The sequence below is a fragment of the Vombatus ursinus genome, unplaced genomic scaffold (genome assembly GCF_900497805.2).
Source record: "Vombatus ursinus unplaced genomic scaffold, bare-nosed wombat genome assembly UNPS02014832.1, whole genome shotgun sequence".
In the NCBI taxonomy this organism is placed as follows: Eukaryota; Metazoa; Chordata; class Mammalia; order Diprotodontia; family Vombatidae; genus Vombatus; species Vombatus ursinus.
Window position 1 is genome coordinate 20881399 of NW_020954610.1, and position 72089 is coordinate 20953487.

The following is a 72089-nucleotide window of genomic DNA, read 5'->3' on the forward strand; positions in this document are numbered from 1 at the left end:
AGATAAGTCACTGATTTTATGTTATAGGATTTGAAAATAAAATTTTGCTATGGAGCTATATATCTTTCAAGATTTCTCTATCAAGACATTGCTGCTTTAATATAGTAGGAAATTGGTATTAGCTGGATATTAATATGATCTGGGGTGAAGGAAGTTGTTTCCTTACCATATTTTTAACATATCTCTGGAATGGGATGGTCTCCAGAGTATTAGATGTGGAAATGGTTCATTCTTTCTCCCCTCCTTCATAAATGATTAGGAATTGTGGCAATTACATTAGATCAAAGGCCTTCTGGGAGTGTCCATTTTAAAACATAAATGTTGGATCTTGAATATTTATTAATGTTTCATTGAACATCAACATATTTCCCTCAAATGCCTATATATCTATATATGTGTGTATATAGATACACACATACACATACATACATACACATATATACATACATACGCATATACACATATACATATATACATATGTGTATATATATATATATACACACATACATGTGTGTGTGTGTGTGTGTGTGTGTGTGTGTGTATAATCTGAGACTATTATAAAAGGAGATTATATCCAGGCTGGAGGGAAAAGTAATACTTGAGCTGGGCCATATGAGGGGGTGACCAAGGTCTACTATTATGAAGCAGAGAGTACTTTGGTGAATTTGACATGCATTGATCTGTCCACATTATGTGACACTTGAATTTTTTTTTCTTTCAGAAATCATAAAGTAGCTAATTAAAGCACTAGGGCTCTTCTTCTTACTATTTTAATATTGCATGGTTACCTAAGTATTCAGTCAACTAGATTTTACTAAGCATCTACTATGTGCCAAGCACTGGAGATACAAAGTATTGGAGATGCAAAGAAAAGCAAAAAAAATAACCCCTATTCTCAAGGATCTCCTAATCTAATGGTGGAGACAATTACAATTACATACAATTACCTACAAATGTATGTAATTACATGCAATTACATACAAATAAGATATATACAGGATAAATTGAGGGTGATCTCAGAGGAAAGGAACTAAGATTAAAGTTTGGGAAAGCCTTCTTGCAATAGTGGAAGAGAATATATATGTGTGTGTGTGTGTGTGTGTGTGTGTGTGTGTATGTGAGTGTATCAGAAAGGGAAATATAGAGGGAGAGAGACTGAGAATAGAGAATCCAATTGTGTTTATACAGTTCCTGGGTGTGTCTTGGGAGGTAAACTCTCAAGTATTTTATATTGTCTGCAATTATTTTAGAAGGAATTTATCTTTTTTTTCTCTTATTGCTGGATTTTGTTAGTGATATAGAAATGCTGATGATGTGTGTGGGTTTATTTTATATCCTGCAACTTTTCTAAAGTTGTTAATTTTTCCAAATGGTTTTTAGTTGATTCTCTAGGGTTCTCTAAGTACACCATCATATCATACGCAAAAGAGATAGTTTTGTTTCCTCATTGCCTATTATCATTCATTCAATTTCTTGTTCTTATCTTGTTGTTATAGTTAGCATTTCTACTACAGTATTAAATAGTAATGGTGATGATGGATATCCTTACTTTACCCCTGATCTTATTTGGAAGGCGTTTGGTTATTTGCATGTTTCCTTGTTTAGAATTTGAGCTCTTTTACTAATGTACTGTTGGTGAAGTCATGAAGTAGTTTAAGCATTCTGGAAAACAATTTGAAACTAGGTACAAATGGCTATCAAACTCTGGATACCATTTGACCCAGAAATGCCATTTTTAGGTCTATATACCAAAGATATCAAAGAAAAGGGAAAAGTATCTATTTGTACAAAAATACTCATGGCAATTCTTTTTTGTTTTGGCAAAGAATTGGAAATTGAGGGGATGTACATCAATTGGGGAACAATTAGTGGTGGAATAGTGTTGTGCCATAAGAAATGACGAGCAAGATGGTTTCAGAAAAGCCTGGGAAGACTTGTCTGAACTGATGCAAAGTGAAGTGAATAGAACGAGGAGAACATCATACACAAATCATAGCTACCCTAATCAATACAATAATCCATGATAATTTCAAAAGAGTCATGATGAAAACTGCTATTCCTCTCCAGAGAGAAATCTGATGAATTCTGAGAATTCATCTGAAGCATCTATCTCTGTCATTTTATTTTTCTTGCTCTTTTCTGCAACATGGCTAATACAGAAATATGTTTTGTAAGACTTCACATGTATAAAGAGTATCATATTACTTGCCTTCTCAATGACTTGAGGAGGGCCTGGGGGAGGAAGAGATTTTGGAAGTCAAATTTTTATTTTTTTATTTTTAAAAATGAACATAATTTTATGAAAGAAAAACATGTGTTTTTATGTATTTTGGTAATATTTTATATATTCTAAATAATTTGTTATCCTAAAATTGTATACTTTTTAATGTAATAACTTCTCTCTGAATGAGCCCCCTCTTTCCATATCACTCATTGCCTCCATATTTTCAATAGTCATTACTTCCTCAACCCCTGTAATCTGACTATATAACTAAACTTCCTCTTTTTTGCTTATTTAAAAATCCATTTTATTGATAATTTTTATTTTTACATTGCCTACTTTGTTCCCTTCACCTTTCTTTCACCTCATCCCAAGCAGTCATCCCTTATTATTAAAAAGAAGGGAGGGAGGGGAAATTCAGCAAAATTAACGAACATATCAAAAATATCTGATGCTATACATAAAATTTCACATCCACAGTACGCCATTTCTGCAAAGAAGGGTTAAAGTTTCTTACACGATAGTAATATTACATTATATTCATGTGCATTTTTAGCTATTCCTCTATTGACAGGTATCTTTTTTTTTCTTTTTTTTTTAAGTATTAGGCAATTGGGGTTAAGTGACTTGCCCAGGGTCACACAGCTAGTAAGTGTCAAGTTTTTGGTCTGAAGCAGGATTTGAACTCAGGTCCTCCTGACTTGAGGGCTGGTGCTCTATCCACTGTGCCACCTAGCTGCCCCAATAGTTATCTTCTTAATTTCCAGTTCTTTGCTACCATGAAAACTACTGTTTTTGTATAGGGAAACTTTGTTTTTGTCTCTTATCTCCTTTGGATATATGCCTTCCAGTGGAATATCTGGGTCAGAAAGTATGGCTATTTAATTTTCTCTTCATGTGGTTCTAAACTCCCTTCCAGAATGGTTAGAACAATATACATCTCCATCAACCATACATTCGAATGCCTAACTTTTTAAAATTCTTTCAAGAGTGAGTATCCTCTTATTGTTTTACCTATTCCAGTTTACTAGGTATGAGGTTAAACCTCAGGGTTGTTCTGAATTGCAATTCATTAATTATTAGTATTTTGTAGTATTCATATTTTGAGAAAAGATTGTTCTTATTCATTGATTACTTACTGGAAAATGTATTTTGGACATACACATGTATATGAACATATGAGTATATATATGTCAAATATATATTCATATTATATATAAACATTTATTCTTCTGGTCATCTGTACTCTTAGATATAAAAATACCATCAGAGATATTTGGAAATATTTGATACAAAAAATTTTTCCCAACCAAACTTTACCTTTCTTATCATAGTTACATTAAATTTTGTACAAAAACTTTCCAATTTCATGATGTCAAAATTATCAGGTTTTTTTTTGTAACCACATCTATGCCTTGTTTTGTTAAAGACTAAGCATTTTGAAATTGTTTCTATACAGGTATTGACTGTGCTTTGGGAAACTGACACACAAATATTTAAGGCATTTTGTAATGATATTGAATAGAACTTTCTCCATCTAGTATTGTTTCTGAAGATATTGGTACAGAGAAATGCTTTCTGTTTTTCTGATCTTATTATATAGCCTTCAACTTTATGAAACTATTAATTATCTGAATTAACTTCTTTACCATTTCCCTAAAACTTTCCAATTAAACCATCATGGCAGCAACGGAAAGGGATAGTTTTCCCTCATTTTTATCTATCTTTATGCCTTTAATTTCTTTATCTTATCACATTGCTATTACTAGCATTTCTAGAACTGTGTCAAATAACAATGGGGGGAAAGGGCATCCTTATTTTACTACTATCTTTGTGTTCACAAGAGAACTCCCTATGTCCATACCATATTCCTTGTTCATTTCTACCATTTAAAATTATAATTTTACTTTAATCCCTGCCAAGGTAGCTTTCTGTCATCTGCCCAGCTCAAAGTGATTTTTTTTTAACCTCCTTGAGTTTTTTTTAAAGCACATCAAATTGCTCTATACTTTTGTTTCACAGGTAAAAACACAGGTACCACTATTTGTTGGGCAGGAGAACACCGGAGGGTTCCTAACATTAACAGGTGTTCTAGCACAGGTTCACTTTTGATCCAGTCAGACAGGAAGACAGCTTCAGACAGGTTAAATAAGCTTACTTTATTCTTGTCTAGTCTTCTCAAAAGACAGTTGCTGATAATGGGAGCACCAATTCCTACAACACTCCCTAATCACTCTTCTTGCAGGGGTGGGCAAGAATGGAAGTACAACTCCTTCAAGATTCCTTAAGCCTTGATGGGTGGGAGGTGATCAAGGAAGATACATGCATTCCTCTATAGATTACTCAAATCCCCAAAATTAGTTCCTCCAATCACTGACCAATGCCCACTTGCTTTTAGGGCAACAGACAAAGAAGGCATATTGCCAACATTAAGCTCACAGGTTAACTTTAGTAATATTGTCGTAATCTAGTACAGTGTAGTGTACATTATATTATCCTATATCTCTACTGGAACTGCATGGTAGAAGTTGTTTTCAAACATAATTCATGGGAAATATTATCTAGGTTCCTGGAACTATTATCTAAGAAGAATAACAAAATCTTCCTTACACACACTAAAATTCACCTTACTTGCAATTTTGTTCTTATTACATTCTAACTTATGTCACTCTTGTGTTCTTATTACCTCTTCCTTTATTTACCATAGTACTTAGAAGGCAAGGACAATCTAATGTTTTACCTTATTTTGCTAACATTTAACTAGGTACTGTGCACATAGTTTATGCTTAACAAAAGTTTATTGAAATAGATCAACATATGGAATAGCTGTTATGTGCATTATGTGTTTTCGTTGGTGAAGAGAACTCCTAGTGATGAAACTAACAGAGCAGAGTCACAATTCCTTGGTAGCTAAAATGGTGTAGTGGATTGGAGCACTGGGCCTAGAGACGGTAAGAGTCAAGTTCAAATCTGGCCTCAAATACTTACTAACTGTGTGGCCCTGAGCAAGTCCCTTAACTTCTGTTTGCCTCAATTTTCTCAACTGTATGATGGGGACAATAATAGCACCTACCTCTCAGGGTTGTTGAGGTGATCAAATGAAATAATAATTATTTTTAAAAGCCTTTAGCACAGTGACACATATTAAGCACTACATAAATGCTTATTCTCTCCATTTACCCAAGTAACACAGTTTGAGGGAACTGTGTGAGGAACTGAGAGGTTAAATGAATTGACTAGGCTTACATAGCCAGTATGTGTCAGAGGCAGGATTGGAATGCAAGTTTTTCCAGACTCCAAGATCAACTGTCTATATTCCACCTCATGATGTTTCTCTTATTCTATGAATTGCATTAAAAAAAAACAAAAAACTTTAGAAGGGTAAGTACAAAAAGAAAAGAAACCAAGTCATTGACTTCAGTTTGTTTATAGACAAGATCTTTGAGCTGCCATGCTCAACTTCTAATTCTAAACAACTGTGAGTATTTTTTCTTCCTAGTTGATTTTTCTTTGCAGTATGTTCCAATTAATGTTTGAACTTTACACTACTGCCCTTGTTATGTCCTGTGGCTGTCAAGAGAAAGCCAAGATTATATACATGGTGAATGCCACCCAGCTCTGAAAAAGTTTACAGTCTCCACTTTATTATTTACATCTATTTTTTAAAAAATAATTCAATTATCTAATTCACAGGAAGAGATGTTCAAGATGAGTATATCAGGTTTGTCTGTGACATTTCAGAACACAATAAAAACAGCATCTGCACAGAATTATAGGACCTCAGGGCTGGAAGGGACCAGTACAACTTGACATGTTATTTTTGGATGGCTTTGGTTTTCTGTTGTCATTACATTTTGAGTGTTTTCTCACAGTGATGGATGGTTAAAGAATAGTGCCACTATCTCACTGTGTGGATTTGTTTTCACTTTTCTCAGTTTACATTTCCTCAATGGCAAACTAAGGAAGATGGAATAGATGGTCCCTTAGGTTTCTTCTAGCTTCATGAGACAATTCTATGAGTATGGTCATTTTATTCCCAAAACTTCATTAATATCCAAAAGTCAATTGCAAAAAATGAAAGAAAGAATATGTACCCAATTGTAGTACTCAGTTCTAAATTGCATATTTTAGGTAGAATGTTAATAATATGGAGATCACTAAGAGGAGGGCAAACAGGATAGTAAAGAGAATCATTAATGGAATGTGGTTCTGGATGGATGAGTAAAAAGGAGGAGGGGAAGCATAGATAAATATTGTATTTTGAAAAGGTATGCTTAAATAAGAGTATCCAAGACTGGAGAGTAGAAACATGGTGTAAAGTATGTAGTTGGAAATAATTTGAGGTATAAACAGAGGTGATTTTCTCTTTTAAGTGCATGGCAGAGTACTATGGAAAGAAGAAATAGAGGATGACTTTGACAAACATCATCCCTGGTACAGAAGCAGGATTAAATGATAAAAGAGAACTTTAGACACACATTGGAACTCTCTTCACCAAAAGTAGACCATCTAATACCACTTTGACTTGACTTAACGCTAATTTCATCTTTTCAAAAGGGAAAATATGGAGCAACTAATAGGGGGAAAATTCTATTCCAGATCTTATTTTTCACTATGGAGGAATTGGATGTTGGGTAAAAATTATAGGGATAGTGGGGGTGACCACTCCCTCTCATTGTTTGTGAAAGAGAAGGAAAGGAAATTGCACATGAATCTTAGATTGTAGGTAAGATTTCAAAAGTTTCAAAGAAAGGATAGGTAAGATCCCATGGACTAAAATTCCATGGAATCAGAAGTCAATGCATGAGGGATGTGAGATGCCCAAGAATGAAATTCTGAATACACAAAGGGAAATAATTTCAATGTGTAGGAAAAATGAGATTTATTTGAGGAGACCAATGTGGTTGGATATCTAGAGAATTTATTGACCAAGTTAGATGTTTTCAATTCAATTCAATTCAATAAACATTTATTAAATACTTACCAGGTGCTGTGCTAAGCACTAAGAATAAAAATAAGAAAAAAGACAGTCTCTGATCCCAAAGAGCTTACAGTTTAATGGTGAAGACAAGACACAAAAGGAAGTTGGAAAAATGCTCAAAGTGGGATGGAGGAACAGGGCATTTGGTATTCTGTGTAATCCAAACCAAGTGGACCAGCTACTAGAAATTTGCAAGTTAGCACCAAATTATTTTTGAATAAAGAAATGTACAAAAGATGGAAGTTAGACCAGGTAATAGAGGGTTTAAAAAGTGTGGCACAGGGGCAGCTAGGTGGTGCAGTGGATAGAGCATTGGCCCTGAAGCCAGGAAGACCTGAGTTCAAATCTGGCTTCAGACCAAACACTTGACACTTATTACCTGTGTGACCCTGGGCAAGTCACTTAATCCCAATTGCCTAAAAAAAAAAAAACACAAAAAAAGTGTGGCATACATAGGAGTAATAAAGCTCAGAAAGAACTGAAGCTGATGACAAAAGGAATTTTAGCTATATTACTAGAGAAAGGAAGATCAGAGAAGAGATCTGACTTGGGGGTAGATGAGATGATGATAATAACTAGCAACAAAAGGAAGACAGAATTGTTCAAACATTAATTTGTTTCTTTTTTTTTCTCTCTCTCTTAAATAAAATTACATCTGAACTGGAAATAACAGAATAAAAAAGGCCAAAAGGGAATTGATACTCAAGATAAGCAAAGAGATAATAAGGGAGAACTTAGTTGTCACTGGTGACTTCAAGTCTCCTGGCCTAGGTAAACTATAACTTCGAGCACTGAAAGAATCAACAGATATGACTACTGAGTCACAACTATTAATATTTGAAAACTGGAAAGCAAGAGAGTACCACAAGACTGGAGAAGAAAAAACTCCATTATTTCCAAGGAAGGTATAGATACTGAACTTGCAAATTGTAGGACAGTGAGCTTGACTACAATATCCTTAGAGTGGAAGAAATTAGTAGTTGGAATGTTTGGGAAAGGTAGTCTGCAGAAGGTGACATTTGAACTGAGTTTTATAGGAAGCCAGGAAATCTCAGGTAGATACCAGTGAGCAGAACATTCCAGTGAAGACAAAGGTATGAAGACAGAAAATGAAATGTCATGTGTGAGTAACAAGTGGTTCATGATACCTGAACCGTGGAGGGAGTAAAATGTTGGGGTTTTTTAAGACTTGGAGGATGGGAAAGGGTCAAGTTTCAAAGGCATTTAAATGCCAAACAGAAGATTATATTTGGTCCTAGAGGTAATAGGTAGACATTGGAAGTTAATTAAGATTTCCAAAGGAAAGACTATAGAGAAAGAAGGGAAGAGGGATAATGGAACATCTCCATAGATGGGTCAAAGATAGGAAGAAAAGCAAGCAAGAGAGAAGAGGAATTATAGAAGAAGGAATATACACATCATATCACATATCTCTGAAGCCACAGAAAGTGAGTATCTAGAAAGTGAGTATCTAAACAATATCAAAAGCCACAGAAAGGTCAATGAGGATGACTGAATAAAAGACAAATGAACTCTGCAATTAAGAGACCATTGATAATTCATGAAAGAGTGTTGTTAGTTTTTTGGTTTTTTTTTTTTTTTTAGTGAAATTGGGTGGCTAAAAAAAGATAGGAATTGAATAGATTGATGTATGCTGTGATCACTTTATTAAGAAGTCAGCAATGGGACAGCTAAGTGGTGCAGTAGATAGAACACTGGCCCTGGAGTCAGGAGGACTTGAGTTCAAATCCGGCCTCAGACACATAACACTTAACTAGCTGTGTGACTCTAGGCAAGTCACTTAACCTCAATTGCCTTAAAAAAAAAGTCATCAACATGAATTTTAAAGTCCCTGAAGATGGTGGGAGGGGTTAAAGTGGGGAGAAAGTTCATAAGGAAGGAACTAAAAATATGGGGAAAAGTCAGAACGACTTGGAAGTCAAAAGCAACAAAGTTGAGGAGAGGGAGGTATAAATTGACTAAGTGGACCTGAAAAGCAAAACCAAAATGATATAATGTAGGGGGAGTGAAGGAACACCAGATTTAGGATTTGAAGACTTAAATTGTCTTTTATCATAAATATATTTTAGTTATGTCTCCCCAAACTTTATTCTTCTCCTCAGATAACAGACACAGTATGTCTCTGGGTGTATACTTATAGTGGGACAGGCTAGTATGTCCTTCCAGAGCTCTTCTACTTCTTTCTACTCTTTTACTTACAACCTTTGTGATATTGGGAAAGTTATATCACTATACTTGACCTTTCTTTCATCTTCTATAAAACAAGGTAGCTGAACTAGGTAATCTCTAAGCCTTATGATCCTATGATCCAATAATCATTGAATTGGTCTATATAAGTAGCAGAGCAGAGGCAGAGCAAAGATTATGCTTAACTTTCCTGCTGTCACTGTTATTCATGGGGAATGGGAGGAATGTACTCCAGTAAAGAGGGTTATAACACTGAAGGGATATTCAGTGTTCTACATAAAGCCAGGTTTGGGTAAAAGGGAAGAGTTGGAAACAATGTCAAATGAGACAATTAACAATGTAGAAGATCTTGTTAGAATAGAGCAGATATTCCAAAGAGCACAGAAAAAAATGAGTTAGGAACTAAACAAATCAGGAAAGCAAAAGGGAAAGAGAAAAGGAAAGATATAGCCAACTGAATGAAGAATTTCAGATAACAACAAGGAGAGATAAGAATGTTTTCTTAGATGAGTAATGCAAAAGAATAGAAAAAAACAATAGAATGGGAAAGACAAGATGTCTTCAAGAAAATTAGATGTATTAAGAAAATGATTCATGCAAAAAAAGGTAAGACAAAAATGAGATTTAACAGAAGTAAAAGAGATTAAGAAGTGGCAAAGATATACAGAAAAACCATAAAATAAAGATGTTAACATCATCAATAACCACAATACTGTGGCTACTGATCTAGAACCATACATTTTGGAGAATGAAGTCAAGTAAGCCTTACGAAGCATTGATAACAAAAAGGATAGCGGAAGTGATGGATTTCCAGCTGAGCTATTTAAAGTCCTAAAAGATAAAACTGTTAAAGTGTCATATTCAACATGTCAGAAAATTTGCAAAACTTAACAGTGGCCACTGGAGTGGAAAAGATCAGTTTACATCCCAATCCTAAAAAAAAGGGCAATGCCAAAGAATATTCAAATTATCAAACAATTGCATTCATTTCACATGCCAGCAAAGTTATGTTTGAGGTACTGCAAGCTAGGTGTCAGCAATATGTGAACAGAGAATTACCAAAAGCACAAACTGGCCTTCAAAGAGGCAGAGGAAGTAGAGACCAAATTGCCAACATTCCATGGATTATAAAGAAAGCAAGAGAGTTCCAGAAAAAAAAATCTACTTCTGCTTCACTGACCATATTAAAGCCTTTGACCATGTGGATCACAACAAAATGTGGCAAGTCCCCAAAAAGATGGGAGTAGAAGATCTTCTTACTTGTCTACTGAGGAACCTGTATGTGGGCCAAGAAGCAACAGTTAGACCTGAACATGGAATAATGGATTGGTGTAAGATTGGGAAAGGAGTACAACAGGACTTACACTGTCATTTTATTTGTTTAACTTATATGCATGCAAAATGCCAGGCTGGGTAAGTCAAAAGTCAGAATTAAAGTTGCCAGGAAAAATATCAACAATCTCAGATACACAGATGATACCACTCTGCTGAAAGAAAGTGAAGGAGAATTAAGAAGCCTCTTAATGAAGGTGAAAGATGAGAGTATAAAAGCTGGCTTAGAGCTTAACATAAAAAACAAACAAACTAAGATCTTGGCAAGTGATCCCATCACTTCTTGGCAAATAGAGGTTAGAAGAACTGGAAGCAGTATCAGCTATTCTTGGGCTCAAAGATCACTGCAGGTGGCATCTGTAGACAAGAAATTAAAAGATGCTTATTTGTTGGAAGGGAAGTTATGGCAAATCTGGACTGAATACTAAATACTAAAACGATACTAAATACTAAAAAGACATCACTTTGCTGACAAAGGTCTGTATAGTCAAAGTTATGGTTTTTCCAGTAGTAATGTATGGCTGTGAGAGTTGGACTATAAGGAAAGTTGAGCAAAACAGAATCAACATTTTTGAATTGTGGTGCTAGAGAAGACTTTCTAGAATCCCTTAGACAGCAAGAAGACCAAATTGGTCAATCCTTACAGAAATTAAATCAGGCTATTTATTGAAAGGATAAATACTGAAGCCGAAACTTCAATACTTTGACCACATAATGAGAAGATAGGACTCACTGGAAAAGACACTGATGTTAGGAAAGACTAAAGGCAAAAGGAGAAGGTAACAGCAGAGGATGAGATGGAAAGTGTCATGGAAGCAATAAACACGAGCTTGGATAGACTTTCGAAGACAGTGGAGGATAGACATTGGTATGGCCCATGGGGTCACAAAGAATTAGATATGACTGAACACATGAATAAATCTGAGCCTGGAAAAAGGAAAGGTTGAGGATTCAGGAAGAATAACTATGAGTGTCACTTATATCTAAGGTAGTGGGACTGGTTGTCCAGGATTAGAGAGTAGATTCAAGGGGAGGTAAATTGTTGTGATATCAAAACTTGACTGATACTAACAAAGTTAATCAGAAAATCAAGGAATTTTTTTTCTCCCTAGGGCTTCTTATAGTTGAAAGCCATTCAGATAAATACTAAAGATACTAGATTTATCAAATTGCCCAGAAATCTTCCATTGTCTGAGGCAAACTCTTGAGGTCCTTCAACTTCTCCTCACATCAATCACATCAGTTCAATTCTCCTTACCATCTGGTCACCTCTCTCTAGATTTGGGAGGTTCCTTCCCATATGTGGCCTCCAAGAACTGGAGAACTCAAGATGCATTCTCCACCCTTTATAGACACTCTGCCTATCTTAATGCAGTCAACAATAGCATTCACTTTGGGAGTTTCCATTTAATACTGATAACTCATACTGAATACTCCAGAGAAGCATGTCAAACATAAATAGAAATAGGGCCATAAATCCCTGAAGGTCATATATTATCTTAGTTTTAAGATGAAATATATGATTTGTTATATTTAAAATATTTTTTCAATTACACTTTGATCTGGTTTGGATCATACTCAGGAGTATTGTGGGCTCTGTGTTTAAAAACTCTCCTCTGGACTTGCTAAAGATTTTTCCCATGAATTTCCATCTAGTCATGCCTTCCCCATCTGGTGCTTTGGAAATTAATTCTATGTACATGTTATTAAATTTCATCTTATTAGATCAAAAGTCAATAAAGTATAATTCCAGGTCAGACACATCGTGGTTTTAGGACCCTGGACATTTCACTCAATCTCTCAGTGTTGTAATATCAAAAGTTGACTCCTGTGACATCAAAACTTGATTAAAATCAGATACCTATAAGAGAGACCTAATTCTTTTTCTTTAGTTTTTTCTTTTTTTTGTGGGGAGGGGTATGGAGAATCTGTTCATCCTTTACAATTATTGGAACATGTATAATCAGTGATCTAGTCTCGGCAGTTCTCTAAGGTTGTCAGTTTCAGAGGAGCTGTTGACCTGCTCTGACAGATGAAGTTTCCTCACCTAGGAGTTCCCTGTGCCAGTGAAATTGCAGGCCTAGTCTCTCTGTCCCTATACCTCATATATACACATCATGAAACATTACAGTTTCTGAAGAATTGAAATTAAGGCTCACCCAAAGGTCAATGGAGAGACAAATAGGGAAATGTGAAATACCCATGATAAATTTTAAGCAAGAAAGAGGAAGGCTTAACTAAATAGCTGACATGCTCCATTGATACCTTGGCAATAACAGGAGAACAAGAGGACAGCTTCAAACATTTTTAGGAATCCATATACACATGGCAAACTTGTGGGAAGACATGTATAAGAGTCACCCTATAATAATACCTAGCATCACTTTAATTCTTTCAAAGAGCCTTACTAAAGTTATCTCATTTTATCCTCCTATCAATCCTGGGAGGTAGGTACTATTATTTTCTCCTTTTTTATAGATGAGGAAATTGAGATAGGCAGAGGTTAAGTGATTGATAAAGGACATACAGCTATTAAGTGTCTCAGAAAGATTTGAAGTTAGTTCTTCCTGACTCCTGATCCAGAGCTTTCTCCACTGTACCACCTAGCTGCCTCTAGCTACCACAAAGGGAGTCAGCATGTATAGGCTTCAGTACATATTACTGAAGGTAATTTGTAGATCAGTGAATTCATAGACACATTTAAAGTATTTGAGTACTTTGGCATGTGATCAAGTTGGTTTTCCCCAAGGTGTTTTCTCATTGACTGAAGAAATAGCTTTTACCTGCTACAAGGAGGAAATTAGCCAGAAGCTGCAAATGTGATAGTAGGACTGAGGTTTCTTCCTTTACATAACATTTTTGATTAAAATAGGAGATCTGAGCGATCCTGATTTCTTTCTTCAAATGCCTTTTTTCGGAGGAGAGGAGAGAATCAGGCAGGTATATAATTATCAGGAGTTAAAAATATGCCTCCAAAATACATAATTGTCTAGTAACGACTCAAATAAAACTGTTTTTTCAACACCCCTTTAAATATTTAAACATTTCTTAATGATTATCATAGTTAAACAGGTCAATGAAAATTCTTTTTTTATCACTTTACTGCTTCAGTAGGAAGAAGCAAATGTGAGACACTAGAAAGGAAAAATAATAATAAATGACATTTTATTAACCTTGAGGGCAAAACAAAAATCATGTTGCTTTAGCTTGGCCTTGTCCTGCTTTTGAACAAGAAACTTAATTGGAAAGGACAGGGTTCTACATTTTGATATGTAATACTTGCCCTATAACTGTTGCCATGGGGATAGCTTAGCAATACCAATAAATAATTATTCCCCCCTGTTTTTTTCACCAAAATGTTTATAAGTCAAATTCATGATGCAACTTGCCAGGTTTAAAGTTATCATTGTAACTACAGGGGCATGATCGCTTTTTCAACAGATCATGCAGTATAACTTACAACATATTGTAACAAAGACTGAGACCTTTGGAGGAAATTGATGTGAATTCGAAGCATGTGAGGAGAAAGAAAAATTATACTCTCGCCTAGTGCAATGAACTTGACATATGTCTCATGAATCAGAGCTATGGCACATTTTTCTTTACTAGCTTTAAACCAAGTGAGTTTAATGTTCCTGTTGATATAAATTTCTCTGCTGTGCTGTGTTATAGGTTGTCCTCTGTATGATGAGTCAGTCATTAAGTGTAATCATTTTTAATCTAAACTGAGAAATGGTTAGGCAATGAGGACTGGGCCCAAATCCCCCAATTCTTTTGTTACTTACCTCCAAATAAGTAATTTATAGCTCCTCAAAAAGAAAAATTAAAATCGTAAATTTAGAGTTGGAAAGCCTTAAAGGCTATCTTGTCCAACATCTCATTTTACTCATGAGAAACTGAGACAAAGAGAAATTAAACTTTTTAATATCATGGCTTCATATTTTACCTGGAAAATTAATTATTCTATTCCAGATGTTCATGTATCTCTTTTCCCTTATATAGTTTTTTTTTTCCTGTAAAGATTAGATAATTTGCATGAGCTGTTAACTAACCATGAGTGGTCAGACACAGCCTAAGCTGATGTATTTAATAACAATAAATTAAAATAAATATTGCATTAGTAAATCAATTATAAATTCCATTGCTTATAAAAAGGGTATAGATGACCTTAGTGACTAAGCTAGTATAGAACTTTCTACAGTAACTTAGAACAAATAAGTGATGGAAAGATTGTTAAAGTCTGATCAAATAAAATTGAAACAAGTAGAAATATAAGGGGTGGTGTTCCAGTGAAGGTTTTGTGTGTTTGTTTATTTGTTTTTTGTTTTTTGTTGTTTTTCATAATCTGCAGAAGCAGTGACTGGTGTAGTGCTTGGAGTACTGGACACAAAGTCCAGAAGTTTTGTTTTTGCTGTTGTTCAGGCATTTCAGTCATGTCCTACTCTTCAAGACCCCATTTGGGGTTTTCTTGGAAAGAATTCTGGAGTGGTTTGCCACCTAGCTACCCCCAAGTCAAGAAGACCTGAGTTTAAATCCAGTCTCAGACATTTACTACCTATGTAACCCTAAGAAAGTCACTTGATTTTGTCTGCTTCAGTTTCCTCCTCTGTAAACTAAGGATGTTAATAGCATCTAACTCACAATGTTGTTGTCAGGATGAGATAATATTTGTAAAGTGCTTTGTAAATGTCAAAAGTGTTATATAGATGATAGCTATATTTAGATAGAAAAATCTTCAAATCAATAAGTTGCCAGAATACAGTTAAAGGGCTAAAGACTACATCTAGAAATAGATGAATATCTGAGATGATAAAGAAAAGAATATCCACAGAATGAAGCAGAGGAAACTTAGGGAAAAAAGGGTTGGATTGTTTCAGTCTTAGGAAAAGGCATGACACAAATGAACAAACATCCAAAGGGACACAAGAGAGGTACATGAGAAAAACCAGGTAGCTTGAGGGATTAACGGGAAAGGCCCCTGTTGCCCTAGGGGAAGGGGATCAGTCTGGAACGGGAGGCGTCCCATCCAGCTAGCAGAAAGCCCCACTTTAGCACACCAGGAGGAGATCCTGGCGCCTCCGCATTCTACAACAAAATGGTCATTCAGTGCCTCAGCAAAAATAAGGGAGACAGTACTACAAAGGGCCCCAGGCAGATTAGCACCCGGCAGCATTCGTCTGAAAGGACCTGAAAAAAGCAACCTAGAGGTGGTGAAAAGTTCCAGCCTTGCTGATTCCAACCCAATACCAGGCAAGCTGTCAGAACCCTACAGACTCCAACTGCCAACCTGAAGCCCAGGTGATCGAGCAGGCAAACACCAACACCTGGAACTCTGAGTGCCTCAGTGAGGATGGGGGAACCGGTGGAAACCAGCTCAGAAAACCACCAGGTGCTCGGCATTCTACAGCAAACTAGTCTCTTAGTGCCTCAGCAAAAATAAGGGAAGCAGCACTACAAAGGGCCCCAGGCAGATAAACATCCGGCAACATCCATCTTAAAGGAGCTGAAGAAAGCTAAAGGAAAGGAAAAGCAGGCAACCTAGAGTTGCCCAAAAGTTCCAGCCTTGCTGATTCCAGCCCAATACCAGGTAAGCTGTCAGAACCCTACAGCCTCCAACTGCCAACATCGGAGGCCCCTGCATACAAAACCAGTGCCTAAGACCTAGGCTCCCAACACAAGAAGCTTGGGTCAGTGCCCTCTGCTCCCCAGCAGGAGAGCTCAGTCTTTTTAAAGGTCAGGGAATAAAGAAACACCATGAGTAAAAAGAAATGAACCATAGATTCATAGTGTGAGAAGAGTGAAGATCAAGGCAGAAATTCTGAAGAGGACAACATTGTCAACAAACCCACATCTGCAATCTCAAAAGGGAATATGAACTGGTCTGAAGCCCAAAAAGCCTTTTTAGAGGAGCTCAAGAATTGATTTTAAAAGTCAAATAAGAGAGGTAGAAGACTCCTTAAAAAATACAGTTGGTCAACTGGAAAAAAACTACATTGAAGAAAATAAGTCCCTAAAAAATATAATTAGCCGACTGGAAAAAAAGTACACTGAAGAAAACAAGTCCTTTAAAAATACAATTGGCCAATTGGGTAAGAAGGTGCAAAATCTAATAGAAGAAAACAATTTGTTAAAAATTAGAATTGAGCAAATGGCAGCTAATGACTCTATGAGAGAGCAAGAATCAGTCAAACAGAAATAAAAAAATGAAAAAAATAGATAAAGCGTAAAATACCTCATTGGTAAAACAACTGACCTGGAAAATCAGTTGAGGATAGACAATTTAAAAATTATTGGTCTATTGGAAAATCATGATGAAAAAAAGAGCCAGGATAGTATCTTTCAGGAAATCATAAAGGAAAACTGCCCTGAGGTCCTAGAACCAGAGGGTAAAATAGCCATAGAAAGAATCTACCGAGCACCCCCAAAAGAGATCCTAAATTGAAAACGCCAAGGAATATAGTAGCCAAATTCCAAAATTACCAGGTCAAAGAGAAAATACAGCAAGCAGCCAGGAAGAAACAATTTAAATATCATGGAACCACAGTCAGGATTACACAGGACCTTGAAGCTTCTACATTAAAAAAACCATAGGGCATAGAACATGATATTCCATAAGGCAACCTAGGATGAACTGCCCAGTGACAATGAGCATGAACTTTCAGGGGAGGAGATGGATATTCAATGAAATAGGGGACTTCCAAACCTTCCTGATAAAAAGACCAGAGCTCAACAGAAAATTTAATCTTCAAATACAAGACTAAAGAGAGACATAAAAAGATAAATGGGACATAAAGACAGAATATGTTGGAAATAAGGGCAAACTGTTTACATCCCTACAAGGGAAGATGACACTTGTAACACTTGAGAACTATATTGTTATTACACCATGTTAAAGGGGCATACATAAAGGGGGTGGATATAAGTTGACTTTGATGTAATGATAAAAAAAAATCTAATCTAGTGGGTTAAATGGATTCAAGTAAGTGGATTAATCTGATCTAAGAAAATGTACTGAGAGAAAAGGAAGGAGGAGTCAGACAAGGGTAGATTATGTTACAGAAAAAGACACAAAAACCTATTACAGGACAGGGAAAGAAAGGAAGGAGATGAGCATTGTTTGAACCTTACTTTCATCAGATTTGGCTCAAGAAGAGAATAACATAATCAGTTAGGTATAGAAATCTAACTTGCTGTATAGCAGTAAAGGGGCTAATAGAAGGGAGGAGGGACTGAGGGAGGCAGTGGTCAAAAGCAAAACACTAGTGAGGAGGGAAAAGGAGAAAGGAGAAAGAAAAACATAAATGGGGGGTGGGGAAGGATGGAGAGAAAGACCTTAAAGATAGCAATCATAACTATGAATGTGAATGGGATGAGCTCTCCCATAAAATGGAAGCAGATAGCAGAATGGATTAAAAACCATAATCCTACAATATGTTGTTTACAGGAAACACATTTGAAAAAGAGCGACACACAGGGTAAAAGTAAAAGACTGGAGTAGAATATATTATGCTTCAGCTGAAGTAAAAAAAAAAGCACGGGTAGCAATCCTGATCTCAGACACAGCAAAAACAAAAATAGATCTTATCAAATGAGATAAGGAAGGAAACTACATCCTGCTAAAAGGCACAGTAGACAATGAAATAATATCATTGCTAAATATATATGCACCAAATGGTATAGCATCCAAATTCTTAAAGAAGAAGGTCAGGAAGTTATAGGAAGAAATAGACAGCAAAATTATACTAGTGGGGGACCTGAAACTCCTCCTCTCTGAACTAGATAAATCTAACCACAAAATAAACAAAAAAGAAGTTAAGGAGGTGAATAGAATATTAGAAAAGTTAGGTATGATAGACCTCTGGAGATAACTAAATGGGAATAGAAAGGAATACACTTTTTTCTTGGCATCTACACAAAAACCATGTACTAGGGCATAAAAACCTCACAATCCAATGCAGAAAGGCATTAAATGTACCCTTTTCAGATTATGATGCCACAAAAATGAGATATTTCACTTTGCTATTTTTTTCATTCTTTTGGTTTTGTTTTCTAACGTCTTGATTTCTCATAAAGTCACTAGCTTCCAATTACTCCATTCTAATTTTAAAGGAATTATTTTCTTCAGTGACCTTTTAGAGTTCCTTTTCCATTTGGCCAATTCTGCCTTTTAAGGCATTCTTCTCATTGGCTTTTTGGACTTCTTTTGCCATTTGGGTTAGGCTATTTTTTAAGGTGTTATTTTCTTCAATATTTTTCGAGTCTTCTTTAGCAAGCTGTTGACTTATTTTTCATGATATTCTTGCATCATTCACATTTCTCTTCCCAGTTTTTCCTCAACTTCTCTTACTTGCTTCTCAAAATCCTTTTTAAGCTCTCATATGGCCTGGGACCTATTCATATTTTTTTTGGAGGCTTTGGATGTAGGAGCTTTGACTTTGTTGTCTCCTTCTGGTTGTGTTTTTATCTTCTTTGTCACCAAAGAAAGATTCTATGGTCTGACTTTTTTTTTGTATAATTTGCTCATGTTCCCAGCCAATTATTTAACTTTTAAAGTCTTTGTTAAGGTAGGGGTCTGCTTCCAGTGTGGAGAATGAACTGTCCCAAGCTTTGGAGGTTTTATGCAGCTGTTTTCAGTAATACTTCTAGGGACCTGTACACTTTCAGTTCTTCCAAGATGGTACAATCAAGGGTGAAGTGTTTATTACTCTCCTGGCCTGTGGTCTGGTCTATGAGTGACCACAAGCACTCTTTTCTGCCTTGGAACTGTGAGAAGGATTCCCTTTCCACCACCACTACAAACTCCACCATGCTATTGCTCCTCCTCGTGCCAGGACTGCCACTCAGAACCGTAACCCAGATCCAAGCACTGGCAAAGCAAGAGATTCCTGCCTCAGTACCAGGATAGAGATCCCTGCAATCCCCCTCTGATCAGCCACTCAATTTCCTCTCTGTCTGTGGGCCAAGAGCTCTGGAAGCAGCCGCTGCCCTGGGGGCTGTGCCTAGACTGTGGCTGGGACCGAGTTACTCCCTCACTGTGGTTACAGACCTTTTGTACTGACCTTCTAAGTTGTCTTTGATGTTTGGATGTTGAAAAGTCTGGAAACCAACACAGCTGCTCGTGATTCAGTCCCAAGGCCTGCTTCAGCTTCACTGAGGCCTGGTCTTTGCCTGTGTGCCCATGCTGAACTGCACTCCTCTCCTAGCCTGGTGCAATAGATGTTTCCAATCAATCATCTAGGTTGTGTTGGGCTGGAAATTTGTTTTGCTCTGTCTTTTTGTGGGTTCTGCTGCTCTAGAATTTGGTCAGAACCATTTTTTTACTGGTATTTGGAGGGGTTTGGGGGAGAGCTCAAGGAAGTCACTGCTTTTTTTCCACCATCTTGGCTCTACCCCCTACAACTCCTTTCCTTCTTGCCCTTTGCTCCCTTGCTTTCAAGGGAATCATCATCCCTCCTCCATATGAAAGTGCATATGATAGTCCTTTAAATGCTTAAAGACAGATATTATACCCCCACTAGGTCTTTCCTTCTCTAGACTAAATGTCCCAGTCCCATCATCTTTATCATTTATTATGATCTTGAGGCTCTTCACCATTCTTTTTGCCTTCCTTTTGATGTACTCTAGCTTATCAAAGTCTCCCCTAGTTCTATGTCATCTCCACATTGAATAACATGTCATCTGTATCTCCATCAAGTTAATTAAAATAAATATGAAACCAAGATGGAGAAGAGTCTTGAGTCCATGGGTTGAAAGAAATGGTAATGTTTAGCCTAGTAAATCAACGACTCATGGAGGACATAGTAGCTTTTTTCACATATGTGAAAGACTATTATGTGAAGGAAGGAGCAGATTTATCCCATTTGACTTTCCAGTTCCAAGCACAGATAGCTAGGTCACTCCACTAGAGCCCTTCCTTTCAAATTAACATTATACCATTTGTCCATTCTATCCAGTTCCAAAACCACCTAACTATATGATTGTCTAGTCCATATCTCTCTATTTATTAAGTCTGTACTATGTGAAGGCACTATACTAAGTACTGCTTATATAAAGAAATGTAGATGACAGTCCCTACTCTCAAGGAGTTTACAGAGAACATGTTGAAACAAAATACATACAGAATAAATTTATTATCAATAAAGGGAAGACACTAGTATTAAGGGGAAAATTAAGAAATTTTGTGAAGCACTTCATTAAAATATAAATTGTATGCATAACACTAACCTGTTTTACCTTCTGTACCATGACCCTGATAGCAGGCACCAGAAGACCAGCTTAGGGAATTTTGGTGCTCCATGTATTTCAAAATATTTAACATTTTAAAAAAGAAATACTATAGCAGAACAGAGCAACTACCCTTTTTCACGATCTACACATATGAAATGAAAAAAATGAAAATTAACAGTTAGATTTTACTAGAAAATTAGCACCTTAACATAGCTAGATTGAGAAAAAACTTCTGTTTTGACTTTTAGACAATTCAAAAGACTTATTTCCTAAATGATGGTAACGGGGGAAAATATAAAACTGTTTCTTTTATTGAAGTCTATTAATGTGATTTTCAGCTTAAGGAACCAATGCATAAAATCCATGGATCAGGTTTTTTTATTTTTTTGAGGAGGCAGGGTAGAGGTAGAAGAAGAGGGGGAGAAATACCAGAGAGAAATAAAATCTCAGGGTTTTATTCCTGATTTTTAATTGGCATTAGGTATGCAGTAAGGCTGCTCACTAACTGAAAAAGCTGAAAATTGCTCATCTGACAAAGACTCATTATAGGGTACAAGGTCTTTATTTTCCATTTAAGAGCTTATTAAGTTTAGAAAAACTTAGAGATCTAAAATATAGTCCATTAAATAGAAGGAACTAGTGATTGATATAACTTGGAATTCAAATTAAAATAATATTCTGATTTAGTTATGTCTTTCTTTCTAGATTTTAATAAACATAAAAATGAGCTGCTATCTTTTCTTGACTTGAAAATATTTGTCATGAATATAAACTTGCCATTGAGTTCAAATCATGATTTCTTTTGTCACTTATCCTCCTAAATTAGTCTTTTTTTTTAGAAATAACTGATATTTGTATCAGTGCTTTAAACTACAGTAACATCAAAACTATGACAACAAAATTAGACCCATATAACTCGATTTTATAAAGATTTAATTGATGCCTAGCATCCTCAAGGTACACACACACAGACACACAAATATAGATATTTCCTAGTAATCAAACATCTTCTCAATAGAAATGGTACCATAGTCACAAAACAATATTAAAGGTGAAAGTACACTTTTTTAAAAAAATTAGTATATCTAACATGTAATTCCAAGTATAATCAGCTCTTGAAAACTCAGAAGCTGACCATCTATTTAGCTTCATCTAGCTTACTACTCTAAAATTGCCTAAAGTCTAAACTATGACAAAGCATAAGAATACAAGAATAAAAGGAACACCAGTCCATTCTTACAAGTTTGTCCTGATAGGAAAAAAGTTCTGTGAAAAGCTATTAGACATTTTAAAGGACAGATGAAGGGGAATGAACTTTAGAAAAAATATATACGATATATAGAAAAATACATGGAGATAAGAAACCTGTTAACAAAGGAAAGATGCTGACACATTTAATAAATCTGACTATCCATGAAATTAAAAGAGAGATCTGTGTTTTCACCAATTTACGAAACTCCTAGGGTGGCAATCTGTCTTTAACTTATCTGCTAAGTCCTTAGAAGATAGATACTCCAGTTGCAGAGGAGTTAAGTGATTTTCCCAAGCACCCACCTGAAAAGGATTATAGTCTGGGTCTGAATCAGATCTTTCTGACTCCCGAGTTATATGGGAAAACTTTGAGAGGTAGATGTTATTATTATCTCCACTCCTTTCAATTGAATGATTTGTTTTATGGGTGAGAGAAGCCTTTTAATAAAATAATCTTTAAGACAGTATTTTGACTTACAAAATCAATATTTTTGGATAATGAACAAACAATAAGTATAGTCACATGTAAAATGGTACTGATGTGGTGAGTATTACATGTGAAAGCATGCTTGTTCCCATCAATGCTACTAATTGAAAATGCCCTTGATTTGTGTATAGATGACCTTCATAAAATGTTTTATTGTTCAGAGAGTAGGCATGTAGGTCACGTAGGTCAGTCATTGTTAATGTTGTCTTGTCTCCTTTTTGATAAGGCCCAAGACTTTTTTCATGCCTTTAGAATATTCCCCTCTTTCAAATATTTTGCATTTTGTACATTTGGATTATAGCATAGATCTTTGCTATATACCCTTGGTCCAATTTGGCTATCTCTTCTATGTCGGTTCTCATTATGCACCATTTTTAACTTTCCTATAGGCATCTCTTACTGTGTAATAATAAATTCCAATTGTGGTGGTTCCATTGTCTTTAATGATGAAAACTGCTTGTTACAGTGACTTCTGCAGCTCTTTTCCATTTATGTTTTGATTGTTGTCTTTCCATTTTTATCCTCAAATGACATTGAGATGACTTTACTTAGCCTCCATGGATTCTGTCTGATTTATGAGACAATACTACTAATAATTATCTATAGATTTTACAAACAAGTTCATATTGTAACCTAATGTTGCTTTTGGCCGTCATCTCTCTTCATTTGACAAGTATGCAAAATATTTGCTAAAGTATTTTCTGGGCCCTTTTGGTCTTTTTGCAGTGAAAATATATTAGTTAAGCTTCTGTATAAACTTACTGAAGTTTATGTCATCTCTGTTGTTCATTTTCCCTTTTTCTTTACCAATATTAACAATGAATGCTTAAGTAAGTATCAGAAATAAGATTTGAACTAAAGTCTTCCTGGCTTTTAAGTCTATCAGTTTATCCTTTATTACATGTTGATTCTAGCTGACCTGCCATTATAACCCATTTTCTATGAAGAGCAGATGAAATAATGTATGTGAAAATTCATTTAAAATTATAAAAATATCACAAAAGTAAGTTTATATTTTCAGCTTTAAAATAATTTTGTAAAGATTTTTCAAGAGTATTAGTGTACTTTTCTTGATCAATCATTACAGAAGTCAAACTTTTTAAACTTTGTCTGCCAAGAACCTTTTTCATGATTTTTCTTCCTTTAAAAAAATTCACATATTCAAACTAGTGAGAACTGACATTTATTCTCACTGATTTAAGATGCACAAGTTAACAAAAACACATTGTCTGCCCTTTGATAATAATCCAACATCGAACTTTACAGAAGGTTGAGTTTGCATAATTAAACACAATATTGAGTTATTTTTAGATCTCTGTGCAGACAGGGATATAAAAATGCTGTGTTTCTAAGTAAGGTTGTCAAGGCTCAGCTTGAGATATTATATAGTGACTTGTACTAAGGCCTATCCAAAGAGACAATGTTCAATCACAAAAATGAGAATAGGATAATTTTAAATCATGTCTGAGTTTCCCAGAAGAGACCACAAGGATAAAGTTAGTGTTCCCTCTCCTTAGCAACTATCATAGCCTTTGTGAAGTTACTATGGGTGAATTTTAAAAATGACTTGCATTTCTGTCCTAGATGAACTTATTTAATATATGAATAGAGTCAGTCATAACTACAACAAAGTGATCAGGGCTTTTGTCCAAGATGCCAAATTTAGAGGAAATTAATAACATTTAAAGTCCTTCAACAGTGTAGAGTCAGTAGAAATTAACTCTTAGCAAAAAAAACAAAGTTAAATAAGAAGCAATGAGATCTCAGTCTAGGGTAAGCTCCACCCTTTCCCATCCTTTCTCACCCCATCAAACCCTTCCTTCAATTAAAATTGTGGTACTTTCCCAGTGGAAAAATTCTTAGTGTTGCCTCTTTATTTAAATGTATGACTTAAAGAGAAAAGAAATTACACATATAAAAATATTTATAGCATATCTTTTTGTGGTGGCAAAGAATTAGAAATTGAGGGGGTGCCTATCAATTGGGGAATGGCTAAATAAGTTGTGGTATATGAATGTAATGGAATACTATTATACTATAAGAAATGATGAGCAGGCGGATTTCAGGAAAAAAAACTTGGAAAGACTTAAATGAACTGATACTGAGTGAAGTGAGCAGAACTAGGAGAATATTGTACATAGTAACAGTAACATTGTGCAGTGATCAGCTATAATTGACTTAGCTCTTCTCAGCAATAGAATGATCCAAGACAGTCCCAAAAGACTCATGATGGAAAATGCTATCCACATCCAGAGAAAGAACTGATCGAGTTTGAATACAAATTGAAACATACTATTTTCACTTTTTTTGTTATTTTTTCTTATGACTCTTTCCTTTTGTTCTGTTTCTTCTTTTACAACATGACTAATGTTTTACATGGTTACATGATTGATTACAAGTTTAACCTATATCAGATTGCTTGCCGTCTTGGGGAGGGCATAGGAAAGGGAGGCAGAAAAATTTGGAACTCACAATCTTTTGACAAATGAATATTGAAAATCATCTTTACATGTAATTGGGAAAAATACTACTGAATGTATGACTTATCATCCACTGCTTTTGCTGTGATAGCTCCCAAACATTAAGTTCCCAACTGGGAGGTTATGGTTACTCCTCAAGGTAACTTTTTTTCCTAACAGTCCTAGTAATAAAGAACATTCCTCTTCTAAAGGATACATCCCTAGGAATCAAAACCAGTCCAGTGTCACTTCTTATACATTATTCCTTGAGCCCACTGACATCTGATTCTCAGGGATGTATGAATTATGGTGCAGGTAACACCCTCACTCCACCTTTCCCCAGAAAGAAATGACTTAAAAAGTGTTCTAAAGGATGCACCTAAAGCTGACCTTAAAATGTGGTGTTATCATTACTTAAGACTTTTGCTCCACAGCTTCTAATACAGGCCTCATTTGAAGACTCTTCATAGAGATACACATAAAATATAGAGAAACACAAAGTGGGAAATCTACCCAGGTAACCTAACTTAACTCAATTTAACAAACTTTCAGTAGACACCAAATATAAACAACAGTGCTTGGGATACAGACAGATACATGAGTCTTTGCCCTCCAGGAGTTTATATTTTAGAAGGAAACATTAACAGATAAGTAAATACAAGATTAATGTTATTGATGTAGTTCTTATTGTTCATCCTTTCTGTTCAAAAACGACCAATGACATGATGTCCTGACTTGCTCATGAATTAGAATAAAGTGAGGCAGAGTTTCACAAAGTCATCAGCCCCACTCCCTCTTTCAGGGTCATCAAAGTCCAGTGGCAAAACAAAAGTGAAGATGATCAGCGATGGTCCAGGGCATCAGCCACCTTCATGTCCATTGGAACAAATTGTTCTCATCTGCCCATTCTTCCCAAAGAAGTCTTCACATGCATGAGGTAAACATCCCCCTAATTCACTGACTGTTGGTTGCCTTCAACCTGGTTTAGACCACCTGTTAAGATGGTTTTAGTGGTGTGACTGCTGCACCTACTATAGCATCTTAAAGCCACAGGTAAGAGTTGGGTGAAGCATGGACACCAAAAGTGGATTAGCAGCCCTGAAAAGGGCTCAGCAAGCCCTCACAACAGAAGTGCTAGTATTCCTGAGCACCCTATATGCCCATATACAAATACAAGGTAATTCCAAGAGGGAGAGAGCACCAACAAATGGGAAGATCATGGAAGGCTTCACTCAACAGCCATTAGTCAAAAAATGTTTATTAAGCATGTACAATGTGCCAAGCACTGTGCTAAAATCACAAAGAACACAAAAATCTGGTCCCTGCCCTCCAGGATTGAGAGAGACAATGTGCAAATATCTATGTACTTGCAAAATATATACAGTGTAAATGTGAGGCTTCATTGAAGAAGATGGTACAGGATTCTTGAAGGGCTGTACAAGGATTCTGTTAGGTGAAGATAGAGAGTATACTCCAAGCATGACAGATGGCTTGTGAAAATGCATGAAGGTAAGAGACAGACTGTCAAGTATAAGTCCTCAGTATTCTTTAGAAATCCACTGCTCTGCCACAGAGAGATCACATTTAGTTTTGTTCATGTTTTCCATTTTGAAAGCACACTAAAATTAATAGCATGAGGCACTGTTTAGAAAGAATGGTCCAGAAGTGTGGTATAGTGGAAAAAAAACTAAATCTATAGTCTTCTGACTTGGGTTCAAATCCTGCTTGTGTTATTTGCTATCTGTGGAACTTTCCACAGTCATTTAACTTTTTCAGACCTTGGTTTCCTGAAAAGGTTTGACTAAATATTCTCTTTTATACCTTTCAACTCCGAAGCATCTCAGGAACAAAAGCAGGGCTGCTTATGTTTTTATGGGCAGAATAAGAAGCTAGGACCTTTCACCAGGATTATTTGCAATACCTGTTGCCTTCCAACTCCACAAATCAGAGGACCTCAGAGCCAGAAAGAACCTCAATGCTCATCTAATACAATTCACACAATATTAGGAATCCACTTAGGAAATTGGTATTTTCCCTAAGTGGTCATTCAGACCTGCAGGGAGTAAAACTTCACTCTATCCTGAGGCATCCATTCCATTTTGGAGCTGCTCTAATTATTAGAAAGGTTTGCCTTAAATCTGCTCCTTAATAACTGCTATCCTTTGCCTTAATTTTGCTTTCTGAGGCTTTCGCCATGCACTGAAAGGTTACTGTTGTTTATTCCACCACCCCTCCTTGCTTTCAGAGCAATCCAACTCCCCTAAAGGCATACATGTAGGCCAGCCTAATCAAATCCAGCAACATCATTAAGCATCCCTCATTAGATAGTAGGTCTGGACAGAGAAAATCTTGTTTATCCATTTAGCAAGTCATTACCTGTAAATGGCAGGTTGATACCATTACACATTGAAGGAGGAAACAACAGAGAGGGAGGGAGAACAGGAAGGAATCTGTATATAAGAGAAGTATGGATTGGATTATTGAGAAATATTTACCAATGTCCAGATGATATATCAAATCAATAACAAAGCAACCATCATTTATTAAGTACTTACTATGTGCCAGGCACTGACCTAAATGCTGTTGATGCAAAGAAAGGGGAGTAAAAGTCAGTGCTTGCCCTCAAGTAGCTTACATTCTAATGAAAGAGACAATATGTAAATAGCTATATATGGATCAAGGCAGACTCAAAGATGTGGAAGCAAGGATAATGTGCAAGCAAAAGTCAGACTACTAGGAGATTCCCATTAGGTCTTAGCAGATTAAAACTGTAAGGTAAGATGAAATTTCTCTGACAAGTCAAATCAAATCTATATCCTTTTGATGAATAATAATAATAAGTGGTTAACATTTATATAGAGCTTACTGAATGTCAGGCACTGTATTAAGCACTTTACAATTATTACCTCATTTGATCCTCACAACCACCCTGGGAATTAGGAACTATTATTATCCTTATTTTACAAATGAGGAATCTGAGCCAGCTAGTAAGCAGATTTGAACTCAGATATTCTTGACTCCAAGCCTGACACTGACCACTGTACCACCTAACTGCCCAAGTGTGGAAGAACCAGAGTATGGCTTGAAATATAAAGGGTTCTTGCCTTGCGGTAATAGGCAATGGGTCCTGGTACCTACTGTTATTTTTTTATATCCTCACTGATTTAAAAAATACATATACATGCATTACTTTTTAAAATTAAAGTTGATTCTAATTTTATTCCACTAGAATCCTACTAGGATGTTTCATTATGACAAGGAAGGGGCTCAAGTTCTTTAAGACTTTGACAGGAAAATGCAAACTCTTGATCCTCATCCTTCTTGACTCATCTGCAGCAACTGGCACTGTTGACTATTCTTATTTTTATTTTTGCGTTAACAAATGTTTATTTTCCCTTCCTCTCACCACATCATAACCCCAATTTAAAAGAAAAATATGTAAAAATACACAAGTCAAGCAAAGCAAAATCTCATATTGTCCATGCCCCCAGCACCTAGCAGAGTGCTTGGCATATGGTAGACACTTAATAAATAATTATTGATTAATTCATAAATAATTAGACCTTCATAGTTCTATGCTCTTATCTTCATAAAATCTTTATGACAATGACCTAAAGGGGCTGAATAGTAAAATACGAGAGCTGGACTTGGAGACAGAAAAGACAAAAGTTCAAATTCAGTCTCAGGCACTAGTTGTCACTGTGCCTTCTTGCAATTCAGTTATGCTCTCTGAGTTTCAGGTTTCTCATTGTAAATAAGGGATTATACATCTGATACTAATCTGGGGGCAGCTACATGACACAGTGGATAGAGCACCAGCCCTGGATTCAGGAGTTCAAATCTGGCCTCAGACACTTGACACTTACTAGCTGTGTGACCTTGGGCAAGTCACTTCATCCCATTGCCTAACCAAAAAAAAAAGACCAAAAGAAAAAGTAAATAATGGATTGTAGTGCTCAAATACCCACTTAACAGGACCATTCAGAGAAAATAAAACTCTTTGAAACCACAATGTGATATATTTATAGCACACACCTTTGGATCTTAGGTGTCATCTAGTGTAAGCCCCTAGTTTTATAGATGTTAAATAGAAGTTTAAAAATTTGTATAAAGTCTCAGAGGGAGTAAAGGCAGAAATTGTATTTGAAGTCTGGTTCTCTGATTCCAAATTCAACCGTAGTTCAGTAACAAATTTGTATCATATCCCCTTAATAGTAACAGAACATGTATATTCACATATACACATACACAAACACACACATATGCATAATGATTTTCTGCTACAGACTACATCTTCATAGTCACAAAGTGGACTAAAAGACATAGAATATAATATCTTGCTGTGATTATTATTAGTTTTTTTATTTTTTTAAAGTTTTTTTTTCAGTAGAGTAACATGCAACCTTAAAGCTTACAGAACAAGGAGTCTTTCAAAAATGTGTTAAGATGTTTGTTGAAGTTATTGTTCATCCTTGGTACTGGAAGAGGACCAATGACATCACAATACTGGGGTCAAGGTACAATGTGTCCTACTATGGTTGATCAGACCAATATGAACCCAGAAGGCTCTACTATAGTTCAGGCACAAATAGTCCATTTGAACATTTGAGAAGGAGATATCTCTAGATTTGTATATCTTATGTTTCTTCTGTATTATTGCAATTCTTCTTTGCCCACAGAGCACAGTGCCTTCTTTGATACAGGCATGCCATGCTGGGCAGTCCTGTGCCAGCATCTCTCATGTTTCACAACTGATTTCAAAGTTCTTCAGAGAGCCCTTGAAAGCATCTTGTCCTGTTTCTTCTGACCTCTGTGTAAGTGCTTGCCTTATGTGAGAGTTCTCTGTAAAATAGTCTTTTAAGTAAATGTTTATATGTTTATATGCTTGGCATTCAGGCAAATGTACATTTAGATTGCAAACTTGATAAGATGGAAGAAATATAATAAGTTCTGTTTCTGAAATGTCAAGTCACATGCGATACAATCCCAGTAAGTATATCTAGAACCGAGCAAAAATGCACAAAGATTTTAGACCCAGAATTGTACAAAAGAAGGCGATTAGGGTAAATTGCCTTCAAGAAATCAAAAAGTCCTTTTGATGACCCCCAAGCTTCTCCTAGAAACAAAAATATTTAATGCCAACATTCTCCCTCTTTTGCTTTATAATGATAAGAACTGAAACTTAGTAATAGAGGACAATGGAAAGATGCATTGTGGCTGTGAACAATATACAAAAAAAACCAAAAAGGCATTTTTAAGAAAGAACAAAAGTAAAAGACGTCATAAGGAAAATGTATAATAGAATAGAAGCTGGACTAGTCAAGTGTTAAGGGAAAGGGATGCCATGTCAGCAGTTAACATTTTCCACTGGTATCCTTGAGATGTCAAGAGAAATGAAAATCTCTACTATCTTAGGCAGACTGTCATCTGTAATTAACTTAGGAGAAAAAAAAAAACCATGAGAAAGAGTAGCATAAGATGGGCAGATAAGGATGGAACATGATCTCCATCACTGGAGGAATGTCTAAGTCAATGAGATCACCAATACTTTTGAGTATTCTTCCATTGATGTTTTATGGTTATGAGTCACTGACTATCACCATTGCCAAAAGACTGAAATTACAGATGACAGAATGAGATACAGAGGCTTAGAATGGACTTAAGTAAACCATAGTGCATTCACACAAATCACTTGCATATAGGATGTAGCATAAAAGATTTCGACCAGAAAATGTATGATCAGAAAAGGTAGTAGTTTGGTAATGTAGCAAGAGTCAAGAATAACAGATGAACAGCCTGTGCACTGCACTAGAATATAAGGAATTTTAAAAGTCTACAGGAAGGACCCCAACCTTTAGAAAAGACAGATTATAGAGAATTTATGGGTAGTATAAGTAAGAATTGTATAATATGAAATGTAAGTAAAGATGGAATGTGATTTACACCAATGGATGCAATAGCTACATCAGTGAGATCACGGACACACTGAACAATTATATCTCATATTTTGCTTAAGATTTTTTAATGCCACCATACCATATCCCTTAGATTAACTGGAGCATTATTTTAATCCTAGGGTTTCATAAAATTGGGTTGCAATAATGAGTATAAATATCAGAAGCAAAATAATACAGATATAAAGCAGAATATAATATTTTTGCCATCCTATTTCACTGAATATTAACTGTCAAATCATCTGAATAACAGGGTTTAATTAAAATTCTTATTATGACATAAATGAAGCAAGAATTATAAGAAATACAATGAATTTATATAACACAATACAATAATCCAACCACTGAGTGAGTAGGATCATGAGTCCTGACTGTTTCCCTTCATTGACTCAAAATAGCAAGAAATGGAACAAATGCATAAAAGTAAATGAACAGCAAAAAAGGAAAAAAGTGAGACTAGGACAAAATCTACAACAGAAAAACTTGCAGAACGGCCAGCAGAAATACTGAAGAAATAAGTTAACTAAAGAAGCTTCTTATAATGAAAAAATGATAGGAGACAAAGACATCAGAAATTTCAAGAAAAAGAAAATAACTTTAATAACAACAGATAAATCCCTAGAAATGAGAATGAAGCCACCATAAGAATTACCACAGGAATTTAGAAGTTTAATAAGAATTTTTTAAAAATGATAAAGAGTAAGATTAGAACTTTTAAAAATTAAATACAACAAATATCAATGGTTTAGAACTTAAGTAGGAAATATTTTAAAAAAAATACTGTATCTTTTGTTTTGAAATCACCTACATTTTCTAATATAGCTTCTCCCTTCTTCCTTATCCTCCCACAGACCTATCCCTTATAACAAGTAATAAAAAAGAGGAAAATATGCAGTTCAGCAAACTAACACATTAAAAAAATTCTGAAATTATATGCAGTGTTCTCTACCCATTGTTGTTTACCCTCACAGTTGTGTCCAACTCTTCATAATGCCATTTGGGGTTTTCTTGGCAAAGATATTATATTAGTTTACCATTTCCTTCTCCAGCTCATTTTGCAGATGAGGAAACGGAGGCAAACAAGTTTAAGTCACTTGCCCAGAGTCACATAGATAAAAAGGAAGGCTAGTAAGACTGATTTTAATTCAAGAAGATGAGTATTCCTTACTCCAGACCCTGCACTCTATCCAGTGTGCCACCTAGCAGCCTCTCTGTACCCATAGTTCTTCACTTGATCAAAGAAGATTGACTGGTACTTTCTTACATTTGGGGGTAGGGAGATAGACTTGGTCATAATTATATAACACTAAGTATCAATGTTTTTACACAAATCTAATAAAGCTATGAGTAAAAGTGAAAATTTAATTGGGGATAAATCTTTGCAGCAAGTTTCTCTGATGAAGGTCTCATTCACAGATACATATGGAACTGATTCAAATTTGTGAGAAAAAAAGTGCCATTCATTAATTGATAAATGGTTTAAGGACATGGACAGACTGTTCTCAAGAAAAGAAATCTAGTTTATCTATAGTTATATGAAAAAAATGGACCAAATCTCTACTAATTTGAGAAATCAAAATTAAAGTAACTTGGAGCATCTGTCTTATGGTGATCAAAGAGGCAAAGACGAGAAAAAGGAAAATGATAAATGTTAGAAGAGCTGTAGGAAAATGGGAATATTAATAGTCTACGAATGGGTACAAACATCCTGGAAAGCAATGTGGAAGTATAAACAAAAATTTTCTAAACAGTGCATGCCTTTTGACCCAGCTATACTATTTTAGGCCTATACCCAAAAAGATCAAACAGGAAGGAGTCTTTTATGTATAAAAGTTTTTATAACAGCTTTTTATGTAGTGACAACAACTAGAAACTAAGAGAATGCCCAACATTTGAGGAATGGTTGAATACATTGAACTTTATGTATGCTTTTGATCTGTAGTAATGATTTAAAAAAGACATGAAAAGACTTATGTGCACTGGTACACAATGAATTGAAGTAAGTAGAACCAGAAGAATAATTTATAATATAACATCAACTTTATAAAAATGAACAATTTTCAAGACTTTTATAAATGGATAAAAAAATGAAATGAGCAAAACCAATAGAACACTTTATACAATACCACTATAAAAACAATTAGTTTTGAAAGCTGCAAGAACTTTAATCAATATAATGATCATGATTCCAGAGGATCAATGATGAACTGTGGTACTATTACAAAGAGGTTCACAAAGAGATTTATATTGCAGAATGAGAAATCTATATACTTTTGTGTTATAAAATTACAGTCATTGGAGGAATTTGTTTTGGTTAATTATGCATACTTGTTAAAAAATTTTCTTCATTTCTTTTTCATCAGAATGGGAAAAGAGAGGGAGAGAAAAAAGATTTCTATGGGGGGCTCTCTTTAGATATGAAATGTTACATGTACTTTCAGGTGAGATTATTCTGTTATTAGTTTTACTTAACTGCTTTACTTTGTTAAGGGCATATCTCACAAAGTGGAAGTGATCTGTAAATGTTTAAATGTAAAACAAAACACATCTTTTTTTTTTCTTTCAGCCAAAAACAAGGTTTATTGAATATTCACCACATCAGCTAGACTCTTAAGGAATCTGAGCGCCTGTGAGCTATTAGCTAGATTATGAAAATCTGAGCAGTGGCTAGATTATAAGAATCAGAGCAGTGGCTAGATTTTAGGAATCTGAGCATCTTAATGGAGATAAGATGGACCTTATATACAGAAAAACTATGGGAGGGATCTAGGAGTGGCCAAGTATTCTATTAGGTAATAGAACTCCAGGGGTGGCCAAGGGAGAATGGAGCCTAGATAGGATTAAGAGTGGAAAGTGGCCGGGGAACATAGGGAGGTCTAGGCTAGGTTAAGGGTAACAGATTGGGCATAGCCACAATGAAAGGCCAGTTGATGAGATTATAGCCTCAGGGGAACGCCAGAGATTTGGCCATATGGGAAAGTCCAGGGTTTTTCCTTTTTGGGGTCTAGATCCCATCCTCATCATTCCCCCCTCAAACAATTCAGACCCAAATTCTTTTGGGATAAGGGGAGAAGGTCTCGGCTTCTGAAACTGCTTCCTGCTGGCAAGGGGATCAAATCTACCTCATAGCCAGACTCAAGAATAGCCAGGTGGGTAACATTACCTTTCAAAGGAATATAATGGGGAAACTGAGTCAGGAGGAGCCCATCTGAGACTGAGTCTAAAATTGTCCTCTCAGCTTTGCCCAATGCTGACTTCCCACTAGTATCACATTCTCTCTGAATAGCTTGTGACATTTCTCTCAGATGGTGGATTGTTGATTATTGACGGACTATTATGATCCATCAGACAACTCAAAATAAATCTCATCAGCTTTTATCTCAAACAACAAGTTTCACTAATAAAAGTTGCTTGACATAATTCCCTGATGCCAAATAATTAGCTCAACTGTCTCTCACACTTCTGGGGAACATGGGGAGGTCTGATGAACAGAGGGAACTGGGATATTGACCCAGTTTCTCTTTGACCTGAATGAGGTCTGAAATGGAGAATGGAACATGCACCCTAATTGTCCCATTAGGGGAGACAGGAACTTCCCTTAGGTGAAAAAGCCTTGAAGGCACTGTGGGAACTGGGGCTAGGGAGGTAGGGAGATAAGAAGTCCCACTTCTTGTGAGTGAGGGACTGGGAAATGCTGGCTGAACTGGACTGGACTGCAAAGCCAAGGGATCTGGCTGGCAAGGGAAAAAAATCAGCTGACATTGGAGGAGGGGGAGGGATCAAGGGAGGAGATACCACTGAGGCTGGGGCTGAGGCCAAGGTCTGGGTGGTCCTTGCGTCTGGGTAAAGGGCCTGGGGAGGAGGTGTTGCCAAAACCTGAGCAGGGGTCTGAGGAGAAATTGCAGGTTGGGAAGGGGCTTGGGATGGAGGAAAAGGGGAGGAAAAGCAAGGGAAAGAAGGGTTAGGCAAGGAAGGAGGGGATGAGAAATGGGAGGGGGCAATGGAAAATGGGGAGAATAGGGAGGGGATAGGGACTGGGGAGGTGCTATAGCACTGGGAGCCATAAAAAGAGGGTCATCCAAAAAGTATAATTGATCAGTTCAATTTCGTTTCATTTGGTTAAGGTCAGATGCTCTAAGTCAGTCTAGTTTTAACAGTCACACATATGACCCTTACTGTTACATAATGAAACCACGTCAAAATTATGGCTATTCCAAGAAATTTGCATAGTATTCAATTCATTTAAGTGTCCTTGAAGGTTAAAAGGGTTGTTGAAGACATGTTGAGAGAAAAGTTATGAGCTAATCTCATGAATACTGGAGGAAAGAAGAAGAGTGGTGAAGTGATTTAATATTTCTTGCAATTGGGATGCCAGATGGTAAAGTAACTGAAATAAAGAAGTGGGGGAATAGGGGAAAGGAGCTCTAATCACACTTTTGTATTAGTTAGGCAAGGAAAGTATATAAGATAGACTATAACAGTGAGAGTGAAATGAAAGGATTTAGAACTCAACAAGGCAGAGGGTAATATAATTTGTTCAGTGGTTTGTATAAATATTTAATGGAAAGTATCTCTTGTAGTGATAATAAATTATCAGAAAAAAATAATAAAAACAGTCTGACAGTTAAGCAGTTACTATAGTCCAGAAGGGGTTGTCTTGAGTTCAAATCTGGCCTCAGACACTTACTATATGTGTGACTCTGGGCAAGTCACTTAACCCTGTTTGCCTTTCCTCATCTATAAAATGAGCTGGACAAGGAAATGGCAAACCACTCCACTATCTTTGCCAAGAAAACCCAAGAAGGGGTCATGAAGAATGAGACATGACTGAAAATGACTAAACAACATATTTCAGGTATTATAATCTGTTCTGGGGATACAAAGATAGGTAAAAATAGCACCTTCACTCAAAGAGAGTACATTCTAATGAAGAGAGCATGTAAGTAATTAGATACATATAAACGAGATACCATGCTTTGCAAATGTGAAAGTACTAGATAAATGCCAGCTGTTATTATATAAGATTTGTACAGAGTAAAGAGGGGAAGACACTAGCAGATGAGAAGATCAGTAAAGAAGGCCTCTTGCAGAAGGTTGTCCTTAAGCTAAGTCTTAAAGAAAACAAGGGAAACAAAGAGTTAGATGTGAAGGGTCAGAGCATTCCAAACAGAGGCTGCCATTGCAAAGGCATGGAGATGGAAGCTAGAGTGCTATGTTCAAGAAACTACAAGTGGGCCAGTTTAGCTGTATCATACCATGTGTGGAAGGAGTAAAATATAAGAAGACTGGAGAATAAGTGGCAAGATGAAGGCCTCATTTATCTTAAACATATAGAGAACTGAGTCAAATTTCTGAGTCATTCTCTAATTGATAAATGAACAAAAGATAAGAGAAGTTTTCAGATGAAGTAATCAAAGCTATCTATAGCTATATGAAAAAATACTCTAATCCACTATTGATTGGAGAAATGTTAATTGAAACAATTCTGACATACTACCTCGTACCTATTAGATTGGCTAATAGGACAAAAAAGGTAAATGACAAATTTTGCAGGTCATGTGGGGAAAATGAGACTTTGATGCACTGTTGGTGGCATAGTGAACTGATTTACTATTCTGTAGAGTAATTTGGAACTGTGCCCAAAGGGCTATAAAACCATACATATGGATTCAGTCAAAGAGATGCACTTGAGGACCAGAGGCCACATGTGGCTTCGAGGCTGCAGGTTCCCCACCCATAACTTAGCTATTATCAGCAATACAACAATCCAAGACAACTCTGAAGGACTTTTATGATTAAAAATGCTATCCATCCCCAGAAAAGGAACTGATGGAGTCTGAATACAGATTGAAGCATACTTTTTTTTTACTTTCTTTATTTTTCTTGAGTTTCTTTTTCTGTTTTCTTTCACAATGTGACTTATATGGATATGTTTTGTGTGACTACACATGTATAACCTATATCTAATTGCTTGCCTTCTCAATGGAAGGAGGGAGGCAGAGAGAGAATTTTGAACTCAAAGTTTTAAAAACAAATGTTAAAATTGTTTTTACATGTAACTGGGAAAAAACAAAATACCAAATAAAAAAGACAGATATGTTTGGAATAAAATAGAAACACATGAACAAAATACTGGCTTCGATGTAATTTCCATTCACCATTTTCTCTACGAATATAGAATTTTGGCTTATTGAATTACAATAAATATGGCTTTATTTCTCTAACTGTTGTGACATTTTCTAGACACCTGACTGTCAAATAGTTCAATGTGATCAACAAGTGTGACAAACCTCAGTGTGACAGGCATTTATTAAAAGAATTATTGATGATGTAAATATAGAAATTAACTCTATGCCTCTAGTCTCTACAATTTACTAATAAATCTAGGAATTGGACTATTTCATATAATGGGTATCAATTCAGTTGAGTTTACTGATAATGGCATATTTTTTTATTCTTGAAAATATTTTCACTGCTGTTATTGATATGGGTGCTCCCAAAAACATTTCAAATTTTAAAACTAAAATAATCTTGCTTTAGTGACTTTGCAGATATAACCTAAATTGCAAGTGAAAGGAATAAGATGGATAGATAGATAGATATAGATCATTTATTAATTGCTTACTATTTGGTGCCAGGCACTTTGCTAAACACTGAAGATATGCATACACAGACAAGCAAACAAGACAGTTCTTGCCCTAAATAAGGTTACAACACATAAAGGAGTGTTGGAAGGAAAGTAGGGTACTGATGAGGTGGGGCATAGATGATAAAATTGTAGGAAGTTGAGTGGAGACCTGGGCCCCAATAAGATAAAGCCAAAATCTCATCTATCAGAACTGCGGGAAAACAGGGCTAGAATCCAAGTTGGAGAATAAGGCCATGAAGCAGAGAATTGGGGTAGTAATGTGGAATGTTGGGCTACTGACTTTGGCTAACTTCTTCAGAAGAAAGAATAGCTGACATATACCTAAGCCGTGGAATAAATAAATAATTCAGCTTTCATTTGCAATGAGTCTGTCTTAGCTTTGTATACAAGACTAAAATGAGGGAATTTTGTAGGACCTAGAATTTATGCAATTATGAGATATCTATCAATATCTATCTGTAGTTATCTATTTTGATATGTAACTATACCTATAGATATCTCTATCTACATTGCTATATATCTGTCTCTATTTCTACGAAAGTCTTTATTCTTCAGATGCTTAATTTTCATTTTCTAAATGAATGCTAAATGTATGATGATATGGATGTGAGGGTAGATTAATAGATATTTGAAGATCTTTGGTCCAGTTCTGTGATCTTACTGGTACAGGGAACTCCCAATAAGGCAATTCCTTCTACCCATCTAAATCAGAATCTATTTTGCAACCTATATATTCTTACAGAGTTGCTCTTTGCAATTTGTAAGTGTGAATTTATTTGCCCATATATGGCAAAGCCAGTCAGGCAAAATTATTGTTCTATAAGAAATAATAAAAGGGAAGATTTCAGAAAAAAATCTGGGAATACTTACACGAACTGATACAAAGTGAAGTGAACAGAACTAGGAGGTCATTGTACATACTACCAGCAACATTGTAACAACAATCAACTACGAAAGATTTAGCTACTCTGATCAATACCATGATCCACAACAATTTCGAAGGACTCATAATTAAAAATTCCACTTACCTCTAGAGAGAATACACTCTGAGCACAGAATGGAGCATATTTTTTCTTACTTGATTTTTAAATTTCTTTATTTTTAGTTTTCAACATTCGAGTCCATAACATTTTGAGTTCCAAATTTTCTCCCCATCTGTCTCCTATCCCAGCAACCAAGACGGCATGCAATTTGATATAGGCTCAACATATATATTCATATTAAACCTATTTTCACATTAGTCATGTTGTAAAAAAGAGTAGAACCAATGGGAGAAATCATGAGAAAGAAGAGACTGAGAGAGAGAGAGAGAGAGAGAGAGAGAGAGAGAAATCAATATGCTTCAATCTGCATTCAGACTCCATAGCACTTTTTTGGGATGTGGATAGCATTTTCTATCATGAGACTTTTGGGGTTGTCTTAGATCTTTGCATTGATAAGAACACATTAGTCCATCAAAGTGACTCATCACACAATTTGGCTGTTACTGTGTATGATGTTCTCCTGGTTCTGCTCACTTCACTCAGCATCAGTTCACATAAGTCTTTCCAGGTTTTTCTGAAGTCTGCCTGCTCATCATTTCTTATAGCCAATAGTATTCCATTACATTCATATACCACAGCTTGTTCAGTCATTCCCCAACTGATGAGTATCTCCTAAATTTCCAATTCTTAGCCACCACAAAAAGAGCTGCTATAAATACTTATGTACATGTGAGTCCTTTTCCCATTTGTATGATCTCTTTGGGATACAGACCTAGAAGAGGTATTGCTGGGTCAAAAGGTATGCACAGTTTAATAACCTTTTGGGCATAGTTCCAAATTACTCTCTAGAATGGTTGGATCAGTTTACAACTCCACCAACAATGCATTAGTGTTCCAGTTTTCCCACATCTTCTCCAACATTTATCTTTATTTTGGTCATTTTAGCCAATCTGATAGGTGTGATGAGATACTTGTTTTTATTTGTATTTTTCTTATCAATAGTGATTTAGAGCATTTTTTCATATGACTATAGATAGCTTTAATTTCTTTCTCAGAAAACTGCCTATTTGTATCCTTTGACCATTTGTCAATTGGGGAATGAATTGTATTCTTATAAATTTGACTCAGTTCTCTATATATTTTAGAAATGAGGTCTTTATCAGAGACACTGATAATAAAAATTCTTTCCCAGTTTTCTGCTTCCCTTCTAATCTTGGTTGCATTGGTTTTCTTTGTGTAAAAAGTTTTCAATTTAATGTAATCAAAATCATCCATTTTATATTTCATAATGTTTTCTATCTCTTATTTGGTCATAAATTCTTCCATTCTCCATAAATCCGACAAGCAAACTATTCCTTTTCTCCCAATTTGCTTATAGTATCAACCTTTATACATAAAGTGTGTACACATTTTGACCTTATCTTGGTAGACAGTGTGAGATGTTGGACTATGCCTAGTTTTTGCCATATCATTTTCCAGTTTTCCCAGCAGTTTTTGTCAAATAGCGAGTTCTTAATCCTGAAGCTAGAGTCTTTGGGTTTGTCAAACAGTAGATTACTATAGTAATGACTACTGTGCCTTCCATACCTAACCTATTCCACTGATCTACTCTATTTCATAGGCAGTGCCAAGTAGTTTTTATGATTGCTGCTTTATAATACAATTTAAAATCTAGTTTGCCTAGGCCACTTTGCCTTGCATTTCTTTTCACTAATTCCCTTGATATTCTCGACATTGTTATTCCAAATGAATTTTGTTATTATTTTTTCTAGCTCTATAAAATAATTTTTAGTAGATTGATTAGTATGGCACTGAATAAGTAAATTAACTTAGGTAGAATTGGCATTTTTATTATATTAGCTCAGCCTATCCAGGACCAACTGATATTATTCCAATTATTTAGATCTGACTTTATTTGTGTAAAAAGTGATTTGTAACTGTGTTCATATACTTCCTGGATTTGTCTTGGCAGGTAGATGATCAAATATTTTATATTGTCTACAGTAACTTTAAATGGAATTTCTCTTTCTAACTTATGCTGTTGGGCTTTGTAATATATAGAAATGCTGATGATTTATGTGGGTTTATTTTATATCCTGCAGCTTTGCTAAAGTTGTTTTTATTTCAAGTAGATTTTTACTCAATTTTCGAGGATTCTGACTATATCATCATATCATTTGTTAAGAGTGATACCTTTATTTCTTTTTAGTCTATTCTAATTCCTTCAATTTTTTTTCTCACTGCCAAAGTTAACATTTCTAGTACAATATTGAATAACAGTGGTAAAAATGGACATCCTTGTTTCACTCCCATGGAAATGTTTATAATATATCTCCATTACAAATAATGGTTGCTGATGGTTTTAGATAGATTCTTCTTATATTTAAAGGAAGCCTCCATTTTTTCCTATGCTCTCTAGTGTTTTTAACAGGAATGGGGTTTGTATTGTGTTGAAAGCTTTTTCTGCATCTGCTGAGATAATCATATGATTTTATTGATATGGTCAATTGTGCTGAGACTTTTCCTAATATTGAACCAGCCCTGCATTCCTAGTATAAATCCTACCCGATTATAATGTATGATGCTCATGATAAGTTGCTGTAACCTCTTTGCTAATATTTTATTTAAAATTTTTTCATCTTTATTTATTAAGGAAATTAATCTATAATTTTCTTTCTCTGTTTTGGCTCTTCCATGTATAGGCATCAGTACCATATTAGAATCATAAAAAGAAAAAAAATTGGTAGGACTCCTTATTCACATAATTTCCCAAATAGTCTATATAGTATTGGAATTAATTGTTCTTTAAATGCCTGATGTAATTCCCTTGTAAATCCATCTGGCCCTGGAGACTTTTTTTCTGGGGAGTTCATTGATGGCTTGTTTAATTTCTTTTTCTGAAATGGGGTTAAGTATTTTATTTCTTCTTCTGTTTATCTGGGCAATATATTTTTTGTAAATATTGATTTATTTCACTAAAAAAGTCAAATTTACTGGCATGAAGTTGGGCAAAATACCTCCTAATTGTTGTTTTAATTTCATCTTAATTTTTGGTGAATTCATCATTTTCATTTCTGATACAGGTAATTTGGTTTTCTTCTTTCTTTTTAAAATCAAATCAATCAAAGGTTTATCTATCTTACTGGTTTTATCATAAGACCAGCTCCAAGATTTATTTATTAGTTCAATAGTTTTCTTAATTTCAATTTTAATAATCTCTCCTTTGGTTTTCAGTATTTTTAATTTGGCATTTAATTGGGGATTTTTAATTTGTTCTTTTTCTAGAATTTTTTAGTTGGATCCAAACTCATTGATTTCTCTATTTTATTCATGTAAGCATTTGGAGATATAAAATTTCCCCTAAGAGCCACTTTCTCTGCATCCCTTAAGTTTTGGTATATTGTCTCATTATTGTCATTCTATTCAATGAAGTTCTCGATTATTTCTATGATTTGTTGTTTAACCCACTCATACTTTGGGATTAGATTATTGAGTTTCCAATTGATTTTTAGTCCATCTTTCCATGGTCCTTTATTAGATGTAATTTTTATTGCATCATGATCTGAAAAGAATACATTTAACATTTGTACTTTTCTGCATTAGATTGTGAGGTTTTTATGCTCTAATACATGGTCAATTTTTGTGTAGGTTCTATGTACTGCTGAGAAAAAAGTACATTCCTTTCTATCCCCTTCAATTTTCTTCAGAGGCTTACCATATCTAACTTTTCTAAAATTCAATTCACCTACTTAACTTCTTTCTTATTTATTTTGTGGTTAGATTTATGTAGTTCAGAGAGTGGTAGGTGGAGGCCCCCTGCTAATATAGTTTTGCTGTTTATTTCTTCCTGTAACTCCCTAAACTTCTTCTCTAAGAATCTGGATGCTATATCACTTGATACATATATGTTTAGTAATGACATTACTTCATTGTCTATGGTACCTTTCAGCAAGACGTACTTTTCCCCTCCTTATCTCTTTCAATTAGATTAATTTTTGCTTTTGTTTTGTCTAAGATCAGGATTGCTACCCCTGCTTTTTTTTTTTTACTTCAGCTGAAGCATAATATATTCTACACCAGCCTTTTACTTTTACCCTATGTGTTTCCCTCTGTTTCAAATGTGTTTCTTATAAACATCATCTTGTAGGATTATGGTTTTTAACACATTCTGCTATCCACTTCCATTTTATAGACAGTTCATCCCATTCACATTGAGAGTTATGATTAATATCTGTGTCTTTCTCTCCATCCTATCCCCTCCCCATTTATTCTTTCCTCTCTTCTTTCTCCCTTTCCCTCCTCACTAGAATTTTTCTTTTGACCACCACCTCCCTCAATCAGTTCTCCCTTCTCTCCACCCCCTCCCTTTTCTTTCCCCTTTCTCCTCCTAATTTCTGTAGGGCTAGTTAGATTTCTATACCTAACTCAGTATCTTATTCTCTCCTTGAGACAAATCTGATGAGAGTAATGTTCAAACAATGCTCATCTCCCTCCCTTCTTTCCCTCTATTATAATAGGTCTTTGTGCCTCTTCATGCGATGTAATTTACCCTTTTTTGCATCAGGTGATCAGTGGATTATTTCAATGACTATTTTACCCTTCTGGTTCTAAGTCCTCAGGACAGTTTTCCTCTATCATTTCTTGAAAGATGCTGTGCAGGCTCTTTTTCTGATCATGGCTTCCAGGTAGACCAAAAATTCTTAAATTATATCTCCTGGGTCTATTTTCCAGGTCAGTTGATTTTCCAATGAGGGATTTTACATTTTCTTCTATTTTTTCATTCTTTTGATTTTATTTGACTGATTCCTGATTTCTCCTATCATCATTAGCTTCCACTTGCCCAATTTTAATTTTTAAAGAATTGTTTTCTTCAGTTGCTTTTTCTACCTCCTTTTCCATTTGGCCAATTCTACTTTTTAAGGAGTTGTTTTGTTCAGTGTACTTTTTTTTTCCATTTTGCCAATTCTACTTTTTAAGGAGTTATTTTCTATAGTTATTTTTTGTCCTTCCTTTTCTAAGTTGTTGACTCTTTCTTGCAAACCTCTTATTCCTTTTACCAGTTTTTCTTCTACCTCTCTTACTTAACTTTTAAAATCCTTCTTCAGCTCTTCCAAGAAGGCCTTTTAGGCTTGAGACCAGGTCGTATAACCCCTTAAGGTTTCAGATTTGGGTATATTGACAATGTCCTCTTCTGTCTTTGTGTTTTGATCTTCCCTGTCACCATAATAGTTCTCTATGGTCAGTGTTTTTCTTTGTTCTTTTTTGCTCATGGTATTTGCTTTTTTCTTCACTTTTAAAGTTGATCTCTACTTTTGGAGCACTGTCTCAAGCTTCTTGTGCTGGGGGATAGGGGCTTTGTTACTGACTTTGTGTGTGGGGACCTTAGGTGATGGCAACGGGAGGCTGTAGGGGTTTTGTAGCTTACCTGGTGCAGATCTGGAGCTGGTGGTGGTGGCTGGTGTGTGCTGAGGCCAGGTGGGGTTTTTCTGTGTTTCCCTACAGTTACACTGAAGCTCATGGGGTGGGGCATGTGGGTGGTCTGGCCAACCCTCCTCACCCGGGGCTGCGCTACAGTACAGTTAGGTTTAACTGCTGTCTATGAGCTCATGTGATGGCTCTCTGAGCTGGCATCTGACATTTCCCCTCACTCTGCCAAGGCACGTGAGTATTGGGGGGGAGGGTAACCTGGTGGTGGCATTTGCCTGCTCCATAACCCTCAGGCTCTGGATCTCCCACTGGAGTGTTGAGGTGGGTCTTGCTCATGGCTTGCTGGGATACCTTCAGTCCTGCACTGGTCCCCTTCAACCACAGCAAGAAGGAGCTTTTCTGCTAATCCCCCAAGCCTCCTGAGCTAAAGGACTTCTGCACTCTGTTCTTTGGTGGGCTCCACTGTTCCATGATTCTTTGCTAGGGTGATAATCTCAGGATTTTTCAAGGTCAACAAGGGAGGGTGAGAGAGACTCACTGTTCACTCCACCATCTTGGCTCCTGGAAGTCCTTATCTAATTTTTCTTGCTTTTTTCCCACTATGACTAATGCGGAAATACGTTTTTGCCACTTCACATGGATAATGGGAATCAAATTTCTTACCTTCTCAATGGGTAGGGGAGTAGCTAGAGAAAAATAAAAAAATTTCAAAAAGAAAATAATTTTCTTAAAGAAGAAAAAAGTTGCTGCCCTCAAGGAACTCACAAGCTAATGGGGAGACAAAAACAAATAAATATGTGCAAAGAGGTTATATGTGGAAAAAATAGAAAATAATTAAAAGAGAAAAGGCACTCACATTAAGAGGGTTGGGAAAGGCTTCCTGTAGGAGATAAATCTTTAGTTAGGACTTAAAAAAAGCCAGGGAAGGCAGAGCCAATATGGCAGAGGGAAAGCAGTGACTTGCTTGAGCTCTCCCCCAAACCCCTCCAAATACCTATAAAAAATGGCTCTAAACAAATTCTAAAGCAGCAGAACCCACAAAAAGGCAGAGTGAAACAAATTTCCAGCCAAAGACAGCCTTAATGGTTGATCGGAAAGGTATATCGCACCAGGCTGGGAGAGAAGCGTGGGGTGGCGTGGGCGTGCAGGCCACTGCGAACCTAGAGCAGGCCTCAGAGGACTGAATCGCAAGCAGCTATGGCGGTTTCCAGACTTCTTAACCTGCGAATGACAAAGCAACTTAGAAGGTCAGTTGGAAAAGTCTGTGACTGTGGTGGGAGAAGGAGCTACGTCTCAGCCACCCCCAGGGCCGAGGCTGTTTCCTGAGCTTCTGGCCCACAGACTGAGGGGGAATCAAGTGGCTGATAAGAGGGGGATTGCAGGGTTCTCTTTGCCAGTGCTGAGGCAGGAATCTTTTGCTTTACTGGTGCTTGGATCTAGGTCACAGTTCTGAGGGATGGTCCTGGGGCAAGGAGGAATGCTGATGTGGTGAAGCTTGTTGTGGCGGTGGAGAGAAAACACCTCTCTCCCCTTATCATACCACCTTGTAAGAACTGAAAATTTTCAGGTCCCTAGAAGTATCTCTGAAAACAGCTGTACAAACCCCCAAAGCTTAGGACAGCACATTTTCCACATTGGAAGCAGAATTTTACCTTAAAAAAGAGTTTAAAACTCAAGTAATTGGCCAGGATCATGAGTAAGCACTGCAAAAAGAGTCAGACTATATTATCTTACTTTGGTGACAAAGAAGATCAAAACATACAACCAGAAGAAGACAAGGAAGCCAAAGCTCCTACACCCAAAGCCTCCAAGAAGAATATAAATCAGTCCAAGGCCTTGGAAGAGCTCAAAAGGGATTTTGAGAAGCAAGTAAAAGAAGCAGAGGAAAAACTGAGAGTTCTGCAAGAAAATCATGAAAAACAAGTCAACAGCTTGCTAAAGGAAATCCAAAAAAATACTGAAGAAAATAACACCTTAAAAAATAGCCTAACCCAAATGGCAAAAGAGGTCCAAAAAGCCAATGAGAAGAATGCCCTAAAAAACAAAATTGGTCAAATGGAAAAGGAAGTCCAAAAGATTACTGAAGAAAATACTTCCTTAAAAATTAGAACAGAGCAATTGGAAGGTAGTGACTTTATGAGAAATCAAGACACTGTAAAACAAATCCAAAAGAATGAAAAATTAGAAAACAATGTGAAATATCTCATTGGAAAAACAACTGACCTGGAAAATAGATCCAGGAGAGAGAATTTAAAAATTATTGGACTATCTGAAAGCCATGATAAAAAAAAGAAGAGCCTAGACATCACCTTTCAAGAAGTTCTCAAGGAAAACTGCCCTGATATTTTAGAACCAGAGGGAAAATAGAAATTGAAAGAATCCACCAATCTCCTCCTGAAAGAGATCCCCAAAGGAAAACTCCTAGGAATATTGTAGTCAAATTCCAGAGTTCCCAGGTCAAGAAGAAAATATTACAAGCAGCCAGAAAGAAACAATTCAAGTATTGTGGAAACACAATCAGGATAACACAAGATTTAGCAGCTTCTACATTAAGAGACCACAAGGCATGGAATATAAAATTCTGGAGGGCTAAGGAGATAAGATTACAACCAAGAATCACCTACCCAGCAAAACTGAGTATAATCCTTCAGGGGAAAAAATGGTCATTCAGTGAAATAGAGGACTTTCAAGCATTCTTGATGAAAAGACCAGAGCTGAATAGAAAATTTGACTTTCAAATACAAGACTCAAGTGGAACATGAAGAGGTAAACAGGAAAGAGAAAATCATAAGAGACTTATTAAGGTTGAACTGTTTACATTCCTGCATGGAAAGATGATATTTGTAACTCATGAGACCTTTGTCAATATTAGGGTAGTTGGAGGGAAAAAATTATATGTATATATATATATATATATGTACACACACACACACACACATATATATATGTATGCATGTATGTATGTATATAGATAGAGGGCACATGGTGAGTTGAAAATGAGGGGTCATAGCTGGAGAATAAAATTCAGGGGTGAGAGAGGATTATACTAGGAGAAGGAGAAAGGGAGAGCTAGAAAAGGGTAAATTATCTCACAAAAACAGAAAAGAAAAGGTTCTTACAGTGGAGGGGAACCAGGGGAAGGTGAAAAGGAATGAGTGAATCTTATTCCCATATGATTTGACTTAAGGAGGGAATAACATACACACTCAATTGGGTATGGAAATCTGTCTTACCCTACAAGAAAATGAGGGGAAGGGGACAAGAGAGTAGGCAGATGATAGAAAGGAGGGCAGATTGGGAAAGGGGGTAATCAGAAGCAAATACTTCTGAGGAGAGACAGGGTCAAAAGAAAGAATAGAATAAATGGGGGAGGGCAAGATAAGATTAAGGGAAATAGAGTTAGTTTTTCACAGCATGTCTACTATGGAAGTGTTTTGCATAACTGCACATGTATAACCTACATTGAGTTGTTTGCCTTTTCAATGAGGGTGGGTGAGGAGGGAGGAAGGAAGGGAAACATTTTGGAACACAAAGTTTTAAAAACACATGTTTAAAAAAAGTATTTTCACATGCAACTGGGAAAACAGAAATACAAGAAATGGGGTACAGAAATCTATCCTGCCCTACAGGAAAATAGAAGGGGAAGGGGATAAGAGAAGGGGGGGAGAGATAGAAGGGAAGGCAGACTAGGGGAAGGGGTATTCAGAATGCATGCCATCTTGGGGTGGGGGGAGGGGCAAAATGGGGTGAAAATTTGGAACTCAAAATCTTGTGGAAATAAATGTCAAAAACTAAAAATAAATAAATTTATTAATAAAAAATAAAAAAAATTTGCACATCTCTGATTATTAATGGAGTAACTATTTTTTCAGTATTGATGGTTTTTTGTTTCCTTTTTGAAATTTTTTTATGATCTTTTGATCTTTTATGTATTGTGAGCTGAGAGCTCCTTCATAAAATTGTAATAATCCCTTATACGTTTTAGATGTCAAGTTTTTGTCTGTCATATTTGCTATAGATGTTTCCCTCATCTGCTATTTTATTTAAATATAATCAAGTACATTTTTCTTGTTCCCAATAATTTCTTCTTTTTAAAAGAGAAAAAAATCAGTTGTACTCCTCAATTGAGATAAATATTCTTCCATTTCTTTCTATCTTTTCTTGCTTTTAAATTTTTTTATATCTATAATACAACTAGAATTTACTGAGGCATTATGATGTGAATTATATGTGCAAATTCATTCCTGGAAAATGGCAAGTGAATTGCCCACAAACACATTTGTGGGGGGACATAAAGATCAGAGTAGAGTATATGTCATACCTCTGCCCTAGACAAAGAGTGAAACATTTCTTTTAGTCTTTGGAGCTGGAGGAGCAAGTGTTGAGAATATCATCCCTCTGCATCTCCCATCTACCCCTTAGCTTAGGTTACATTTTCAAATGCATTTTTTTGAGAAGTTTTCATTTACTTTATCCCTTTTCTTTTCATCCCCTCATCTAGTTTAAATGCTCGAGTATCATTCATAAGCTATACCCTTACTTGTTGCTTCCCAATTCTATTTATGTTCCTCAGAGGTAAAGTTTCTCAGGCACCCTCTACAATCTCTTTTCTATGTTATTGCACATATAGGTTTTCATTCCATCCTCTCACCCCTAGTGTATTCATTTTTATTTTATTTTAGCATTCCTTTGGGGGTTTTATGCCTTGCTTCAGTCTTTGAAAATGGTAATTCATGAAGGAAATTGTGTTATATGGTAGAAATCACTCTTAATCCTTAGTCACTCTGGTCTGACCCACTGCCTTTCTCAGATCATCTAAGGTAGATCATCTTATCTCTTGTTCTATATATCCCCTACCATTTTGGATACTGGCTACCTCAGGTAATCCTCCTGGGATAGAATGCAATCCTGGGAAGCACAAACCTTGTTTAGAGAAGATGACCTCTTATTATGCCCATTCTTCAACTCAAAGCCCGTTATAGGTTGAGTTCTGACTTTCAGCAAGACCTAGGAAAGGACCCCCCAACCTTCATTCTAGGAACAATCTTAACTTGTGATCCTCCAATCCCAGAACTCCATTGTTTTTCATCTGATTCCCTCATAGCACTTCACTCTTGTTGAGAGATTAATGGAATCAGGATCCTTCAAAATTCACTGTTAAGATAGAAAGCTTGTGTATTCTCACTTCCCTTTTGCATCTTATCTCCTCTCTCTCCCCTCCAGCAAATTCAGTTGTGCAATTCCTTTCACAAAAATAATAATTTCTTTACAGCAGTATAGTGGTAATTCCCAGAATTTTAATTTAGCTTTCCCTTATTCTCTTCTGGTTCTTTAAAAATCCCTTAAATCTTTAGATTCTTAGATCCTTTTTGTCTCTCCTTGTTCTCCTTGTTCCCTCCTGCTTTTGTTTACCCTTTTTTAATGTGAGAAAATTGGTTTAAGTGTTCAGTATTTTTTCTATATAATTGTTGTTATTTACTTTTCTTCTTTATTTAGTTATTTATTTTTGAGGGGTGAGGCAGTTGGGGTTAAGTGACTTGCTCAGGGTCACACAGCTAGTATGTCAAATGTCTATGGTCACATTTGAACTCAGGTCCTCCTGACTCCAGAGCCAGTGTTCTATCTACTGCATCACCTAGCTGCCCCTCTTATTTCCTTTTCTTTTGCTCTTCTCATCTGCAATATTCGATATATGCATGTTCTGTTTACCTTTGAGTATCAGTTTGCATTGCTTTTGTAGGAATGACTCAAATGTCTCTTTCTTTCGGAAGGCACATCTTTTCTCACCAATGATCAGGGTCCTCTTTGCAGATCATATTATCTTGGGTTACAGTTAGAGTTCCTTTGCTTTCTGAATTCTCTTATTCAATGCTTTTGTTTCACTTCTCTTGGTTGAAGAATAATCCTGAGTTATTCAAGTTGTAATTCCTTCATAGCTGAAGTTTGTCTTTCTGGATGCATAAAAACTTGTGGTGTAACATTGAAATTTTAAAAATCTCATCATAAATTGAGAATCATAAGAAACTTTAAAGCCTGACTAGTCAAACTAACATCTTTATTTTACAACCAAGAATACTGACACTCAAAGAAATAAGGTAATTTGCTGAAGGTAGCAATCTGAGATTTGAATTGCCACCTTCTGTGCTTTCCTCAGTGTACCAAATTGCTGCCCTTGAGCTTTATGCTTTAGAGTTTAAAGCATGGGATTTGTCTTGAGTTGCAATGTACGGATTCAGTAAATCAGTATTTTGTTGTCTGTGTTCTAAAATTCTAGGCAGTTCTTCTATATTATATCCAGCAGTATAATATTCAGATTCTTTGTTTTATTATGAACTGGAATACCTACTGCCTCCAATGTCAGTAACTTTGACATAATGAATTTATATCTTACTATAAAGTTATTACTTATTACTTATGTTTTGCCAAGATTTTTTTACCCAGTTGTATATTTTGAATTCTGAATCTTTTAGTCTTTAATTTCAAATGTTTGTTTTTTTGGAAGGATTCTCCATTGTGCATTCTAGGTTTTTATCAACTTTCTTCCTTCATTTTACATTAGGCACTCTGATTTCTGATCCAATTTCAATCTAACATCTTGCAAAAGTTTTATTTCTATTGTGAATCATCCTGAATTTCTTGCCTTTATTCAATAATCTCTGAGGGATCCAGAAGATTTCCTCCCTCTCTGCCTCCATTTCTTCCCCTTCCTTCTTTCCTTTCTTCTTTCTTTTCTTCCTTCCATTCTTCTTTTCCTCCTTCTTTCCTTCCTTTCTCCCTTCTTTCTATGATCTTTCTTTCCTCTTTTTTTCTTTCTTTCTTTTTCCTTTTTTTCCTCTGCCTCTCTCTCTCTGATTCACTGTCTCTGTTTCTCTCTGTGTCACTACTTTTAACTTCCTCTCTTTGAAATTATCTCCCTATCTCATCCAGGCTGAAAGTATAAAGGCCACTCATGGACCTGATCCCAATACTAATTGGAACAGAAGTTTTGACCTGCTTTATTTCTCAATGTGGGTCAGTTCATCTCTTCTCAAGTTATTTGGTGGTCCTCTTCCTGCAGAAGATTCACCGTATTGGTACTACTTTTAATATGGACACCCAGGTGACTTTAGTCTTAGTGAAGCTTGGGTCCTTTTTGGTTCTTTACCCTTCCTTATGCCAGTGCTCCATAGAACCCAGGGGCTACATAACCTTAGCCTAATCATGTTGTTGTGAGAGAATTGGGGTGGCAGCAAAAGGGGAGTCTCAGTTAATACCCAGCCTAGAATAAATTCCATTACTGATACATGGGAAACTTCTCTGACAGTTAATAGGATAACTGAAGTATTTTCAGTAGCTAAGGCAGCAAAGGGAGATACAGGTTGCTATTTCCTTACCAAAAGAAATCAACCAGTTTCTGGGGATCTCTAATACTCCTGTTCTTCACTTTATTTTTCTAGCAATTATCCACTTCAATGGAACCACTTACCACTGAGCATTCCTTTCCCTTAAACCCAATTTTCTGTCCAATTTTATGATGTGATCTCTGCAAGCTTGGCTCTACCATCAACTATATTCCAGATGGGGTCTTTCTTAGTGTCCCTATGCAATGTCAAGCTATAGTGATGGACAGGCCTGCCCTTCAATGTGAGGGTCAACAACTTCTGGATTCCCTTATAAGGTGGCAAATGAACCTCCTTTCTAACAAAGAACCCATGGCTTACCATGGTCATCAATGGACAGGTCATTAAAGACAGTCTCTGTCACCACAGACAACACTAAATCACTGACAAGAATTCCTAAATATCCATTGAAGCCCCAATTGGAAGAGAAAATATAGCCCATAATATTCTCTGATAGTGCAAGGCAAGCTCTTCTCTTCGTGTCAGTCCTTGCAACACCCCTATTGTCCCAGTCAGGAGGACAACTGCTAAAGAATGGAGTTTTGACTAAGATTTCTGTGAAACTGACTACTCAAAGCTCCAGTTATAAATTGCTGGCCTGAAAACCTGGTAAACCTGGATTCAGATCCCATCTCTGACACATTGACTCTGTAACATTATACAAGTTACTTAATTTTTCAGTGCCCTAGGAAACTAAAATTATATAAGCTGCAGAAAAGATGCTGACCTACACTAATAGAGGGAGTTTCCTCATCTTAGAATTCCCTATAACAAAAAAATCACAATTCCAGTCTCTACTGTATCTGTAACTATCTCTGTCACTCTTTCTTTCTGTTTTTCCCCAGTAATGACTCATTTCTCTGTGATACAGCTCTGCACAGCTTTTTTTTTCAATGACCCTCTCTACCAGGACAAATAGAACCAACATGGAACTCCCTGTCCCAAGGCTTTCACGAATACTAATATTACTTGAGACACGTACTGGAGCAAGAATTAGCTGATGTCATGTTCCTCCATAAATATATTTGTATTCAAGTATACACGTGACTTCCTTTTGTCCAGGAGTACTTCCAGAGAGAACTTTCTTGTATTATTGAGTTTTCTAGTGAAAAATAGCAATAATGGTCTCAAAGAAAAAAAAAATTCCAAACTCTGCCTCACTGCCATGAACTCTTATGCAAAATGTAATGCAAAATCATTTCTTCTATCAGGGAATGGAGGGAAAGGGTTCAGATGATCCTCCACTTCTTAAGGTGCACAACATAAAGGCAACTGAGAACTTCCCTGAGGCATTTGGTTTATTGCAAATGGTGGATTTGAGGTTTCTCTGACACAGACAAACCCATGTAGGAAATAATTCACAAGTATAATATGATAGTGTCAATAAATCTTTACTTGCTGCAATTCTTTCCATGATATTTAATTCCTGTAGTTTCTATAGCTCTGACACCTGATGGGCAGCCTACATCCTGCTTTATAAGCTCATGTGGATAGAGAAGAGAAGACCACAAAAACTCAAAGAATGCCTGAGGTGGCAAGCCAAATATCCATATAGGCCTGAGGAGTCTTTGTTCTATGAATGCTGTTCCCACTTGGAAAAGTCCTGCCATGGTGTCCTAGGTGAGATAACCATTCACTCCTAAAAATCCCCTTTTAATATTTGGAGTTGGTTGCCAAACATCTCAGTCGGGATAAAAAATGTTTAAATAATATGTAATAGACCCAATCATATTTTTTTTTGCTTATGTAGTGCTATAGTTAATAATTGTCTGTGCAAGATGACTGGCATGACAGGAGACAAGTCAAAGGACTGATTAATGTTGCTCTGATTTGATCAAGAAATAAGATGCATCACTAAAATGGTGCCAGGGTGTTGACATAAAAGAGAAGTGGTTGTAAAAGTCATTAAGGTAGGAGGCCATTTTAGGTAAAATGCCTGCCAGAGGGCCTATATACATATTCCTTGTGCCAGCTTATAAGAAATGCAATATTAATTAGCCAATCAATTCACTGTATTACGTACTGTAGTTCTATAAGTACGTTTCTGATTCTCCAATCAGGGAATTTCTGCACAGGGAAAGAGCTTCTGACCTGTGGGATAAACTTAGTACTTAACAAGTTTTTGTCTCCCAGAGTCAGAATTTGACAACGTTACCACTGACTTAAAATTCCACAAGGGAATTCAGCTGAGAAGGAATAGGAAATTCTCAAAAATGAACTAATGACACAAAGAAGCAATTCTAAGGAGGAAAAAAGGAGAATGTCGTCTAAAAGTGACTCCATGGAATTAATTGTAGAACACAGATTTTTAAAAGACATCTATAGAAGGTAGAACAAGGGAAGGTAATGAATTAATGCGAATTGTCTTCTAGAACTACTGTCAGGATTGATAAAGTTCAAAATGAGCTGGAACTATCGTGGAATGCCAAAAAACACAAAAAAAGATCAGCTGTTTTACTGTTTTGTTATTGAAAAGAGGAGGATAAATGGAGGATAGGACTTTTAAAGCCCAGGTAAGCAAGGAAACAGTAATCCAGCACCAATTTGCTCTCATTAAGCATGAGTAAGCATGCTAAGCCGAAGAATACTAAATGAACTAGCAAATATGACGGCTGAACCACTGTGAAAAATGGAAGAAATATAGGACTAAATAGGTACAAATATTATCTTCACTTTTTAAGTGAAGAGAATATAATATGCAAACTATAGACCAGTTTACTTGACTTTGGTTCCTGGCAAAATTACAGGATATAATATTAAATGATGCTTAGTGAACAATTCTCTTTGATGTGGGAACTCTGGAATTTGACTATAATATTCCTGAGAGTTTTCATTTTGAGAACTTTTTCAGGAGGTGTTTGGTGGATTTTGGTGACATCTATTCCTGTAGTTTCACTTATGTGATATGTGTCCCCAAAAAAGTATTTTTATCTTAATTTTGGGAGCTTAAGTCAAAATCAAATAGAATCAGGTATTATTATTTTTACCCAGTAATGAGAAAATTCCTTAGATATCAGACAGTAGCCACAAAAAGCTTATGTTCTTTAAAATTATCATTTTAATATGTTTAATATGATTGTAGATGTATAGATTATATCAGATTGCAAGCTGTCTTGGGGAAGGGGGGAAAGATGGAGAAAGAAAAAATTTGGAACTCAAAATCTTATAAATTTTAAAAGTGAATGTTGAAAACTATCTTTACATGTAATTGGAAAAATAAAATACCATTAATTGGAAAAAATAAAAATAATATAGAAAAATAAAATTTTAAAAATTATCATTTTATAAGTACATTAGGAATTACTCTAAACTATTCTCAAAGTATTCCAGGCACATGAACAATAATGTTGTGTTCAATAGTTTTGCTGGCTGGTCTCCCAACTCAAGTCTCTTTCCACTTCAGTATATCCTCCACTCAGTTACCAAAGTGACCATTCTATAGCACAGGTGTGACCACATCACACTTCCATTTAATAAACTCCAGTGGCTCCCTATTACCTCCAGGATTAAATATAAAATCATCTCTTTGGGTTTTAAAGTCCTTCATAATGTAATCAATTCCTATCACTCAGACCCTTCCAGTCACCCAGGTGCCATAGTTGAGATAACCCCATTGGTTTTAGTAATTTAAAATAGATATATACTCATTTATTCACAAGTAATCAAAAAAGGAAACTCTAAAATTCTTAAAGCAGAGAGAGTTTTTCCCAAACCCCTAATGATAATTTTATTTTTCTTCTAAGAAGAAAAAAATGTACCAATAAAGAATACATATTAAATTAAAAGTGAGAAAACCCAGAATTCAAGGACACAGCAAGACTATCTTTGTAATGCCCTCAAACTTTCAGAGAAATGAGATGGGGGAATTGTGCATTAGAGTGTTGCAGAACTATCCGACAAACTTTCCCAATTTGTCCCTGAAATCATATAAAACTTCAATGCAGAAATTTCCAGGAGCTCCTCCAAAAGGCTCCTATGATGATGGTTCAATTGCACAGAAGCAACCCTTGATTCTTCAGTGCAACAACACCAGATGAATTCAAGCTATGGCAAAGTCTATGTCAGTAGTCAAGTTTTGAATATATTCCAGGCTCTAGACCACAACTATTGTTTGATGACAAATCTGGCTAAATATAGAGTTGTATCATTATTCATATGTCCCCTAATGGAGGTAATAGATTATTTTTTCATAGAAACCCATGAAAGAAAAGAAAATATAATTTGACCCTAACTGTAAGAATAATTTCTGTTTCTTAAGGGATAGTGCAGAATGGTATAAGATAGGCAAGGTTACTATGAAATACACTGATTTTACACAATTTCGAAATATTTATTTGACTGTAAATGTTCTAAATATGTGGCCATGGGCAACTCATTTAACTTTTCAGTGCTTCCACACAATTCTCTAAAATTTGGGACAGTTTTTAATTGTTTGCTTCAACTCCTATCAAGGTTATTGGGATGACTAGAGCAAAAACATTGCCTTTAATTATCTGTAAGCCAAGAAGAGATGCATGGGTTTGCACGCAAGTGAGCTATCTACCAGCCCTTCTCATCAATTAGTGAGGTTTCACAGCAGCTATTCATCCAGTTCTACTCTGTCTGTACATTCCACACAGCTTGAGTCTCTGACCTCAGGATAGATGCAATATTCCTACTCTACTAGGGAAAAGAAGAAGAGCCAAAGAGTTATTTTACCAATCAAGGAGAAGAACGAAGAAATAGAAGAAGGATATTGCTCATTTACCCCAAAAGGAAGGAGGGAGGGAAGAAAGAGAGAGGAAGAAAGAGAGAGAGAGAGAGACAGAGACAGAGACAGAGACAGAGAGACAGAGAGACAGAAAGACAGAGAGAGAGAGAGAGGAGAGTAGTTCTTATAAGCTTATTAAAACTTATTCTTTTCTGTGTACAATGAAGAGAAAATGAGAAAATGAGTAAGGGTCTTCAGAAAGTCTATTGTCTTTTAATTTTGCTTACTATTTTCACTCTGGTAAAGTTGTGCTAAATCAAGTTCCCAGGCCATCATTCTTTCTGTATTCTAAGCAATGGATCCAAAGGTCAGTGAAACTATCCTCTTCCATAGGACAAGATAAGATGCTCCCACCATTTCAAACAACTGTTGGTGTCAGTCATAACTATGATATTGTCAAAAATAGCTAAGCAGGAAGCCTTTTAGAAATGTCCTCAGCTTAGGGGAAAAGATATAAATTCATGAATAATAAGAATAACATTAAAAAGGTAGAGGTGAACAGTTAGATTGGGAGCAGATGGGAGTTCTATCCAGTTCTATTCGGCAGTGATGCTGAAAATTCGATATCTGGAATGATGAATTATACTCATGAAGGGGTATCAATATCATCAGAAATATGCAAGACTAAAAGAGACAATGGGCTAGTTATGTAGCAGGTATATGAGACAGCTAATCAGATATCCTATTTTCTGCACTATTACTCATAGAACATAAAGTTATAAGAGGGATTTCAGAACTGCCTATCATCCTAGGATTTTTAGTTTCAGAGAGACAAATATTATCTCTCAGCCCTGAGAGCAATCTGTGACTATTGAGATCCTTTGGAATCTCAGAAGGCAGACAGAAATGACGTTTAGGGATTCTTAATTGGACATACATCCCTTGAGAGAGAGTGACTAGTATCAAGGAGTGGGGGCTTCAAAAGCTGAACAAAACCAAAAATTGTGGTCAGGGTCTCCAACCCCACATAAACCTTTATGAGCTGATGCAGAAAGAATCAGAAGCATAAAGATAATAGGCAAGTAAAAAGTAAAACTGAAAAGAGAGATTAAAAGGATAACACAAAAGGAGGGCTAAGTTTTGGTAGAGAAGAGAGAAATTGAGGAGGAGTAATGGCCCCTACAGGCAGAGCAGAATGCTCATGGTGAAGCTACCAACTATATTCATTATTCACCTGGGCTGAGGGTTTAAAAAAAAAAAAAGGTCTACTCTTTCTCCAACTTGCCCTCCCTATGACTATCTAGTAATAGGCACTGTAATATAGTTTAAATTATTTTGTCTAACATTCTTGGTTAACTGTTCTTTTTCTTTTTGCTTCAAATATAAAGTGGCAAGAGGAAATCTAAAGATAATCATAAATTTAAATTAGCTCAGAGAGTCAAACCTCTGCCCACATATTAGAAATTTTCTTAACCAGGGGCTATAAGTTATTATGATTATTATCCTAATTTTTCCTTTGACATAGACTCATAAAGAAGCAGAGGGGACCACATACACTGAGGGACCATCATATTGTCTTATGCCAAAACCTTAACTAATTGTTATAACAGGATGTGACTGATTAAATCTCTAGAGATTAGAGGGTAAAAAGGAGAGGGTGGCAATGAGTATTGTTAACAAAAATACCCTCAGGATCAAAACCACATCCCCTCCAGGTCCATAAGAGTACCTGGAATGAGATAGAGTCCAAACACTAATTATAAAAGCCTTTATTGCCAGAGTAGAACTTGCACAACTGGAGCAGAGAGGTAAAAGGATCTCATCTGCTCAGTACAGTTAGTTTTTAGAGGCTTTCAGGTACAGAGTTGGGGGAAGGGGGGTGGTTTGAAGGAGAAGAAATATATAGACATGATAAGCTAGGGAGTAAAGTGTTTGGAAATTCCCAGGTCTGCAGATGCTCTTCAAGTCCTTGAGCTATTCAAATCTGGTTCAGCCTGGGTAGCCCCTTCTGTAGCATCCCCAAGTTCATAAAAAGTTCACTTTGAAAAGGATCACTGGTATGTCAAACAGCTTTCAGCACCATATATCTTACTGATTGGTTGTTTGTTGTATATTCTCATCACCCTGCAAGAAGCTCAAACATATTTAACAAGTTATTATAATCTACATATTATAATCATTACATTCTAACATTCTGTTAAGGTAGGGGTCTGCTTCCAGTATGGAGGTCATATTGTCCCAAGCTTCAGAGGTTTTGTGCAGCTGTTTTCAGAGATACTTCTAGAGACCTATAAATTTTCAGTTCTTCCAAGGTGATATGATCAAAGGCAAGATGTTTACTCCTTTCCTGGCCTGTGCTTTGGTCTGTGAGGGACCACAAGCACTCTTTTCTGTCTTGGAACTGTGAGGAAGATTCCCTCTCTACCACCACCACAAGCTCCACCATGCAAATGCTCCTCCTTGCCCCAGGACCATCACCCAGGACTGTGACCCAGATCCAAGCACAGGCAAAGCAAGAGAATACTGCCTTACCACCAGCAAGCGATCCCTGCAATCCCCCTCTCATCAGCTGCTTGATCCCCTCTATCTGTGGGTGCAGAGCTCTGGAAGCAGCCGCTGCCCCAGGACTGTGCTGGAACTAGGGCGGGACTGAGCTCCTCTCTCACTGAGGTCTGACAGACCTTTCCTACTGACCTTCTAAATTGTCTGTAGTGTTTGTGGGTTGAGAGGTCTAGAAACCATCTTTGTTTCACTCTGTCTTTTTGTGGGTTCTGCTGCTCCAGAATTTGTTTAGAGCCATTTTTTTACAGGTATTTGGAGGGACCTGGGGGAGAGCTCAAGCAAGTCACTGTTTTTACTCTGCCATCTTGGCTCCGCGCCTCTTAGCCTTCATTTTTACAAGATTTTGTGTTCAAAATTTTTCTCCCTCCCTCACTCTCCTCCCCTCTTCTAAAAATGTTTGACAGTTGATATAGTTTATGCACATACGATCATGTAAAACATATTTCCATATTCACCACTGTTGTGGAAGAAGAAACAGATCAAAAGGACATAAAACCATGAGAAAGAATTAAGTTAAGTGAAAAAAAAATGCTTTGATGTGCATTCTAAGTCCATCAGTTCTGGGTTCCTTTTTAAAAGAGAAAAATTAAATGTAAATGGAATTTCTAATATTTTCTTCCCACATGCCCCCATCTTGGAACACCTCCCCGCTTTGAAGACCACTACTCTAAAGTGTGGGGAATATTCTGTGTAGAGCACACTGCTAGACACTGGGATAAATGCAATGATTTGCTAAAACAATTCCAACAGTCATAACTCTTCAGTATCAGAATGTGATACCTTGCCATTAACTACATAACCACTAGAGAGAATGCAAGGGTAAAGCCCCTTTTCAGCCCCACCAGCTATTAACGATGAAAACTATAACTTAGCTAAAGTTCATGCCTAAAATATAAAAACTTTCTAGCTTAAAATGGTGCATTTGTGAATCCTTTTTTTTTTCATTGAGGTAGGCTACTCCTGAGTTTTTAGCTGCGAAGTTACAGAAAAGGAGTTAGCTATCTTCCCTGAGGTGCCCTCAGGCTAAAAACTGATGTCCCTTGTGTCTTTTTAAAAAATGTATTTCTTGGCTTACCCCCTTTTCTTTTGTTTATGAAGAAAGGGAATCATTTTAGGACTTAAAATTTTTAATACAGGGCTAGTAAACTGCATAAACTCTTTCTCTTTGGCCCTTTTCACCTCTGGCTCCTAATCTCCAACTTCCACTGAGGAAAAACAAATCTTCCTTTAGAAATTTGGCTTCTTCTCTCACTCTGGTCCTACATATTAAGTAACCAAGCAGGTTCAGGGTTGATGGCCATCAAGTTTTATGACAATAGTTTAAATAAATAAGTGTGAAAGTAAACAGGGAATCTGAACCACCTCATTGCTAGCTGCTTTGTCTAGCAACCTGGAAAGTACAAAGGTCAAGTGGTCAACCATCTGGACTCCTGGCTCATCAAAACAATGTCCCTGAACAACCACTGTTGGGAAGGTATTAGTGGATCCAACCGTCAAAGTGGATCAGGACTCTGTAGGAAGGGTCAGCATTCAGGCAGGACGCACTATCCAAAACTAACGGAAAATGGAGAAAGGGAATTGGGGACGGGGAAGAGAAGAGAGTGACTGTCAAATAGGGAAAAAGTAGCTTCTCCTTAGACATTACAACCACAATACAAAATAGTACATAAATTCATTAAAAACACACACACACACACAAAGAACAAGCAAACAGTGCTATCTGAAGTTGAAAATGGGAATACTACTGCTGACTAGACAGCTTAGGATAGTTATGGAGGAGGTGATGTTTGAATTGAGTTTCAGAGGATGAGTAAAATTTCAATAAGGGCAGGATGGAATTCAAAGTATAGGAATCATTCTTTGAGGACAGAAATAGTTTCATTTTTCTCATTGTTATCCCTGGAACAAAGCACAATGCCATGTGCATAACAGGCAGATAAATGTATATACACATTTATATGTATGTGTATATGTGTATATATATATGTATATATATATATATATACACACACAGACACATTTGTGTATGTATTCTATATGGACATATACACATATATATAGTTATATTTTATACATAAAACGTATTACATAATTATGTGACTATATACTTATATTAAATATTTTAATTGAGTTGATTTGCCTAGTAAAATCAAGTATTTAGGTAGGTAGATTACTGGATTCTATTAATGATGTTTATGTAACACCTCAGTTTTTTCTTTATTTAATGTGATATAGGTATTATTATTTCCAAAGTTTGTAGAAGTGTCTAAAATGAAATAATGCATTCGAAAATTATTATGAAATGCAAAATTCTATAAAATGCACAATTAAAATTATTATTAATGACCAAAATTAGTATTCTTGCAGTATTCCTTGGCAGAAAGTAATAACTTATATTATGATTTTATTTCCCCTATGCTTTACCTTTGCTTTTCCAAGTCCAAAGTGCAGAGATTAACAAAGACTTACATAACATCACAGTTCATCTAGCAAATAAAAGACTGTATAAAAGCATTACCAAGATATAATTTTTCTTCTCTTTGCTTAGCAGAATTGTTTTGGTAACTATCATGCATATCTGTGTTCAAATATATATTATTTGAAAATTCTAAAGTTCATAATAGCCATTTTTCAAAGGAAAAGATGTTATGGGGTTTAATTTCATTTTAGATGAATTTTTATCAATGGCATTTGCATAAATCAGGAGTCTAAAATAATGCATTTACCCATATCTAACTGAATAAATAGACTTTAAAACTTTTAATCCTCATCCAAGAGTGGTACTGATGAGGTACTTGGGTGTTTGTGCTGGGACCCCAATTCCAAGACCATATTTCTCCCTAGCCTCAGAAACACTATCCCTGGCAGTTTTTCCCAGCCCAAGGACACTATGCCTAGCAATTACTCATGAGCGGGCCTCAGCAACACACTTATCTCTCTCCTTGGTGCAGTTACAAATTGCACCTGAAGGAATTATTAGTTTGAACTGGCTTTGTACTGGGTCATAAAGATATTTGTACCCACTGGACCATCTATACCACCTCTCTGCCTCATTATCTACATACTAGACTTCTCATTATGTGTATTCTAGACTGAAGACATATGTATACTCCCTACATCTATCTTGTCGAACAAGACATTGGTTGGTGGCAGACTGGGCAACCCTCAGTCAGCCCTGACCACTAGTTAACTTAGTAACATAGCAAACCTAAAAACCACACCTCCATGTAGCCTCTCCTTGGCCTTTTCCTGGTGAACTCTGGGAAAAATGCCTGCATAGTAGATACAAAAAGTGCATGTTCCTTTAAGAACTGACAACTCCTTAATTACTCCCTAATCCCATCCTGAATCACCTAGTTAGCATATTTGGTACATGTTTTACTATAATTTATCCTATATAAACTTTAGCTGAACCCCTCTCAGGTCACAAGTTCCTTAAGAATCCTTGTCCGCTGAAAAGCGTAACAATAATCTTTGCCAACTTGACTTAAAGAATACTTGACTCTGTGAATTCATTCCAGACAATCCTGTCCTATAATCTGGTCTCTGAGGGGTCTCTGAACCTCTCAGATAGCAACAGTACTGATATCATTCATGATTAAATTTTTTAAAAAAGATTAACATTTTTGCTACACAGTCTTGGAAGCAGTCCAATTTTATCTAGTTTTTCTATAGTTGTGAATCCTGGACCACCACAATCTTTTGTGAATCCAAGTTGCACATGACCCAAAGAGCAGTGGAGACTCCTATGATGGGTGTAAGTAGATTTTGATTAACTTCCAGTGACGATCTATATGTAAGATGTGAAATAAGGACTGTCACCAAAGGAAATTTATGATTAGAAAAAGAGTTGGGCTGGTTCAGGAGTAGCTCATCAGAAAGGAAGTGACAATTTCTCTGTATTTTGCCCTTCTTGAACCAAATCTGGAGTGGTTCAGTCCATGCCATGTTCAGTCCCTGCAGTTTAAGAAGGATTGATAAGCTGGAGAATGTCCAGAGGAGGGCTACCAGGATATTGAAGTGTCCATGTCATATGAGAATCAGATGAAGGAAGTGGGGGATGTTTAACATTTGAGCCTACAAATCCCTTCCTAGAACAGTATTAGTAACAGTTTGGAAAATAACTAGAGCAAAGAAATTTTGAAGGAATAAAGTATTGCTAACAAAAGGGGTCTCTACCAATGCCATTGCCCCACAGATATCTTAATCACACATTATTCTTTTTTGTCATTCCTTTCTCTCCACCCCCCTCCCCAATTCTGCATCATATTCTCAGTAGTGGCTGTGTCTGTGGATAAAACAGAAACATTTCCATATATAGGATGCAGAGATTATTTCATATTTCCTTGAGAGAATCCTGACTTTGTTAGAGTAAGTTGGTCTGCTTTTCAAATATCATTTGTTCAGGTGTACCATTTTATATCAAAAGGCATTTTTTTCTCTTCATTCATTATATCAACCCTAAATTTCAGTGAGTGTAAGAAAAAAAAACCCACAATATTTTTTCATATGCAAATGATTAATATGGAGTTTTAGGATGCCAGCATAATTATGTTTCAATCATTAAAGCATTTTTATTTACCTTTTTCCTGGGCTAAGTCACAAGCCTTAGAAATGTCAATTATTTTCCAAAGCTCCATAGAGTCATCATCTTTGATATAAAACATAAAGATTATGGTTACTTAATGATCACTTTAATCCCTGGTTTCTAAAAGAATAACTTCCAGCCTTTAATTACTTTGATAAATGAGATATTTTGGAATGAATCTCTAAGCATTTGGGACAAGCATAAATATTTTAAAGGAAGGTAGCTCCTGGTATAGCAGGATGAAAGGCTTTGTAGTTTAAAGTAAATATAATGATAGTTTTATGATTAAGCATGCATTATGTTATAGTATATCAGGGAAACTAATTGGTATGCTCTAGGTTGGCATCAAAGCAAGGGGGATGTTTACCTCGCCTCCTGATTTGTAGGTCTTCTTAATTGGCTACAATGGCTTAATTAAAAATTCTTTGTTATCTACCACTAACTTCTATGCTTTTTGCCACAAGGAGCACAATTCTCTGTTGGTCATTGAATCATGAAAAATGATTTCATGTAGTAGGCATTAAATTAAAAAATAGATTTGGGCTTATAGTTCTATTGTAGTCAGTATCTTTTTTTTTCTTTTTTCATTTTTTCTTTCTTTTCCTTCCTTTCTTCCTCTCTCCCTTCATCTGTCTCTCCATTTCCTCTCCTCTGCCCTTTGCTACCCTCACCTTTCCTTCTTCTCCTCCTCCCTCCTCCCCTCCATTCTCCACCTCTCCTCTTCTCTCATCTACTCTCTTCTCTTCTCCTCCCTTCCCTTCTCTTCTCTTTTATCTTTTCCTAGTTCTCCCTATCTCATCCAAACTGGAATGTGATGGGCGTGGGAGCTTTTGCTGAAATGTAGATGCTAGAAGATCTGGAACCCCAAAATCACAACATGCAGATCCTACCTGAATGAATTTGACCCAAGTCTTCTTTCAACCAAAGACAAGGTTTATTTGAGATGAATCATACAAGCCAGACTCTTAAGGAATCTGAACATTTGTGAAGCTCATAAGGACGAGCGGGCATGAGAAAGTTTCAGCCCTTAAAGGGGGGCCAGCCAAGTAATTTGGGATAACTTGAGGAGGGGCTGGGAGGAGGATCTTGAAGCTGGGGTGACTGGGAGAGGAGTTTAGGGAGAATCCCAATGGGAGTATCTGGGAGGTTGAATAGGGTCATCTAGAAATAGACAATGTAGGGTCTTTATTAGGGAAACAAAGAACTGGAAGATAGGGAAGGAAGAGGTTAAATGGAGTCTGGATAAGATCAAGAATGGGAAATAAAACCCAGGGCTGTAGACAATAGAGGACTAGGCTTCATTTGGGTATCAAAGGGAGATAGGGCCTAGGATATCCCTGTATAAGGGAGAGCCAGTTGATTAGGAACAATAATCAGGAGACTGCTAGACTTCCTTGACAAAGTAAGTGAGTTCAAAGAAAGTTTAAGGGTTTTCCGTAGACAAATGGGACCCAAATTCTTTTTGGGGTGAGGGGAAAAGGTCCTGGCTTGGGGCCATACCCCATCATTTTGACCTGCCAGTTTGCCCTTCCTTGAATAATGCTCCCCACCCCCACCTTCCATATTCCTATATGATATTAAACTTAATGTAGATATCTGATTGGCTTAGCCCACTGCAGCTTAGAACTTCAGAGTTCAAGAGATCTCCTACCCTTGGTGTCCCAGGTATCAGAGATTTGCCCCCAAGCCCAGTTTTAATGATCTTGCAACACCAATTGTTTAGAATGTCTCTATAGAGCGTACATTTGGCCTTTTGATACTGTGGATGGGGGGGGACAGAGTCAAAATGGCAGAGTAAAAGCAGTGACTTGATTGAGCTCTCCTCCAAACTCCTCCTGTAAAAATGGTTCTAAACAAATTCTAGAGCAGTAGAACCCACAAAAAGACAGAGTGAAACAAATTTCCAATCCAAGACAACATGGATAGTTCATGGGAAAGGTCTGTTGCCCTGGGCTGGGAGAGGAGCACAGTTCAGCTTGGGCCACATAGGCAAAGACCTGGCCTCAGTGAACCTGGAGCAGACCCCAGGGGACTGAATTCCTAACAGTTATACCAGATTCCAGACTTCTCAACCCACAAATGCAAAATACAAATTAGAAGGTCAGTCAGACGTTGGTGAGAGAGGAGCCTGGTCTGTCCCCAGTCCTGGCAGAGCCCCAGGAAGGCAGCTGCTTCCAGAACTCTTGGCCCATAGTAAGTAGGGACATCAAGATGCTAATTAGAGAGGGGGATTGCAGGGATCTCTTTGCAGGTGCTGAAGCAGGATTCTCTTGCTTTGCCTGTCCTTAGATATGGGTCCCAGTCCTGAGTGGCATTCCTGGGGCAAAGAGGAGCATTGGCATGGTACAGTTTGTGGTAGTGGTAGAGAGGGAATCCTTTTTACAGTTCCAAGGCAGAAATGAGTGCTTGTGGTCACTCACAGACCAGAACACAAGCCAGGAAAGGAGTAAACACCTCTCCTTTGATCATACCACCTGAGAAGAGCTGAAATTTACAGGTCCCTAGATGTACCTCTAAACACAGCTGCACAAAACCCCTGAAGCTTGGGACAGTATGTCCTCCACACTGGAAGCACATCCCTACAGTAACAAAGAGTTTAGAAGTTAAGTAATTGGTTGGGAACATGAACAAACAGCACAAAAAAACTTAGACCATAGAATCTTACTTTGGTGGCAAAGAAGATCAAAACATACAATCAGAAGAAGACAACAAAGTGAAAACTCCTACATCCAAAGTCTCCGAGAAAAATATGAATCAGTCCCAGGCCATGGAAGAGCTCAAAAAGTAAGAGAATCAGAGGAAAAAACTGGGAAGAGAAATGAGAGTGATGCGGGAAAATCATGAAAAACAAGTCAACAGCTTGCTAAAGGAAATCACAAGAAATAATGAAGAAAATAACATCTTAAAAAACAGACTGACCTAAATGGCAAAAGAGGTCCAAAAAGTAAATGAGGAAAAGAATGCCTTAAAAAATAGAATTGGCCAAATGGAAAAGAAGGTCCAAAAGCACACTGAAGAAAATAATTCCTTAAAAATTAGAATGGAGCAAATGGAAGCTAATGACTCCATAAGAAATCAAGAAACAATAAAAACAAAAGAATGAATAAACAGAAGACAATGTGAAATATCTCATTATAAAACCAACTGACATGGAAAACAGATCCAGGAGAGATAATTAAAAATTATTGGACCATCTGAAAGCCATGATCAAAAAAAGATCCCTGACATCATCTTTCAAGAGATTATCAAGGAAAACTGCCCTGATATTCTAGAACCAGAGGGTAAAATAGAAATGGAAAGAATCCACCAATCACCTCCTGAAAGAGATCCCCAAAGGAAAACTCCTAGGAATATTATAGCCAAATTCCAGAGTTCCCAGGTCAAGGTGAAAATATTTCAAGCAGCCAGAAAGAAACAATTCAAATATTGTGGAAACACAATCAGGATAACAAAAGATTTAGCAGCTTCTACATTAAGGGATCAGAGGGCTAGGAACATGATATTCTGGAGGTCAAAGGAGCTAGAATTAAAACCAAGAACACCTACCCAGCAAAACTGAGTATAAGCCTTCAGGGAAAAATGAACATTCAGTGAAATAGAGGATTTTCAAGCGTTCTTGATGAAAAGACTAGAGCTGAATAGAAAATTTGACTTTCAAATATAAGACTCAAGAGAAGCATGAAGAAGTAAATAGGAAAGAGAAGTCATAAAGGGCTTATTAAACTTGAACTGTTTACATTCCTACATGAAAAAATGATATTTGTAACTCATGAGATTTTTCTCAGTACTCAGTATTAGGGTAATTGGAGGGAAACTATATGTATGTATGTATGCATATGTATGCACATGTATAAGTGTGTGTGTGTGTGTGTGTCAGAAAGAGAGAGAGAGAGAGAGAGAGAGAGAGAGAGAACACAGGGTGAGTTGAAGATGAAGGGATATATCTAAAAAATAAAAATAAGGTGAGAGAGGATTATACTGAGAGAAGGAGAAAGGGAGAGGTAGAATGGGGTAAATTATTTCACACTAAACAGACAAGAAAAGGCTTTTATAGAGGAGGGGAAGAGGGGGGAGGTGAGAGGGAATGAGTCAATCTTATTCCCATCAGATTTGGTTTAAAGAGGGAATAACATAAACACTCAATTGGGTATGGAAATCCATCTTACCCTACAGGAAAATAGGGGGGAAGGAGATAAAGGGGGATGATATAAGGGAAGGCAGATTGGGGGAAGGGGGAATCAGAAGCAAACACTTTTGAAGAGGGATAGGGTCAAAGGAGAGAATAGAATAAAATGGAACAGGACAGGATGGACGGAAACATAGTTAGTCTTTCACAACATGACTTTTACAGAAGTGTTTTTCATGACTACACATGTATAACCTACACATGTATAATTGAATTGCTTGCCTTCTCAATGATGGTGGGTGGAAAGGGAGGAAGGGAGAGAATTTGGAATTCAAAGTTTTAAAATGTTAAAAATTGTTTTCACATGCAACTGGGAAATAAGATATACAGGCAATTGGGGATGGAAATCTATCCTGCCCTACAGGAAAATAGAAGGGAAAGGGATAAAAGACAGGGGGGTGAGAGAAGGGAGGGCAGATTGGGGGATGGCATATTCAGAATGCAAGCTATCTTGTGGTGGGGGGAGAAGAGAGATGGGGAGAAATTTTGGAACTCAAAATCTTGTGGAAGTGAATATTGAAAACTAAACCTAAAACTAACTAACTAAGTAAATAAATTTAATGAAAACATGCCTTGAAAAAAATGAATGCTAAAATTTTTTTCTTGATATGTAATGGGGGAAAAGTACTATTTAAATAAAAATATTAAAATAAAAAGAAAACCAGACAATCTCTGCTTCAGGTACAGCTAGTTTCTGGTGAGGCCACTCTAAATGACCAATGGTGGTAGCAGTTGGCAGTCTGTCAGTTCCTTCCTTTTTATTTTATTTTGTTTTAATGTATGAAAAAAACAATCTTTCCCATAACATAATATAATAAAAAAGATGATGGCACATGAAACTGCAAATGTACAGCTTGTTATTCTTTTTAAATATACAATTATCATATAAATTTCTTTTTTTCCCCTTTTTTTCTTCCCTCCCCACCACCTCAGAGATGGCCACCATTAGACACAAATAGGTATAAGTACATACATGCATACATATGTATGTGTATACATACATACACTTATATGTATATATGTATATTTACATATATATGTAAATTATTCTATAAATAATTGTATTCATCAATTCTTTCTCTGGATTCAAATAGTATCTTTCCTCATATGTTCTTTATAGTTAATTTGGGTATTTATAATAGTCAAAATGACTTATTTGCTCAAAGTCATTCTTAAAACAATATTGCTGTTACTATACACAATGTTCTCTTAGTTCTCAATTCACTATTCATTATTTCATGCAAGTCTTTCTATGTTTTCCTAAGATCATTTAGCTCATCATTTCTTATAGCACAGTAGTAATCCATGAAAATCATATACCACAACTTTTTCAGCTATTCCTCAATCGATGGGCATCTCTGCAATTTCCAGTTCTTTGCCATAACAGAGAGCTGCTAGAAACATTTTAGGAAATATAGGATCTTTTCCTTTTTCCCTAATCATGTTAGGAAATGGACCTAGTAGTGGTAATGCTGGGTCAAATGGAAGTTTAATAATTCTTAGGGCATAATTCCAGATTGCTCTCCAAAATGGTTGGATCAGCTTACAACTCCATCAACAATGAATTAGTGTCCCAATTTTTCTACATCTCTTCCAACATTTGTTGCTTCCCTCTTCAATCATTTTAACTAATCTGGTAGGTGTAAAATCACATCTCAAGGTTGTTTTAATTTGTATTTCTTTAATCAATAATGATTTAAAGCATTTTTTCATATAAATTTTTCATATAAATTGTTTTGAATTCTTCATTGGAAAAAATGCCTGTTCATATCCTTTGATCAATTGGGGAAAGATTTCATTTTCTTATAGATGAGACAAAGTTCTTTATATATTTGAGATATGAGATATTCATCTGAGAAACTATCTTAAAGTTTTTCTCCAATTTTCTCCTTTCCTTCTGATCTTGGTTACATTTGTTTTATTTGTACAAACACTTTTTTTATTTAATTTAATCAAAATTATCCATTTTACATCTAACTTTGCTCTCTACTTCTTATTTATTCATAAATTGTTCACCTATCCATTAAGTCTGATAGTAATATGTTCCAGGTTCTTCTCATTTTCTTGCAGTGTCTCTCTTTATCTTTAGGTCATGTATCCATTTTAACCTTATGTTGGTAAATGGTGTAAGATCTGGTCTATGCCCACTTTCTGGCATACTACTTTCTAGTTTTCCCAACAATTTTTTTTTTACCAAATAATGAATTCTTATTTCAAAATGTTAAGTCTCTATACTTATCAAATATAAACAAATATTATATTTATTTGCTGCTATAAATTGTATGTCTATTCTATTCCATTGATCTACCTTTCTACTTCTTAGAAAGTACCAGGTAGTTTTGGTAATAACTGCCATATAATATAGTTTAAGATCTGGTAGTGCTAAACTTCCTCCCTTAACATTTTTTTTATTAATTCCATTGATATTTTTGACTTTTTATTCTTCCAGATGAATTTTTTATTATCTTTTCTAATTCATTAAAATAATTTTTCAGTAATTTAATTGAGATGGAATTGACTATATAAGTTAGAGTAAAATTATAATTTTTATTATATTGGCCATACCTACCCATGAACAATGAATATTTCTTCAATTATTTAAATCTGATATTATTTGAATAAAAAGTTTTTTATAATTTTGTTTATATACTTTTGGGATTTGTTTTGGCAGGTTTACTCCTAGGTATTTTATAGTGTGTAGAGTAATTTTAAATAGGATATCTTTTACTATCTCATTTTGCAGAGTTCCCTTTTCCACTATCCCCCTCCAAGAACTGAGTGGCAACAACATTGCTTGGGATGGCCAAAACAGATGAGTTCTGAATCAGAACCCCTTGAACAGGTGTCTGCAGTATCCTGACTAGACTGGATAGCCAGGAAGGGCCAGGACTTTGGCCAGGGGTTACTGAGGGGACAGCCACAGTGATCAAGCAGGCTGGGTCTAAATCTGGGTTGGAATGCTACAGGAATGAGGCTCACTGAGGCAATCACTAGGAACAGTGTAGTCAGAGCCTTGGGCTCATAATGGTAGAAGGCAACAATGATGCAGAAACCTATGAGGAGAGCTCAAGTGTCTCCCCATTCTAATCCATCCTCCACTCAGCTGTCAAAGGTAGATCTGACTCTGTCACTCCATCTTATTCAAATTCACTAAACAATCAAATATAAATTTGTTTGTCATTTAAAACTCTTTATAACCCTGTACATTATTACCTTTCCAGTCCTTTTATATTTTACTCTCCTACAGATTGTCTATTTGAAGCCCCAGGAATACAACATTTGGGTCTCCCATCTTAGTGCCATTTTATTGACTGGTATGCATTATGTCTCCAATGATTTGACTCCTAAACTTTACCTTTTAGTTTCTCTGCCTTTCTTCAAGACTCAGGTCAAATCCTATCTTCTGTAAGAGGCCCCTCTGGGTATTGCCAAGTGCTTGAACCTTCTCCTCTCAGATTACCTGCCATCTATACTGCTTATAGCTTATATGCCCTCAGTTATTTACATGTTTCTATTCCATTATACTGTTCATTTTGGGGGGAGAGGAACTGTTCTTGTTTTCATTTGTATCCCCAGTGCTTAGAGAAGAACCTGGAATATAATAGGTACTTCACACTTACTTGTGGCTGGCTGAATGAATGAATGGGGATATTATCCCAAAAGATATATTGTCTCTTATCTGGGAACAATATCAAGGTATTAAGAAAGAAGAAAGTAAAAACAGAGAATCATAAAGGGTGATATATTTCTTTTTTTTTTTCCTGTAGGTGATTCCTTACTGTTTTATTTTGGAGAAGAAAAAGAGTAGGGTACTGAAGTTTCATCTATTAAACATATATACCTCAGTCATCTTTGTATACTTTGAGTTCATTGATCAAAAACCATTCATGACCTGAGTACATCATATGTCTGTCCAGCTAGCAGTGGCTGCTAAATTAGACCAGGCTACAGTCTCTCTAAAGCTCCATCAGATTAAACTAAAAGGAAAGGGAGATGGCCTAGGGCTGGGTATGCAGATGAGATATTCCCTAGTGACAATCTCTGATGGCATCATCCCTCCAGGGCCCATAGTTGTAAAGATGAACTCAGGCCAGGTTCTCGGACTTCTCAGAAAATCACTCCCCTATTAAAGTCAGCTATGGAACACATATGGATGAAAAACTGTATTTGCATAAATAAAACATAAATACTCCTTTTTTAAAAAAATATTTATTTATTTTTAGTTTTCAACATTCACTTCCATAAGATTTTGAGTTTTAAATTTTCACCTCTACTTCTGCTCTCCCCTCCCCAAGATGGCACTCAATTTATATAGGCTCTACCTATACATTCATATTAAACATATTTTCACATTAGTCATGTTGTAAAGAAGAATTAGAACCAATGGGAGGAACCACAAGAAAGAAAAAAAAACAACAACACAACAACAACAACAACAACCACAAAAAGACAGCAAATAGTATGCTTCGATCTGCATTCAGACTCCAAAGTTCTTTCTCTGGATG